This window comes from Dipteris shenzhenensis, chromosome 17, assembly GCF_047967505.1.
Source record: "Dipteris shenzhenensis isolate YYH24624 ecotype China chromosome 17, Dip_SZ_1.0, whole genome shotgun sequence".
Taxonomy (NCBI): domain Eukaryota; kingdom Viridiplantae; phylum Streptophyta; class Polypodiopsida; order Gleicheniales; family Dipteridaceae; genus Dipteris; species Dipteris shenzhenensis.
The window spans coordinates 22097700-22151476 of NC_141612.1; the positions used below are offsets into that span (position 1 = coordinate 22097700).

Consider the following 53777-nt stretch of genomic DNA (forward strand, 5'->3'; position numbering starts at 1 on the left):
TATTTTTGGCCTGCCTGAAAGGTAGCCTTAGTGATGATGAAACTGGTTTTAGAAGTGAAATTTAGAATTTTGATTTTCAAAAATTCTTTCTCTAGTCCAGATTTGGACATAATTCAATGCAACTATATGCAACTATAAAATGATGAAACTGGTTTCAAAAGTGAAATTTAGATTTTTGATTTTCAAAAATTCTTTCTCTAGTCCAAATTTGTACATATTTCAATGCAACTATATGCAACTATAGTCTAACTTCCACATAATCCCCTCTCTCTCTCTCTCTCTTTTCCCTAGATATCCTCTCTCTCTCTCTCTCTGCTTTCTCTCCCTCTCTGTGTGCTTTTTGCCCTCTTTTCCACGCTGCACATCTTAGGCAGGCCTTATGAATGATTTATGAGCATTCATCTTGTTTTCTTCCTTGACACCTTGCCTCTTATTTTTTTCCACACACTTACCCCACACTCACTCACGTGTGGTCCTATAGACCATGTGTACCGTGTGAACGCCCTTCACTAATTTTTCAAATCGTGGGCACTTCAGCCAGCTATGGCGGGGTGCTCAGTTTCTCTCCTTTCAACTCCGCTACACTCCTCAGCATTCTCCAGACGCTCTCTCGCACCCCCCTCTCTTATAATTTGCTCTTCATCTGATCGTTTCGACCCTTTCTCTCACAGAAAACAATACAAAGACTCCCTTCTGGATCTCCTTTTTATCAATGGATGCCGACAGGTCTATGGCCGCCTTGCTGGTTGGCAGGTTCTCTTCTCCTTTCGCTGTTCAAACGGCTTTTATACTGGGACAAAGAAGGATGAGTCGTTGTTCTAAAGATTTTGTAGATGCTATCGTGGTTTAGATTGACGGCAAAAGAATTTCAAACTTCACTGGCAATGTGCACAGAGGAGCCGTGCAGACTTCGACTAGGAATTCACATGGATGTAAACTTGGGCCCATCTGATGTCTAGGAATGCTGAACTTTGCGTACTAAGACGTTATCCCGGTCTTGAATGACCCGAAATTGGTTACACTACTTCATAGCCAAGTCCTCGTATCTGCGTGACTCTCTGCAATTCTCGCAAAAAATTAAAATAAAATAAATTGCTCTCAACAATTGGACACCGTCAACTTCCCGAAAATGTTCCATTTAGATCCCTCGAATGGTGGGTGTACGATGAAGCCATGGCCTTCCCTAAGAGAAGGTCGTATGGACTTGTAAGTGCTGAGAGCTGGCAAATTAACTTATCAATCTGGAGTTCCTTCTTCTGCTCTATTTGCGTTCTATCTACAAGCACTCTGCTATAGCAGATAGATGCAATAATCGATTGAACTCTCATGATTCGAGAGGGAGGGCATGTACAAGAGTGTAAAAGATCAGACAAACAAACTATGTTAGTCCTACTAAGAAACCCAATATCGTGCAACGGCATGTAGCTGTAGCAAAGAACAATTTTCGGTCTTGGAAAACTAAGCATTAACTTATAAAACTCTTCCTTAATGCTCAGTTCTATATTTTGATCCTACCACTAAAATTTTCTCCATCAATCGGTTTGGTGACAATGAGCAATACAGGTTGCAGATGTGCTTTGTCCTGACATGAAACATGGGATTCTTAGTAAAGCATAAAGAGCTTTGTTGCCACAACACACAACTATGGATCCATTTGTGGCATCCCAATCTCCTTCAATATAAGCCTTAACCCCATGGCTTCATTATTGGCATTCTGGTTGTTTTATACTTTAGCTTCATTAGGTCACAATGTAAGAATGTTTTGAGAGAGTATAACCTTCCCTTTAAGCTGGCACACCTCTGTTCCCAAGCATTAGTGCATCAGTACCATGCCAGTTCACCTTCAACTGCTGCCACCAATGCATCAATATGAATTTGCATCAACTTATAGCTTTCTCTATGAGAGTTAAACGTTCCCTCTAAGCTGCCGCAGCTTTATCCCCAAGCTATAGTGCATCTATGTCATTTCAAAAGACTTTGCCAGATTAGCATGAGTCGCTGCCACCAATGCATCATTAGTATGTGTAAATCAACATGTAAGCACAGGCACAATATCTGTATGTCAATGCATGTAATGAGCAAAAGCCCCTTTGGCCTTTACAACCTCTTCAGCCCTCAACCATGGAGGATCTAGTTCTACTAGCCCCAATAGACGTATGCAGCCCGTTGGATGAGGGATCTTCACAAATTGTATTCTTTTAAAACTTGATGATTGCTAATGGCACAAGTACTACCGGTAGATAGCATAACTAAAGTCTTCCCTTGTGAGTGAGCTAGTCTATGTGATCATTATCATGGTTCTTGTGCACATGTACATGGGGTTTATCTAGGATAACTCAAGTTTATGTGATCCTCATATCATAATTCAAGTCTTCCCTTATGAGTGAGGTAGTCTCTATGAGGATCATCATGGTTCTCATGCATGTACATGGGGGTATGTATCCAATCCTATAAAGGGAGGTTCATTTCAAGCAATAACATCAAGCAAGCTCTCAAGTCTCTTTATGAGTACAAGTCTCAATCTTGTAAGCTAATTGAACTTGAGTCTATGCTCCTGTAGTTTAGCTCTTCAGTTTAGCTCTTCATCATTGTGCACTTAGGATGCATCCACGTTAGATTAGTTGTAGGTACACCTTAGTGTTGGAAAGGTCACCTCCCCATTTGTAAGGCCCCATATGAGGAGAGCGTGGGGGAGGGAGACCTAGGGCAGGATGTGCCGAAGAGAAAAGAAAGAGAAGGGGCTGCCACAAGGGCAGCACCTCACAACAAAGAAGAGAGAGATCATGTTCCTGGAGGCATCAAAGTGGCTGCAACAGATGTTGCCTTTGTGCAGGAGAGATGGCAGGGGCAGCATGCCTTGGATCTGCCTTGGCAAAAGGATTCTGATGAGCAGCAAGATGGCAGGGTATCCCAGGGTACAGAAGCTTGTATGGCGAGCCACGTGGCAGCGGGTGTGGGTGGAAAGAGTTCTCCATGAGATGTCTGGTTAAAGCCAGCTCTCAAAGCAAACGTAATAGTAAATACTACAATATGGCAGCCTATGACCTAAGTCAGCATCCTACAAACTATCAGAACTTTAAGATTTAGGGATTTGAGTTTTGGAATGTAGGGTATTTTCTTTTTTCCTGCATTGTAGGCAAATGCTTTTAGTAACTTGCTTTTGATGGAATATCTTCATTTGTCAATGCAAGGTTGCAATGGATGTTCCCAGAGGTATGAATCTGAATGCGTAGAGAAACATTTTTGAACTGGTGATTTTGTTTCCGTCATGACAGTAAGTGCAACCTGGTATGCAGTCTCCTCGCAGCTATGAGGAAGGGTATATTGGGATGGTGGATGTTTCACATGCATTAATGCGTGGTAAAACGGCAGGACAACAGGCTGAATCTGTCATCCAGGTATTGCCTCCAATGAACTGGCTCCCAAATGTCGTATGACATTAAGTGCAGGCTGAATTTTAAATGCAGGGATTCCCCCCAATGAACTGGCTCCCAAATTTCTGGCTTCCAGATCAGTGGCATTAAGTGCCGTTGCATGGTTCTGTTGAATTTTCAGGGATTCCCAAAAGTACCAGAATGGTTCAGAAAGTTGTTTCCATATTCTGATTGGGGCGCTGAATTAAACGCCAAGATTACTCCAGTTTTCTTTGAGTGGCTAGTGGGGCCTTGCAAGGTACATTACTTTCTGATTTTGGAAAACAAATAGCAAAGTTAACAGTAGGTGGTCCTGTAACAGCAATACAGAGTAGTATGTAGACCAACATTGGGTTTTCTGTGATGTAATCTCATCTTCTCTATAAATTATTGTCACTTTTCTGTGTGTAGAGTATCTACTTACAAATTATGCGACTGAGAAGGGGCTTCTCCTATTATTAAATCAATCAGTCCGTAGCCTAAAAATATAGTTGTGACTTTGTGTTTGTGATGAATCATGATACACTGAAACCGGGTTAAGATGTGAGTATCTGCAAATTTACACATCGGTTTGTCTGTTTTATTCATGGATGGGTTCTGCGTTGTTTCATATGGACGCCATAAGCAGGTCATAGAGGTTGACATTGGAGGAAAAGTTCTCAAGAGTGGTGTGCAAATAGAGAAATGCCGTTATCTAGAAACAAGTGGCTGCACAGGGATGTGTGTCAATCTGTGCAAAAGACCAACCCAGCACTTCTTTACAAAGGAGCTTGGGTAGGCTTTCCGACATCTTCCTATGGTCTCTTTGAAAAGTGGTATACATAATACTAAGTTCAAAAATGCTTTCCTAATATTGGCAATTAGTTTAAATTTGTGTTCTGATCATGATGACTCATTCTTAGTCATGGAGCTAAGCTCTTTGTTAGCGTTACAACTCCATAGGCAGATAATACAGTTCTATCAAGTGGTTGGAGATCCTTTAGTTCTTTGAGATACATGATGTATTCTTTTCATGTATCACCAGCAATAGCTGCCACCATGTACCTTTTTCAACTTCTCATTTTGCACATTACTTCTTTTTCCTCTCTCTTCTTTTCCAGAGAAAAGAACTTTCTATTTATGTCCAACCAGCCCGTTTTTAGAGAACCCGACTCGATTTTGCACATTACAAATTCTGTCAGAATGCAAGAATATCAACTTGTTTAGAACTTGCCCTCTTCAAGAAGGGGGAGCTACAAATGATAAAAAGTTTGTTAGAAGAGGCTACGGACAGCAGAAGACTGATAGAATAGCCCAGGAGCTCACACAGTGTGCGTGGGGAGTGGAATCACAAACTTCTTAACTTAATGTGCTTATCATATGTGCAGATCAGGAAATAGACAGTAGACATAGGCAGATATACAATCCACCAAAACAATATATTTCCGTCCAAAACTATGAACACAGCAAAAGAGAGAGATCCAGAGTCCCACCAAAGTGTGGTCCTCTGATCTTACCAAAGGTCCTTCTCTATCTGCTAGAACCCTGAGTCCGCGTGCTTCACCTCGAGCGTATGTAGACTCTCCGTCCAGAGATCTCAGCTCGTTGCTGCCCTAGAAGACAGCCAAGTCTCAGCCTCACACTTGAGCTATGTCTGCAACAACACTAGCACTCCTTCACCTTCTCCCAGCCCTATTTAAGGGCAGGGCCATGCCCATTTGCAGCCCACTTGCTGCTCCTCTTGGCCACCTAGATGTTGTGCATACCTGCCCTCCTGCCAGGCCTATTGCAGGCCCTGGATCTGCCCACAAGCCTGTCTAGAAGTAGGCGCCTTTCCTGCTGCAGCACCCCGCCACGTGGCAGCCCTGTATCTCCTGCGCAATCAGGTCCTTCTGCCAGATCTCCTTTCCAAGAATCCCTTCCATTGCCAGGTCTGTCTTCATATGTGCTGCCCACATGACAGCCATCATGCTGTCCATGTGGCAGCCCCTTCTTTCCACTCTTTTCTCTGGGCAAATGCCCTATGTCTCCCTCCCCCATGCTCTCCTCATTTGGGGGCTTACAGATGGGGAGGTGACCTTTCCAACAAAGTTGCCATATGCCGTGTTTAGAACTTGCATTCTTCAAGATGGGAAAGCTACAAACGATACAAAACTGGCCATATTCCTGTCAGTCGGACCTAGCTGGCCGTAGAATGCCAATCTGGCTTAGGGAAGGGTAGTTAAGGGAAGAGGGATTATTACAATGAATGGCAATCATTTGGAAGACATGGCATCTGAATGACAGGAGGCAATACCAGTCCAAGTCAGTGATGTGAGCAAGGGTAAGACGCTAAGCTGGGTGCAGTCAAAGGGCACAGGTTCGAGGTTAGTTGAATTTAATTATGCACCTGATTAGAGGCAATTTACGTGTAATGCAAGGACAGGAAAGCTGTTGCACTACTTTTGTGTTGGAGTAATTTTCAACTTGGGATAAGCATAGCAAGGCTGCAGGCCTCTTCAAAGAACCCAACTGCTTTATAAGCTGTTATTTCTTTTCATGCAAGAATATGAACTCTTTAAGGTAAAGTATAGGTGTACAATATTGGCATTTTCTTAGAGTCTTAGAGAACAAATTTTGTCCATACATGTCCGATGAAGGAATGGAATGCCAAGGAAATCTGTTCTCATCAAACTTTGTAATAAGTTTGGAGGCATGTTTGCAAGTCACCAATTTGTCTCTACAAATGTAGGTCTATACCCCTCACAGGTTTCTATGTTTCTGATGGGCTATTAGCACGTATATGGTAACTCTTTTGGAGATTTACAATTCGCTTGTGATTTCATGATGTGGACATTGTTTCTTGCAGAATGCCATTGACAATGGAGCCCAATTTTGAAGATCTGAGCTGTCGTATGGTCTTTGGACAGACACCTCCAGCTATAGAAAAGGACCCCGTTATGCAGCAGAGCTGTTTTTCTTCTTGTCCTTCAGCAAATCTATTAAGCAAAAGTTGTCCAAAGTTGCTATAATGTTTTGCTCCTGGATTGCAGCATCTCACGTACATACTGTTAATATGATCAGAGCCATTGGCGATTGTCTCTGCCTATTTGGAGACTTTGGAATTAAAAGTATAAAACCAAAATTTCAAATTTGTTAACTAGTTTTGTTTTGTGATTACTCTATAATTGGAGGTTTTCTATGTCTACTTTTGTTTACAAATTCTCCTAAACAAGAAGAGAGAAAACGTTTTCTCCATATTCCTCTCGAGTATTGTGAAGTATGATGAACAGGCTGAAATGGATTGCACACATTAGAAACTGCGGATTTTGTAGGAAACCCTATAACCCTAGGTTGAGATCAAATCTTAGTGCATATAGTGCCACGTGTACGGTACTAAATTCATTATTGCAGCAATCTATGGAGGACACTAGACTCCATTAAATTGGAGATGTGAATTTTGTAAAGGGTCTAAGATTATTCTGAATTCTTTGATTTCATGTTGAACCGAATGTCGTAAATTCGTCAGTTTGGAGACTGCGACCTCCAAATGATTAACCACTGTCTCTGAAGTCATTTGCAATGTCTTCTGAATGGCTCTGGGGAGATTTCTAGTGGATCTGAGGCAGCCGCAGAGTTCATCATGCCGTATAGAAACATGCATTTTAGTCAGGAGTGCACGGTCTACCCGCTCAATTCTTCGACATTCATCCAAAGGAGCTTCATCAAATGAAACGTGTTTCCCTGATCAAATCTGAAGATCAAGCAGCAAAAGTTTGGCTGGGAGATATTCAAGGTCAAAATCAGAGCTAGTAGATCTATGGTCTCAATTAAGAACATGAAGAGATGGAAACTATATCAACTTTTGGATGAGGTGGAACCTTCTGTCTCATACAGGAGAGGAGCAAACAGAGCGAACTGAGCGTTGCCTTTGTGCATGGTAGCCGCATGTACGTTCAATTGGGGAGTGCTAAACGTCATCATCATGATTGTTTGGGCGGGGAGGCGGAAGGAGGTGCTGGTGAGGTGACGGGTAGTGATGTGGTGAGACTGCTCAGAATGAGGAATGGGACACCCCGTCCTACGCTGATTGTTGGGAGGTTCTTTCCTCTGGCAGATGAAGATGCGAAGAAAATCCTGCAAGCAAAGGTGGCTCGACGGACAAGGGAACTGGCCAAGAAAGATTGGTATGGGTCTTAAGCTGGAGCTGAGTGTTTGGCGAAGAGCTCTTGGCTTTTGAGTGTGATATTCTGTTTCTGAGGCATTTGGTTGTCCCATGGAATCCGTCCTTCTTCAGTGTGGATGAAGCCTTGAAGCAGATGCATGATCATGCCAGTAACATGCAAGGCACATCAGTGCCTCAAATCGATGGGGGCATCCGAGAAGAAGAGTTACCAGAAGCTAACCACCATAAACGGGGCCATGAGAAAAAAACAAGGAGAGAAGAAACCACTGCAGGCCGGTACTACCGGTGCAAATTCGCATGTCTCCTCAGCTCTTCCCTTCCCCTCCCTCCCTCACCCCGCCTACCTGCGCCCTCAGCCTGCCTCCCCCCGCCTTTCTTCCTATCCCCCTCTCCCCCCCTCCTCCCCCGCCCTCACCGCGCCTCCCCTCTCCTCTCTTCATTCCCTCTTCCTACCCTCTCCCCCCGCCCTTTCAACCTGCTTCTCCCCCCTTCCTGCCTGCTTCCTCCTCTGACCCTTCTCCTCCTTTGAGCTCTCTCCTCTTCCTGCCCCTCTTGGCCTTTCTCCTTTCTCCTTCCCGCAGCTTTTCTGGAACGGTGGGAGCTTTCTTCTGTTTGAGTTGGCCTTCTCACCTCGATTGGCGATGGATTCTCCCTCAGCCAATCCTTCTCCGCCTCCACCGGCCGCGAAAATTATCACATTTGCAAAAGACGAGTTGCAGCAACTCAAGAAGGATGTAGAGCTTGAATGCTCGACCACTTTGATCGCGTGCATCTATGGGTCTCACCCTTCTAGGTCACAAGCTAGAGACTGGATGCTTGCGGGGCTTCCCCCAAACCTCATCCCTCAATTTAAAGATGTTCGCCTTTTTGAACGAGGTTTTTTCAAGGTTGTATTTGACTCTCTAGAGGCTGCGAGAGCCGTGCTCCAGGCTCGTTTCTTTACTTGGGACACAAGAAGATTTTCTTTGGTGCCGTCTCTTTAGGTTTTAATCCTATGGAGGAGGATAAGGAGGCATTTTCACTCTTTATCAAGTTTCTCGGGCTCCCTCAGGTCTACCATCGCCTTCTTCATGTGATTGGGAAGCACTTCTGTATGGTCATTGAGGCCCCCCCTCCTTGGGTTGCCCTTGACAGCTACAGAGAGAACCAAGTCTGACGGGGTCCCTAGAGTTAGGATCCTTATGAAAGACCCAGGTTTTAATCCTATGGAGGAGGATAAGGAGGCATTTTCACTCTTTATCAAGTTTCTTGGGCTCCCTCAGGTCTACCATCGCCTTCTTCATGTGATTGGGAAGCACTTCTGTATGGGCATTGAGGCCCCCCCTCCTTGGGTTGCCCTTGACAGCTACAGAGGGAACCAAGTCTGACGGGGTCCCTAGAGTTAGGATCCTTATGAAAGACCCTGATATCATATCTTGCTCCAGTGCCCGGATGGATCTTTCTTTCAGCAAAGAGTGGAGGTTGCAGGCAGAATCCTTGGGCATTTCGCCAAGGATTGCCCCAGGAAGAAGAAAAGGCCCAAAAAGCCCTTTGGTACAGCAGCTTCCCTTCGCCCTCGACAGGGGGTGAGACAGCTCATGCACCTGCTCCTCAACCTTGGTAGGGTGGTGGTACTACTCCTCCACGACAAAGCACTTCTCCATAGAGTGCTCTTTCAGTATTGCCATCTCTTGCCTTTGGTGCCTCACATCCCAACGGGACCCGCAACACTTCATTGGCTCCTAGTTTATTCGTAGCCTCCACCCCCGACAATTCAGGAAACCGCCGTCCTCGACTCCATCTCCTTAGGAGCTTTGGAGTCTCATGTTTTGGTTGTTCCTAAGTGTTGCACCTCACACAGCCCAAGACACTTCAGCTACATTTGCAGCACCGGTTGCAGCCTCTCGCCTGGACTCAGAGGTTGTCTCTCTCGCTATCCCAGTGGTAGCTTCTCTCCTTGACATCGCACATTCTATGATTGGAGGGGTCTCCGTAGCTTTTCAAACAAAGGGTTCTTAGGAGCAGTCTTCAGCTTCCCTCTTGGATAGAGGAAAGGGAGTTGGATACCTCGTTGATCCGCTTCCCTTTGAATGGATCCTCCGCACCCATGTGTCGAGCTTGATTTACAGGAACTCCTTTTCAGCCCTGGCAAATTTCCACGAGGACTTTGTGCCCCCTACTCTTGGTGAGGTAGTGATTGGGATTTGTTTTGACAGGTTGTCTTCTTTTTCACGTGGCAGGGTGTTTTCTCCTCTTAAATTTCCGCCACTTGGTTCCATCCCTCGCTCTTTGAGCGGGAGGTCTCCCCTGTTGAGGGGTTTGTTTCCACCACTAGGCCGGGTAAGATGTTCCTTTCTACATCCTCCCGTTGATGAGGATTGTTAACTAGAACATATAGGGCCTTGGTGGCGTCCTTTATCGCCGCCACATACAGCTGATATGGAATCAACTTCATCCAAGTGTTACTAGTAGTTCTATTGTTGTTTTACTCTTACAGAAGCACAAACTGGATGCCAGTGATTGTAGAAAGTCGGGCAAGCTACTTTCAAGTCACACCTTTTGGTCACCTGCCTTTGGTACTAGGGGAGGTACTAGTATTTCAGTTTTGGATTCTTTTCTCCCCTTGGTTGTCGAACATGGTGTGATCTCACGCTCTAGAGCCCAGTGGGTTCTTTTGATTGGGGGTCGTAAGGTTGGACTCCTCAACCTTTACGCCCCTAATAACAGAGGGAATCATGTTTTGTTTTGAAAGGAGTTGCTCTCCTGGGCCCCCATTGCAAATTCATGGGTCATAGGAGGGGACTTCAACATGGTAGAGTTACCCTCAGATAAAAAAGGGTGCAGAGGGGGCAGCATCCATTCTTTGGAGAGGGCAGCGTGGGATGCTTTCCTCTTCAGTTTCAGTGGCAGAGATGTTTGGCTTGACGATGCTTTTCACACTCAGTCACGATTACTCATGTTTCCTTGGTCGAACAAGAGACCGCAGATGTCTATCCATGCACGGATTGATCGATTTTATGTTGATGATTGGACCTTGGAGACTCTCACTTCCTTCAGGACAACTTTGGATTTGTTTTCTAATGCAGCATGTGCTCACATCAATTGGAACAAGTCCAATGGTGAGATGATGACACTTCAGATTCGGGGGCTGATTTGGATTACACTTGGATTCAGAGGGGTGTGTCAGTCAGATACTTAGGATGCCAGGTCGATTTGGGTATCTCTTCTTTGCAACAGTTTGCTCCTGTGTTGGAGAGCATTAGGAGGAAACTCCTTTTCTAGAGTTCAGCTAGACTGAACCTTGCATCCAGAGTGGTGGTTGTGAATTAGGTTTTGCTGGCCACAACTTGTTATGTGTGCTCCTGTTGGTGTAGTTCCAGAGATTGTATCACTTAGCTCATAAGACCTATCAAGAATTTTTTATAGAGCGGGCTAGATGGCCTTGCAGACACTATTGCCAGAGTAGCTTAGGACACCTTGATCCTTCCCACACAGGAGGGGGGTCTAAATATAGATCTAGATTTGCAATGCAAGGCCTTGATTTGCAAGTTTGTGGTTAGAGGACTTATGCCTTGGAATCAACCTTGGAAAAACTTCTTCATTCATGGTATTCAAGCTTGCAGCTCCAGATGGATCTTCACCTCAACCCACCTCAGGTCTCCATCCTCCTCGCTTATGGTTGTGATTCTGATGGCTTGGGCTAGCTTCAAAAGTACCAGTCGGAGAGTTCCTCCCTCCTCTATCGAAGAGATTGGCAGGCAGTCGATTATGTGGAATGATAGTATACTTGATGAGCATGGTAGGCAGCTTGGTATGTCTCACTATATGCAGTGGTCCAGGTGGAGGCCCTGCCACCTCCGTACGTTCTTGGAAATCTTTCAAGAGGCTTCCAGAAGTTTGCCAACAACAAACAGTTAGTCACCTTAGAGGATGTGCAGGGAGGATACTTCAAATTGATGCAGCCCTTCCCCTTGATTGGGTGGATATAGATGACAGGCCTATTGTTTGTTCCGTGTGGATGGGGGCTTTCTTAAGGACAAGCATTCCTCTCTAGGTTATAGATTTTTTGGGAGCACACAAGGATGCCTTGATTTTTTGGGAGCACACGAGGATGCAAGTGGAGGGTTGGTTATTTCTTCAGAGAATATTCTTTTGGGCTTCCCTTTTCAACCTATCAAGATCATATGCTTTTTGGATCAGGGCAAGGACTCTGCATGGCATATTGATCTGAGCCCTTGTCTTTCTCTTTTGGGTTCTTGGAGGTTGTGACTCTTTGAAGGAGTGCCAATTAAGTTTCTTCAGTGGGACCCAAGACACTGGGAATGGATTGTTGCAAGGAACCAAGAGAAGAGCCTTCCTTTTTTCCTTCTAGATCAATTATAGAGGTTGGAGACCTTCCAGGGCCCCTCATTGGGAGAGTTATCAAGTTTTTGCTGATTTGCAAAGGTGGAGGTCTAGGTTTGGGGTAGACCCCACTTCTCCTAGGTGCTCATCTGTTGATAAGTCAATTCATCATTGTCTATGGGACTCCAGGCATGCGAGAGCCATTTGGATGGGAATTGCCAGGGTCCTCAATACTTTGGCTCCTTCTCTAGACTTGCTCTCTTGAGGATGTGCCTATCTCCTGCTATAGACCAATACATGCTGATGGGGATACAACTTGGGAGATGCTGGCTAGCATCACTACTTGGCATATTTGGAGGGCTAAATGCATAGAGGTCTTACACGAATCTCAGATCGATCCCTCGCACACCTTGGCCAGTATTTGGGTTGACATTGTTCACACATTGATGGACAGTTGGGCGAGCATGTAGGGTTCTTCCCGGGCAGCCTCAGCCAGGAGGGTTATATTCCTTAGGGAATGGAAGGGTTCCCCCTTTTTCTTAGATACTACAATAGGGTTGACATGGCACTTTCAACCTCAACCTTGGTTTCTTTCCAGCTCATTTTGAGTTTTCTGTTCCCTATTTCAGGGGGGTTTCCTCATGCACAGCATGATGTATTTCCACTTTGAGCTTGGTCACACGAGTTTTTTCATACTTAATAGAAGTAGTTGTTATGAATAAATAAATAAATAAGCATTTTAAGTGCAGTGAGGACTATAGCTTTTGGTTTGTTGTTCGCCAAGCAAGATATGAGGTCTTGGTTAACTGTCTGGTTTGAGGTACAGGAGGATCGGCGGTGCTGTTGGTTTGTAGCTCTTTGACTATTAAGGAATCATTATGGGATAATGCTAGATGGGGACTCTTGTTATGTCTGTGGTGTTTGAGGGGTTTGAATCCTTCTAGAATTCCTATGTGGAATAAGGAGGATGTGGACATATGGAAAAGAGAGGGTCCCTATGGGCTCCATGTGGGGAGACTCTTGACTTTCTTAATATTTTAAGAGTCTTGAGCATCTTTTGATGGGACACATGGCAAGAGTAGCCAAAATGGACATGGATGGTGACATACACATGGCAAGAGTAGCCAAAATGGACATGGATGGTGACATTTACAATTGCTGCAGTCTCCTCAAGTCTCCTCAAGCCTCTTCCATGAGCCTTCTCTCCCTCTTGTAGATATTCTCTTATGTAGACTCTTGAGTCCATCTCTCTCTTGTTCATTCTCTCTATGAGTAGTCTTGGAGCTTCCGCTCCCTCTTGTACATATGAAACCTCTTCTTCACCCTTGTGTTTGTAGTATTTTGAGTTGCATTGGAGTGGAGTCTCACTCTATTGACAATGAAGATCACTTCGTATTCCCTCTCTTGATTCTCTCTTTCCTTTTCTTTCTTTCAAAGCCTTAAAGGTCTTATCAAGGGGTTCTTTCTATTCGATCGCTCATTGCACACACATGGTCCATTCATTTCCCAAGCCACTAAGGGAGTTACTTACCCTCTTCTAGGCAAAATCTATGAGTGGTGGATAGTTGATGAAGGTGGAGTCTTGAGGCAGGATCCTGCTTAGGCGAAATTAGCATGGGTGGAGGGTAGTTTTTATGACAGTTTGACTCCCTGTTAGTATTTTGCTCATAACTTTTTACTCGATAGTCCGATTTTGATGAAACTTATATCAGTACGAAGCTCTCTTCAAGACGCATGTCTCTATGTGATTAGACCTTGAATCAAATACTATTGCAAAAAGTTATGAGTCTCTGTATCTAACAGTTTGTTTTCATGATAGTTTTTACTCTCATCTAGTAAACCGCCCATAACTTTATGGGTGCTTCTTTGTTTCTTACGAAAGGTATATCAGTGTGAAGCCCATCTCAAGATGCATCTCTTTATGCATTTGAATCTTTGATATCATGTCTCTATTGAAAGTTATAGGCCTTTGTGCCTAATAATAGTTTATAGAGTGTTTTGAGCTAATTGTAAAGGTATCTATGAAGGAGGTGCAATGTTTCCTCCAAACCTACCCATCCGACCCAATCAACCCCTTCAAACTCCTTGATATATATCAATTCATGTCATGTTGAGCCGCAAGATCTTATTTCAACAACATATCGCTCTTCTCTTTAGCGCAGACTAGCTTGCTGAGATTATGGCCTCTACTAATCCTTTCCTTCTCCCTATGCTTGAGTATAACATCACTTGGGATGTTACCATCTTCATTCTCATCTAAGGGAGGAAAGTATGGTGTGGTATCTTAACATAAAAGCTTCTTTTTAATGTCCCTTTCCCAATGATAAATATATTTGTTACTCAATTCAAAAGCAATAGGAAGTGAAGAGGTGCGTGAAGTTTATTACCCCCAACTTTGTCACAGCAAACTTACTCTAATATGACTAATGTAGCAGTTGCCAGAGGCTTCCTTTCTAAGGATGGTAATGCTAGGTTGATGAAATTGTTTCCTAAACGACATAAGAGGTTGAAGCTAGGAGTTTGGTGGCTAATAAGTATGCTAAACACATCTTACAAAATAATTGCTAAAACATTGGTAATAAGGACCCAAGAGCTATGCATGGTTATTATGGATAGGGAGCATAATGTGTTTGTGAAATCACAAGATATATTTGAGAATATTCTTAATGTTTCTACGACTCATATTTTTGTCCTTTAAATGCATGCACAAAGAAGGATTATTTTCCTCTACCCTTGCAAGATGAGATTTTGGATCAAGTTGCAGACCATGAATTATATATTCTGTGTGTGATGGATACTCTAGATATTTTCAAATCCTCATTGGTGAATAAGATCAAAGGAAGACCGCATTTGTTACTTCTTGGGAAGTATATGCCTATAGGGTGAATGCCATTTGGCTTGACAAATGCACCAGCAACTTTTCAGCGGTTCATAAGTCAAGTATTTGCACCTTACTTGGGAAAGTTTATGAGAGTTTTTTGGATTATTTTTGCATTTATTCAAGCCATATGGATCACTTGAAAATTTTGAGAATGGCCTTGCAAAGAATTAATGATGCAAACTGGTGGTGCCTTAATCCTAGAAAATGCTACTTAGCATGTTAGAAGGTAGCTCTCTTTGAACATGTTATCTCACAGGAAGGCAGAGAGATGGACCCTAAGAAGGTACAAGCAATTATTTCCCTTCCACCACCCACCAATGTAAAGGAGGTGAGGGGGATGTTGGGTAAAACAAAGCTTTGTTGACATGTTTTTTGAAAAAAGGTATCCTATTAACTTGTTGACAAAGAAAGATACTCCTTTCCAATGGGATCCAGATCAAACTCAAGCCTTTTGTTTGCTTAAGGAATGCATGAGTTAGGGTCCAATCATGCAATTTCCAAGGTGGGGGGATGACTTCTATGTGAATCCAAGTGTATCATTGCATTCATTGGGTGCCATACTCTTGCAAAAGGGGGAACAAGGACGCATGTAGCCTGTGTATTATGCAAGCCGACAACTTAGTGATGCCAAAGAGAGAGATGCTGAAATGGAGAAAGGAGGTTTGTCACTTGTTTTTACAGTAAAAAGTTTCGATCATACTTGCTACCTTGCAATTTTTTCTTCCTTACATCTCATCCTTCTTTACAATTCTTGATTCGCAAACCCAATCCTACAAGAAAGTTTGCAAAATGGATTTGTGAACCTCAAGATTTCTCTTTCACTTTCATTACCGAAAGCACCACTAGGGCCTCTCTTGCATATCTTCTTATAGGGAAAGGAGGAGCAGAAGAAATAGGGGCAAAGGCTAAGGTATGTGAATATTTGGAAACTCCACCAACTACTGTCACTTTGCATTTTCATGAAGCCTTTAACCCTTCTAGGCAATGTGGAGCTAGGGGAATCTTTTTGCATAATTCAGAAGGAAAGGAGGTATGGGCCAAGGGTGTAGAATTTCCAATGCTATATCAAATAATGTGGCTGAATATAATGCATTTATTTGTGGATTAGAAGATTGCCAAAAGGAGGGAGTGAAGAGGTAGAGGTTAAATGAGATTCTCAATTGGTCATTTGGCAGATGAAAGGAGAGTACAAGGCAAGAAGTCCTAATCTGCAGGAATTGTATAAAAGGGCTATAGAGTTCAAAGAAGCTTTTGGGTTCTACAAATTTGTGCATGTTTCAAGAAAAGATAATCAAAAGGCTGATGGGTTGGCTACAAGAACCTTATCTTCTTTCAAAATGACCACTCTTTCTTTGATAGATACAGGCTAGTTAGAACTCCAAGATGTCCAACATTATTTGGATATAGCACACTTTCCTTAGGGATTGAGCCAAAGGTAGCTCGTCCTTACACAATTCTAGGTAAGGCTCTCTACACAGCAAGGTAAAGATAAGGTTCTTAGAAGGGTGGTGAGCTTGGAAGAGTCCAAAAGAATTATGGAGCTATGCCATGAATGTTCAGGTCACTTCACTGTAGCTAGCACAACCAGTAGGATTCTCAACACTGGGTATTACTGGCCTAGTCTCAACACAGATATCTATGAGTGGTGCTGAAGCTGTGAAGTGTGCCAAGCATATGGGCAGAAGCAGTTGGTTCATGGACCCTTAAAACCTATTCCAGCATATGGCCCATTTGAGAGATGGGGCTTAGATTTTATGGGACCACGTCCTCGCTCCTCATGTCAAAAGTATTATATACTAGTGGCCACATGATCATGTAACCAGATGGGTAGAGGCAAAGGCCACAATCAACAATAAGGCAACGACAGTTGAATCCTTTTTCAGAGAATATCATATGTGCCTGATTTGGGTGCCCATTGGAAATCCTTACAGATGGGGGGAGGAATGAATTAATGGAATCCTTTGATGCAAAAGTTGAAAATCAACCATCTCATATCAACTGCCTCTTATCCTAGATGCAATATGTTAGCATAAAAAACTAATGATTTTATGTCAAAAGTAGCAAATGCCATGAAAAGAAAATGGGATGTGCATGTCCCAAAGGTCTTATGGGCCTATAAAACCACTCATAAGCTTTCTCTTGGTTTCACACCTTTTCAACTAGTTTATGGGATCGAGGCCATTCTTCCAATAGAATTGGAAATCACTAGCCTTCGCACACCGTTTGCACAATCTAATGATGAACAAGAAGCGTAAGGCCAACACTTGTACAGCTAGAGACCTTGGGTGAGAAGCGGCCTCAAGCAATTCAAAATCTGAAAGCAGCACAACAACAATATAAATCAAGACATGACACTCTCACAAAGAAGAAGAAGAAGTTAGAAATCAAGGAAGGAAGCTTGGTCATGAGGTTTCATGGCCGTATAGGGAAGCGATTGGATAAGAAACTTCTTCAACGTTGGGAAGGTCCCTTCAAGGTGAAGAAAAAGTTAAAAAATAACACCTATCTTTTGGAAGATGCAGATGGCGAGAGCTTCTTAAACATACCAATGAGTATTGGCTGAAGACCTTTTACCCTTGGACACCACGGCCAGTAGACCCCCAAGGCAAGCTTGGGGATCTGCTGGGGGGGGGGGAGATTTGACACCAAAAATTAATGTTTTTTCAATCTTGATTTTGTACATACCTAAGAGGCTTTGCAACAACAATACTTGTGGAATAAGCCTGTGGGGCCCACAAGATGATGTGACATAAAACATGACGACCAAGCAACATGATGAAGAAGCTGGTAGTGAGGGACCGCTTTAGCAGTGACAACGGCAACTTGTCTCCATTACGGCTTGCGATTGTCTGAGGATGACTACTCTTGTAATAATAGTGTGGAAGTGAAAATGAGTGGCGTGAATATTTGTAAATAACATGTGTATTGATTATAAATACATTGGTATGGGAATAGATTTTTAGAGTGAAATACCATTGGATGGTATTGGGAAATAGAGATGAGTCATGTATGTCAAGTGGGCCAAATGACTACGTGGACTCCATAATGCACTAAAATAATATTGAGAGCGCATGCCAAGCACATGGAGGTCATTGGAGGAGTATGGAGGAGTGTAGTGTCAAGAGGAATCCTTCTAGAATTCCTATGTGGAATATGGAGGATGTTGAGATGCAAAAAAGAGAGGGTCCCTATGGGATCCATGTGGAAAGACTCTTGACTTCCTTAATATTTTAGGAGTCATGAGCATCTCGTGACAGCACATTGTGTTGACTCTGTGTCAACATGGACTTAAGCAGCACAGGATATGTGTGTAGAAGAGCAGCAAAGCTCCGCTTGTACTTGCATAAGGCTAGGAATAATCTCTCTTAGGAATCCAACATGCATGTTCTACATGAAAGTTCTACATATGATTCCTACATGCAACGTGCAACTCCTACATGCAATATGCAATTCCTACATGCAACGTGCAACTCCTACATGCAACTTCTATAAGCGCATCCTCGATGCAAGTTCTACATGTAGAGAGAGAAATTCTTACAATTCCTACATGCACAAAGAGAAACTCTCCAACTTGTATAAATATCCCATAATGGAATGAAGCCCACACTCTTTGTGGCATTGTCTACTTTAGCGTTCTATCCAATTGTTTCCAAGTGTCTATGTTCGCTTGCACTCCGCGTCCAAAAGCATGTCCTAACCTTACCTTCTACTCCCCTCTCCTCCTTGTAACTCCTCCTCTCCCTCTTCTCCAAAAGCATGTCCTTTCTTTTTTATTGACATACAAAATATCCCTTTAGCTGGAGTCTTAACAACAAAGCACGGGTTCTCCTTCAGCTCCTTATTACCCACACTTACGTGTGCCTTTTCCTTCTTGTACAAAAAGATATCAATTGCTCAAAAAAATCCCATCAACGTTCCTCCTCTCTCATGTCACTCACCTCTCCCCACCTCTCTCTCACGTTGCTCATCCATCTCTCTCTCTCTCTCTCTCTCTCTCTCTCTCCCCCATTGCTCACCTCTCCCCTCCTATCTCTCACATTGCCCCTCCTCTCTCCCCTCCTCTCTCTCATGTTGCCCCTCCCCTTGCCAAGTAAATTATTTTAGAAGCAATTAAATTCTACTTTCCATTTCCATTTCTAATCTTTGTTTCTTTAAATACAGGATTTCACTCTACATGAGGGTTTGGGTGTGCATCAGCCCAAGTTTCCAATTGTGCATCAATGGGATGCGACAAAGTCTAATGACTCTAGAAGAGATTTAGAGGCATAAGAGAAGATGACTTGTGCATCATTTTCAAAAAATGGTGTATCTTTACACCACCTCTACATTGATAGCAATAGTTCTTAGTCATAATACATGTTATCTAATTTATTTACTATTCAATTAATAAATAATAAGTAAATAATTAATAAATTACTTAATAAATTTTAGCAATTAAATTTATAACAACAAGTTTGACGATTAATTAACAATTCATATATATTTTTTAAGAAGTTAGTTAGTAAATATTGTTAATTAAAAAATTAATTAAGAAATTAATGAGAAAATAAATTGATTGTAAATTATGCTTTTCACTTTGAGCTTATGTCCTTTGTGAGTTTTGGTTATACGTTAATAATAACCCTCAATTTTTTACCTTCCTCTTTTTTCCATCATAACTTTCACTAGAAATTTTGAAAATGTAGTTATGTTTGTAGTCAAAATGATTGGAAAAGGGACAATGACTTCATTTATTACATCAAATGTGCATAATACCATACTACCAAAAAATTTTAATTCCCCTTAGATTCTCTTGCCTACCCACTTTGCCTCTATTTTTGTTTTGTAGGCCATAATTGTGTGCAGGTGAATATATGTGGTGCTCCAAAAATACCAATTTTTGAGTGTACTAGGTGAATATAATGTGGAGGTGACCAGTCTAGAAAAAAAGTTCAAAATAAGAAAAAAAGTCCAAATTTTTCGAATACAATGTTACAAACTTAGTCCTAGTCCTAGCCCCAACCATAGCCTTAGCCAAAACTCCAACCCTAGCTCCCCATCCCTAGTTGCCTCAACCCTAACCCTAATACCCTATCCCCAAAACCAACCTTATCCATATCTGCAACATCAAGGTCCGATTCTAGTGGTGGATGATGGATGGTTCCAACAACAATATCAACATTATAATAATAATTAGCATGGATAGTACCCCCAGCATCAACAATACCATCAATATCAGCAGCAATACTTCCACCAGATGCAACAAACGTAACTACAATCATCTCTAGTTGTATAGCATCAAGTTCCCTATATGATGGCTTAGTTGTAGGCCCTACAAGTTCATCCTCACCCCAAACAACAATCCCATCTGTCGCAGCAGAGAAGCTATTTCCTCAATAGGTACAAAGTTCATCCTCCACAAATACACCCTCAAGAAGTTCATCCAATGCCGAGGGGTTCCCAATATTTCCCACCATAGATTCATTTTCATGTGCAATAGGCCCATCATTTTCATGCAAAATCTTTTCATCCTCCAAAGTCACGCTACTAGTTCCAATCTAATGGTAGTGATGTCAGGCTACCCTGATGGATTTTCCAACAAGATGTCCATGGAGTAATGAGACATACCTTGAAGAAGCAAGCATACACCTGATGAAATAAATTTTCATTTAGGCAATTGTTTGCTCAAATCTTCAGAGTGGGATCATAGTAGACACAATTATGCTATTGGTGGTTATGACTTGCAAGCAATTGGTGGATCATAGAGTTTTGACAATAATTATTTTTTGACTATTGACGTCCATCGTAGTGGTAGTTATGATGTTGGGTTGTGGTGAAAATGGTGCTTTATTTTCTTATTCCTATTTCTTCATGATGTGTGTCCAATTTATGGATTATTACTGTATGGACTATTTGCTTGGACACTATAGCTAAAACTTCCAATTTACAGAGAAAAGGAGCAAGAGGAAAGAGAGGAGAAGGGAAAAAAAGTGGCTGTAGAATGGGAAAGTGAAGGAAAAGAGACTAGGGATTGGAGGAGGAGATGAAGTAGTGAATAAGGTAGTGATGAAAATGTAATTTCCAATGCACAAAAAGGGTGCATGCCCTTCTCCCACCTACCATCTCTCTCTCCTCACCCTTCTGGAGCATTCCAAGCCTAGTAGAAGCATTTTGCACAAATTTCAACATCAGGCTTAGTTTCTTGCTCTTTTTGCTATTGGCTGCATTTCTCACGCTTTGGCTGGCTTATTCCCCCCTTTTCTGTTGTTGCACACAGCCCAAGGCTGCAAGCATGAGAAAATATATAGAGGAATACAGTTTAATGCCAAGACCTTGCTTGTCCCTAACACAATATCAATATTTTAAAATCAATCTAAACGATGGATTTCTCCCATGTAACATGTCTTAAAAGTAAATTTTGTCCTCTAATTCTCTCATGAATTTGTTGTGTAGCATCATCTATTATGTCTATTCATCTAAAGAAAATCCCATGACCCAATCGATAGGAAAAAAAGCCTTGTAAACATTTGGCACATGGATATTTGCATGGCACTCCCTTGTGCCTTGAGTACCATAGCATCTTTTTGGATTAAACAAAATGAGTTGGCTACATATGAATAGAGGAACAAACATGCATGGTCCCCTAAGTTAAGAAATATAGGTTCCAAGCATGCATGACTACCAAGCTCTCTAAGGTCTCCTTGTGATGACCAACAAGCCATTGTTCATGTATATAGATTGAAAAGGTTCCCAGTCATGGAAAAAGCAACTAAACAAATGCCACTATATCTCTATATATTGATCCAACTCGCATAACTACCACCATGGTCTACTAGATTGACTAAAGTCCCCATTGTAGAAGGAACTGGCTTCATCTACGTAAAGGTTGTTTTATTCCATAAAAGTGATGTGCAGTCATATAAACTACGGTATCATCCATGGTGGAGGCAAAGATAAAAGGCATATCATTCATCCCTTCATCATTCCTTGGAAGGGTGAAGCATCTCAAACTCCCATTTAGATATACAAGTCCCATCAGAGTGACCTACAGTACTCAGTTGTGAAGAACCCACTCCATGCACCTTTGTACAATAGCATGTTAGTGATTTTCCTTCATGAGGCTATGCGACACAAAGAACAATTGCTCAAGATACAAAAACAAGATCCTTGCCAATCAAAGGTTGATTACCAATTTTTCTCAGACCTAAGGGAGACAACACATTAGAGACTCAAAGCAAGAGAGACAACAAACTTTGCTAACAAATTGATACATGGATAAGGCTTGGGAATCTCCCCTTCATATTTGTTGACTTCATATTTGTTGACTCCAGGACACGGCCATTTAGTGACGGGCACGTTTGATGGAGAGCCACTGCAAGGGAACCACAACTCACCACGCAAAAGTTGATCAACATCAGCAATGAAGACTTCCTCCATGACATCAATCCCCACTGAGTCTATGTTGAGACACTCCTATCCAAGATCAATAACCCAATGGTATGGTGGACCACCATAATGATACCACATTGTATTTCTATTATTTACTCATGGGTTACAATTTTTAGTATTCATATAGGGAGAGGAGCCCTACAATGTTATTTCCGCCTTGTGAGCAATCTAAGAGTAAGATACAAAGGTTCTAAGAAGACCATTGGCTAGGCTAGCATGGGCATTTCTAGATGGCTTGGTGTACTTGAATTTTTTATATTATCACATATGTTGACTCGTGGTGAGTTAAAGCAAGCTGCAAGAAAACTAGTATTCTACTCCAACACCTTAAAAACAATAGATATTTCACAAATTTTAAAAACTTTTAATATAAAGGATTTTTTTGCTAGAAACAATAATTACGATAAGAACCACCTTCGTGCTTATGAGCAAACCTCTTAAATACTCCATACCTTTTCCATATGAGAAGTCTCTTCTTTGTATTCCTTTAGCCCACCACAAATTTATGTATCTTGAAGAAAAGAAACTTTAGTTTCCTCGGCGTGTCAACTAGAGGTGGTTCACTGTTACATTATTTTAGCAATACACATTTTGGCAGAAAATTGTTTTTCCATTCTGATTTTTGCTATTCCTGTTTCATTCCCTGGCCCGGTAACTAACGTCAACCACAGAACGTAAATGTAGAAAACTCCACCCCAACAAAAAAAAAAGGGCAACGTTAACAGTCATCAAATCATTGTATATCCCATGACTGACCACAAAAACTAGCTTATGTCATTCCTTGGGCCAAAGAAATTGCAGTGATAGGACTAGCTTTATAAGTAATAAATAGTTGCTGACAGGTGAAATTGAGATTGGAATTAAAAAGGAGTTCAAAGTAAGAACTATTCAAGTTCCCATTGTCTAACCTTAACTGCATTTGAAATTTTTTGGACAAGAGCTTTCAAAAGGCACTGTTGTATGGAAGCTTGGCCAAATATAAAGGGGGCTCTCACAAAGAATTAGACATCATTCACGTAGGGATTTCTAAAAAGCAGAAACAGTTCAGCAAAGCAGCAGTGGCCTGAAATATCCGAAACATGCCATTATGAGTTGCGAATAATCTGCAATATGGAAGATATGCACAGCTGCAAAGACTCGAATATTGGCATGCAATGCGTCTATCTTCTTTTGGGGCAGTAAGTGAAATCATGTGCTTTGGACAAACTAGCAGGGCAGAGTCCCCAGTAAGAACTTCGCGAAACTTCATATCCCAGGACCTTTTGAGACAACACAAGTACAATTATACTTGTTCTATAGAACCCATACTCGAGTTTGTGAAACATAGCAAAACGTAGAAACAGAACGTAAAAATATTAATATTCAAAATGTAGTCATCATTAACTACTTCTGTTAATATTGTAGTGGGCTAATAGAGGGCAAACACAAAAGATGACTTTTGTAAATGTAGATGGGGCAAAAAAAAGAACCAAGGAGCAGCATAAGCCTCAAGATTACATAGTGGCACGTAGTTACGGAAAAATGAGTGTTGTGGCATTCATTACAAGATCTCTATGGTTTGGTGTATTATGACATCACCATTGCAGCTTACACCTTGTAGCGAGAGATAATATACATAGAAAATGGAAGAATCGTTCCAAAACTATGCCGTGACATGTCAAGCATTTGGCCTGAACAAGAAAATGATGCACCCATTATGCCAACCTTCCATCATAGCTTGCCCTCATCCCTTGCAAAGTTAGGTTTGGAAACAGGTCATTCCTGATGAGAAGATATCCAAAACATTCTACTCTTTGTTGGCAGGATAGAAGGGGGGCGGAAAAAGGGAATGCGTGAGTGCACAGTGAAAAGAATAAAAGAATATGGATAAAGCAGAAACATGATCATGTCCTGCTGCTGAAGAAGGTGCGCAACTTTCCTGTATGGGTTTCTCAAATGCCATCAGCAGCTGTTCAGTCACGTTGCTGCATGCCTGAAGCAATAGCTCTACAATTGCAGATTCACAAGCCAACCCATCTTGCCCAATTGAAAAACTTTGCCAGTCTTGGAGGTAAAGCATAATCTTTCACAACAGCAAGTTCACTTCTAGCCGTGGTTGGCTTAGACCAGATATACGTGCCCCTCTCTTGTCGACTGCCTGGGACAGTGTTATCAAGAACAAATGCGACTAGAAATGCAATGAACATGTTCATTGACAGAACAGTATTTAGAAAGTAATCGACCTGCGAGAATATAAACAATACTCAACTCTCTCTCTCTCTCTCTCTCTCAAATGCTCTCTCTCTCTCTCTCTCTCTCTCTCTCTCTCTCTCTCTCTCTCTCAAATGCATTACATGATGAAGCCATTAAACAAGTGGGCACTGCACACATTCCACCTTGTACAAACTTCATACAGTATGAGCATCTACATGCGGAGTATTTATTTTCTCGCCTCAGAAAAAAGCCTTGGGTATGAGTGCCTGCTTATATTGGCTACATTGCATCCCTTAGCTTTCATTGTATCTGGTTTCTCTCTCTCTCTCTCTCTCGCTCTCTCTCTCTCTCTCTCTCACACACACACACACACACACGCACATCAGCTCCAGTTTCTGGTTTTGGTTTTGAGATTTCAAGCTATATAGCTTAGTTTTAGCATAGCACTCAGCAAGGGCCCTAGCATGCCCTTTGCTTCAGCCCTTCGTGGCTTGTACGAATTTTATCTCATTTTTCTGTACTTTGTCCCATTGGCCCGTGAGGCCTCCCACGGACGTCAATACATCGTTCTTTCTTTCTTTCTTTCTTTCTTTCTTTCTTTCGTTCTCACAGAAATGCATTATAAGACAAGACCATTAGAAACAAGTGCACTGCGCACACATCCCATCTTCTACAACTTCATACAGTCTAAACATCCACATGCGATGTATTTATTTTCTCGTCTCAGACACCAGCCTTGGGTATGGGTGCCTGCTTATAGTGGCTAGTGGCCCCATCTGTTAGCTTTCATTGTATCTGGTTTTTGTTCAGTCTCATAGACGCTTCAATCTTTCGTAAATGTTAATAATCTCTCTCTCTCTCTCTCTCTCCTCAGCTCCCTCACCTTTCTCAGCCCAGGTCGTCTTGTCACACCTTGCAGCAGATCACTTTTCAGCTCAGGTAGCACCATCAGTCCGCCTCCCATAAGGTTGCAGCCCACATCTTGATTTAGCTCCAGGTCTTCGGCTCCAAAGGTCACAGTCCGCCTTCCCAAAGTCAGCTCAGTTTTGTCCATCTCCCCAACGTTCAGCTCAGTCTAGTTGCCAGCTTGCTTATCCCTTTCCTAACCCAGAATTGGTATGAACCCCCAGCCCACAACCCGGGGGTTAGTCCCAGCAGGGGGTGCCCAATCCAGGCAGACCCCAATGGAATTTTCCAAGGTCGAGACCTTTGCCTCGACTACAGCCACCAAGGTCTCTTACTCAACCATTGCAACCCTCCCATCACCTTATGAAAAGATGTATCAAAAGCAGAAGATCAATAAAGATACCTGCAGGAGCAGATCTATTACTAGCAGCAGGAAATACGAGAGCTCAAGCTCCAACTTGCAGCTATCGGAAGGAATGTACATGACATGGAGAGCAGTGGAAAACAGGAACTTATGGTAGAAATATTACACAAATGCAGCTTATCTCCACCAGCACCACAGTTTGTCTCCACGGTTCAGGAGATGATCACTAACCAAGATCGTTCTATCAAAGAAGAGATGATTGAAGATGCTGCAAAGTAAATAAAGCTGATCTTTATATGGAAGTAAAAGCACAGGAATCTAGAGTGAACAATAGAATGACCTTACGCGTTGGCGGGTTGAAATCCGCCTTCATGATGATGAGGAGAAATACATAGATGACATAATCATATGCCTTAAGAAGGAAGTACCACAAGATGAAAATGATATACACAATATCAGCAAAATGGCACACAAGCACGCGTCTATTTCAGAGGGAGGGCCCCAGTAAGAGCTAAGATCCTCAGACAAACACATAAGCAGAAGGGTAATACAAATATTTGGATATTTGAGAAGCTCACTCCAATCCAGCTCAAACAAAGAAATAGTAAACTCACCAAAGTAAAGGAAGCATGCAAAGCAAGAAAATGGGGGTTATCGAGATAAGCAAGCATTGATTAGGGACTTCATATCCAAACCCAAAGACTCTCAATTTTAACCTGATGTTATAAAGGCCACCTTATGCTAGTATTAGAACGTAGTCATGTCCTATAATAACTCGGAAGGCGCTAGCTGTGTGCAATCCCCCCATTTCTTTGGTTATCCAGATGTAGTATGCAGATTAATAGCTCTCTCTCTCTCTCTCTCACTCTCCCCCGCCCCCCCCCTTTCAAAATGCATTACATGGCAAAACCATTAGAAACAAGTCACAGTATATAAACATCATAAAACTTGTTTGCTTGGCTTGTGGATGTTTTTATTGTAGAAACAAGCTGACTTGGCTTCATATAATATAAACATCCACAAGCCAAGCAAGCTCATGTCCTTGCCAATTTCTGCGAGACAAAAACTTTACTTGCTCAGTGTCAGACCTGTTAAGGCAAATGCTAGCATGCATTTAATACACAAATCAAAATGTTTCAGAATCAGTTGTTTAGTGAGATGTGGACATATACCTAGATGAGTCCAGGCACATGCCCGAACTCATCCACTAAAAATACAACATATCGTAGTTTCAATCCCATGATAGTCACTCATAAGGTTGAAAACCATAAACTCCATCATGCAAGGACTAGCTACTATGACATCCCCACTGACATCATCAGCACCCAACAGTGGGAGTAGACCATAGTATAAACATATGCTCTCACACATACAAATCCACCCACCCACACATACTTGAGCATCCATCTTCGTACTGAAGTTTTTGTCGGCACTACGGAGGTAAAGGGCAGACTCAGCCATGATCAGAGGGGATACGTTCGCCATTACTTTCGAGTGTTCATCCCCAAAGGTAGGTTCTTGTGTAACTTTTCGTGGGGGAGAGGGTCGGTTCCAACGGGGTTCCCCGGCTGTTTGTGGCGATACTTGTGTTGAGTCTGACCATCCGTGGTACTAGTGCATATTCGGTACCTTGGGACTGGCCTGCTTCGTTTGGTTCATCGGCAGGTTCTTCTAGTGCTGTATCTCGAGGAGACACAGGTTCTTGTGGTGCTGCCTTCGACACTTTTAGGGTTTGTACCGTTGATTTCGGGACGTAGGCAAGCTTCTTGCCTTGGCTACCCAAGTGGTTGGTGTTGACCAAGCTGTTGGAGGGGTGCTGTGGCAGTGCTAAAGGAGAAGACTTAGTGAGATGTGGACATCCTCAACCTGGAGGGTCAAGCCAATTCAAAGCCAACAATGTGCACTATTTAGTTGGCCTATGTTTCCAATACCAAAAAGTTTAAGCAGCTAATAATGGGCACTAGAAACACAAGACTGAATAAATCCACAAAAAGCCCAGTTGCATGACCTCCCTGACCTCCCTCCCTCCCTTAACCCCAAAACATTCTCTCACTCCAGCTCTTCCATTCCCTTGCTTTTCAAACCCCTACTACTGTACTTCTGCCCATGTCCATATCCCCTCTCTTACACCAGAGAAGTAGAAACATTAAATTTAGCTCTCACAAAATGGGAAAGCCTATATCTACAAGGCCTAGTGGCAAAAAAACTAAAACAAGAGGGACTAGAATCCATAATCAATCAAGCAAATAACCTGCTCAAAAGCAATCTAGATGCGTGTTGAAAAGAGTGGCAAATCATCCCACAAAGATGCAAACAATTGCAGGACCATGATAGTCAGTAGTGTGATAGCAACAATGTAAGGTAGCATCTTGGAGCAAGGTAAGCAAAGCACATTAAAAAAACAACCCACTCACAACTCAAATTGCTAACCTTAAGAGCTCTTTTAATGGAGAAAAAAAGGAAGAGATCTACTAAATTTCGTAGTTTAAGAAGACCTTTAACGTGGTCCCTACACAAAACCCATGATGAGACAGTATAGATACAAGAGAAAATTAATGGGAACACCCAAGTTGCACTACCAAAGAAAATTAATGAGGAACGCCGAGCCTTAATTTGAGCCCTCCTAACTAGCAGATGGATCAACACTTCAATTATTACAGCAACGATGGCATTGCTCCCACAGTATTTTATCTACATTGATGATTTGGAAGATGGATTATAGAAAGAGCAATGAACATTGAGATTGACTAGTCAACATGTACTACTTTTTTTTCCCGGAAAAGGAAATTTATTAATGCTTGAAAACACCATACAAACAGCTTCCAAAGGAGCTGTCAATGAAAATAAAGGGAAAACAGGTTGCCAGCTATAGGAAAGCCACCTGTTTTCGGATCTCACGGCTCACCACCTAGAGAGATTCCGAAACAGGTGCTAGCAACCACGATGGTGGTCTATATATCCAGAGAATACCCCTCGTAAAAAGGGTTTAGAAGATTCCTGTCGGCCATGCCTGGCAGAAGCGCTCCCGGTCACTCTCGAACCTAGAGTACCGCACTCCCAAATGGCGTGCAAAGCGAAGATGATATGTACTGCCAGATGGATACTAAGGTAGCCGTCGGAGAAACCAGCTGGCCTCCCATCACCTGGCTGCACCGAGCGACCCAGATGTTCCAAGGTGGTTAATCATGCCATAAGAATGTCAATACTTTTGAGGCGTGCCACCCATGTCTGTTGAGCATAAGCTCATCTTTAACCTCATTGAAAGGGTGGGGAGGGAGGGGCCAGTCCCTAAACACTAGGCATTTAACAGATAGCACTTTTGATGGTGCAAGGAAGAATACCTTCCAGCCACATACATACAAGACTACATACAATAACATTTGCTCCTTATCCATGCAGCTAAAGTCGCTAAAACTAAGGTGATATTCAAAGAGAATTCAGTAAATCTCAAGCATTTAATTTGAGCCTTGAGGGAGGATAACCGAAATGAATTCTCATTCCGATACCTGGGATTGAATTCCAACAGTAATTAAAATGGAGCCTTTTGCATAGAAACTTTGATACGAGAAGGTCAAAAAGCACTCTTCAAAAAGCTAAATGAATGCAATAACGTTATACAACTATGGGATATAGAAAGTTATGCATGGCTTTCATATCAGTATAACTTAGGCTTTCGTAAAACCGGTCAGTCTCTATAGATTTAACAAAGCACTCTTGTTATGGTGTGACTCATGGGGACATATAGCTCGCACTGCTCAGCCTGCTCAAATACGAAGAAAAAAAAGTGTTAGACTCTTACCCCTTCTATGCCAGTTCGCACTGGACCATGTGCAGCTACTGTGTACGGCTGAAAGTAACTTGGTACTGTTGCGGGTCTTGAACCTGCAGCATAATGCTGGAAGTAGACAGGAATAGACAATGACAGAAAAAGGGAGAGTCCCACAATCAGGACATTTCGTGAACTCCCTGTCTCACTATACCGCAGGTTAGATAAGCCAAGAGCTGTGAGCAATGTCCACATGACACAAAGCAGAGCAGCAACAATTACTTGAGGTATTGATGCAATAAAAGCGCCAATTTTTCCTGCAATAAAGGTCACAGCTAGCTCAGTGAGTTTATAAACATATCAGGAAACTAAAGTATATACAATTTTGCTAATTATCAGTCTTCAAAATAACACACACATCTCCACATAAGCAAGAACGTTGAGCAGAAAGCAAAACTAAAATCAAACTTCAAAGCTGACGAGAGAGAGAGGCACGCCCTCTCATATTAGAAATAACCGTAGACGTGTGCCGCCTCTCTCCATACGTCACATATCCATTTTCTTTTTTTGTTGTTTTACAACCTTCTTATTTTATAATTTTTTATTTTTCACTTTTGTAATTTTTAATATTTTAGTATTTTGGGCTTTTTAAAGGGGAAGAGATTCCTGTTCATCAATTGAATACATAGAGCTTCATTTTTACAACACATTCAAAATTAAACTTGATTATATTTAACCAGCCCTCTCGTTTTTTAAGCATGTTCTTGATGTTGACCGAGAGCTAGGGAATCCAAAGAAATGACCATGGTGAATGCACAATCCACTAGACGATAACACCACCATTCACGCGATCGTAGTCCAACTCATGATATCTCAAAGGTCCCAATGATTATTACTTCCATATTATCGAAGAGAGAACTCACAAGCTCATGCAAGCAATCCCTTATCCATATATTTGTTGGGTTCAATTGTGCTAATCTTTGTCGAATGGATAAGGTCCGATGGATCTTGTGTCGCATGAGATTATATTCCAAATTATAAAATTCCCCTACTTTCTCTATCGCGTTTTAAAAAATGCTAAAATAATAAATTTGAGTTTTCCATTTAAACCTGCTCCATAATAGAAAAAGGATATGAAAGGTTGGATTTACAAACATTATTTGATATAATTGGACAAACTTACGAGTTGGTTCACACTTTTTTTATTGGATTGTATTGCTTTTACTTTATATACTAGGTCTTTTGCCATTCCAAGTGCATATGGGATTATTCCATGCTATTGCCACATGTGTATATTTCCCTCCAGCTGGTTCTGCCATGTGGCATCCAAACATTATGTACACACAACTCCTCTGGAGTCTCATGCCCTTCATGCCTACCACATTGGTACTCTGTCCCTGTGCTCTCCTCATATGGGGGCTTACAGGTGGGACAAGGGAACTTAATTTCCAAACTTCTTGAAGAAGTCTAGTCAAATGGTTGGAGATGGAACTTGGTACACATTGGTAATTTCGGGAAGATAATCACTAGGCATCTACAAGACAAGGGGATATTCTCTTATTTGCATTGGCCTTTACCAGCTTGTGGCATGGTGTTGAGTCTATATGGTGTAATTGGAGATGCTACATGGGTTGCTACGCAGTCCCCTCACATAGGTAGGCAAGAGCTCTGATAGAGGGCCAACCCATGAGCTAGTACTAACATAACTTGAGCAGTGCAACAACAGAAGTAGGAGCAGTACTTTGTTCACCATACAGCATTCAGGGCAGTGGATTGCGGCATGTTTTCGGACAATGTGGGGGGCAGATAAGCCCTAACCCAAGGCCATAAGATGGGTTGCGCCCCCCATCCACTTCATCCACTCTCAAGGGATTTGGGGGCATATTTAACTTCAAGAGAGCATGGCTTGAGGGGCAGATCAGCCTAACGCAAGGGCATAGGATGGGTTGCACCCCCCGCCCACTTCATCCACTCTCAAGGCATTCGGGGCATGTTGAACTTCAAGATAGCACAATTGCACACTTAAACGTTCAGCCTGTTTTGGCCAGCATCTTGATATTGGAAGAGATCTACCTTGTTCATTTGCTGGTCATCAAGTTTTGCTGGTCATCAAGTTTTAAGCTAGGATGTGAGTACTTGGCATTCATGCATGGTGAACCTCTCACAAGAAGGGCATCAATTTGAACGACAATTGAAGCCTGCTGGTTGCATGGGCTGGCACATGAACATCATACTGGCTGCCACTTGGGCAGAAGACAGTGATCCTCCTTGATGTTGATTGACGCACCAGTTAGGGCGGATCAGTCCTCAAAGGACTGCTGTGGAGCTTGCACATGATAGGGGTTGTCCATGGGCCCCCACTAGGGAACTTATGGCTTAGCATGAAAGGCCCAAAAGATGGGCTGAGCTTTGGGCAGCAGAATCCCCACAAAAGGCTGAGGTACAGGGGTGTTATAGGACCCCAACCAAGGGCTGGTCGACCAGGTGGAAGTCGGGCAGCATATGGGGCAGCCAGCAGCCTGGTCAGGGCCCCAGTAGACACCCACAGTCAGCGCAAGAGCAGAGGCCAAGAAAGCTGAGTCAGTAACAGTGTAGGGCAATGAGCCCTCCCTATAGAAGGGCCCCATAGGGGCATAGTTGTAACTTGTATAGAAATTCAGGCAGTCTCCCAGCAGCCACCAAGAGCCTACAGAGGCCATGCGGCAGAAGAATTAGAGCAGCAGAGATAGGACAGGTATGCACCTCAGATTTGGTACAACTGGATCCACAGTGGGCTCTCCACATGATACTTCATTCTTGATCCAGTCCATTTTGGAGTTGATATCTAAGTGTGTTTTTTTTGGCTTTCGAAGGACATGCCCCTCAGATTTGGTGCAAGTGGAGCGATGGTGGGCTTTTCTGGAGAGTAACTTCATGCTTGATCCAGTCCATTTTTTGGCTGTCGATGGGCTGTACATCTGTCCAGACACGTGCATCTGTTTCAGTCTACTTGTGCGCACATGAGGAGTAGGATCTAAATTTAGTGTGATAGGTGGGATTTGATAAGTCTTCGTCTGTCGGTAGGGGCTTGGCTAAGAAGCAAGTCTCTATCAGTTATCTAAGAGAGCAACCGTATCCACTTCGGACACTAGAGACAAGATAGCAGAGGTAGCAGAATAGGATAGTCAAGAAATATTACGGTACAAGAATCCAAACTCAACTTCCCCTCTAAGTATGTAAATTTTCCTGTTTCTACACAGGCAGAAATTAAGTCCAGACGAAGCCGATCCAATTCATGAGAACATTGATAACACGATGGAAAAGCCATAATTCAAGAACAATAGTATGCTTACCTACAACAGACATGATGATCAGCACGCAAGCCCCGAACTCGACAGCTCGACGGCTTCCCATCTTTGTAACTGCAATAGTGTGAACATTTTCGGTGAGAGTGGTTGCACCTGTGCCAATACCCCAAAGGCCAGCTAGTATACCAGTTAAGCCTTCCAATCCAATGGCTCTGCTAACAACTCCAGGTGTAGGAGCTCTTGATGCTACAAGCAACGATGTAGCATGGTATGATCCAACCTGCAAAAACATAAATTCGATGGAGATTAAAAAGCAAAATCATAAAAACATAGCAAGAATGCCATAAGTTCAGTCTTAAACAGTGATAAATAATGATGGAATTGAATATGTGCAATGTAAACTTTTAAGCAAGTCCAAGACTCACTGAGTCTATTGATGCAATGACAGATGCAACCATCATAACGCCAGCAGTTTTCCAATGGAATGTTGGGATTCCCCATTGAAACGGATAAGGAAACCTAAACCAAGCTGCTGTTTTCAATGCAGCAGAGATATCTGTCCGGCAATGAAGCATGGTGAAAACATGCTTCCTGCATCTCTCTGAGACAATATTGGAGGTGGGCACATTTACATTACAACCACTATAATTATAAGCTCCAGCTGCTGTGAGAAGAAAGGCATAGGCCCAGATAATTCCAAGCCCCAAAGGTACCTGGACAGGAAAAATTACAAAAACATTCAGAATAGTTGCTGTGAAATCTAGACAAGCTTGCCAGAGTTCAGACAGAGTTCAGTAAGACATCAAAAGCATTGCTGAGTTTCAAGTGGAAAGCAGTCTTGGCTCCATCAACCCAAAAAGATAAAAAACATTTGAAACGAGTAAACATTCTATAAAGAGGACAGAGTCAAAAAAGCCTGTATCTTCAAATGCACCATGTCTTCTTATCTGAAGGCTGAGCATTGCTAAATGCTAAACTTGCAGATCCACCATCCACTACGCCTACTGTGGGAGGGATGAGCACCTTACCAAATACTCTTGGAATCGTCCGAGATTTGACATTGCTTTGCAACTTTTCTGTTTGATGCTGGTGTAAAACCAAATTGGCATAACCACCATCCACTATGCTTACTGTGGGAGGGGTGAGCACCTTACCAAATACTCTTGGAATCTTCTGAGATTTGACATTGCTTTTGTTTGATGCTGGTGTAAAACCAAATTGGCATAAAGCAATGTTGTTTTGGGTTAAGAGTGCCCCAATATTTCTTTTACATGCATTATGAAAGACCAGACAAATGAGCATCTGGATTGTGGAGATGAAGTATTGCTTTCTTCTCAGTTTGTCATGTCATTTCAGAGTATCCAGACATAGCTTCTTGCTAGTGCTTATCTCTTGCTTGCATTGTACAGACAGGACCTTACCCAAAATTCCTCCAGATGTGTCAGGGTAGGACCAAATACTCGATGGCACATCCCATTGGCTTGAAACCCTAGGACACTTGACCCAATGTGAAGTAACACCCCCCAATAAATTTATTGTTGGTAGAGAACCATCCAGCCAGCTAATCATGATTAAGTAATGAGCCATGTGCAACTTGTGCAACTAGCCAAGGCATTCTACATTGCTTCTTGCAAGTTATTTTCTCTTGCTTGGATTGTACAAATTGAATAGCGTTAGGATATGAATAACTCCTCTGAAATATGATTGCTTGGGCTGGTCCATACTCAGGTCACATCAAGTTGCAGGCACACCAGTCCTTGCCCAAGGCTGATGAACCATGTGCATCTAGTCAAGGCATGCCACATTGATTCTTGTGTGTGCTTCTTGCATTGTACAAATGCACAATCTTATCCATAATGTCCTGTAAAGGTTCCTCAGGCTATATAAGATGGGTTGCACCCCCTCCAACTCATTTGAGTGGACACTAAACTTCAAGAGGGATAGGGTTAGGCTAGGAACAAAGGTTCTTTAAGGCACGTCCCTCTTATATTCCACTGCCAAGAATCAGCCCATCATCAAGTAAGGCCAAGCAAGAGCTCTCTCAAGGCATTTGCATGGACACTAGACTTAAAGGACAGCCTAGCTTGGAAGAGCACAGTCGTAGGCTTGACACTCCTACCTTATCACCTTGCTCTCTCAAGGCGGATTCTGAAATTCAAGAGAGCCTCATTTGGAAGAGCACTCTTGTACACTTGGCACTCTGCATTACACAAGGCTATAAGACAGGTTGCACCCCTTAATCACCACATCCATAACCTTGCTCTCTCAAGGCATTCGAGTCGCTACTATAGGGTTACACCACTCTACTGTCAAAGATGCACCTCTACACCTTTTAAAAGAGAGTCACTTAAATGCATTTCCATCAAGCCTTTACTAGATAGTCTAAACCTGCTCCTCTTCCTTAATTTTCTAACTTTGAAACCTGGAATCTTCTCACATCTACATATCTTCTCTTTTGGAAAATAGACCCATGTGTTGTCTTCCAAGGCCATGGTGATTTATGTGAATCAGCCTCTCTTGTTATAGCAAATCACCATCACACTCCTACAATCTTTCTCATAGTGTCATGTGCATGGTGTACCTAGGGTTGGATAGCAAGTGAACGTGGATTACGGGATAGCATAGGACTGGATGGCTATTTTTAGCCGAGATTGCTATATATAGAGATTGATTCATATATAGTGCTCGCTTTATATGGAGCGAGCTATTCATAGCATTGTGCTATCTATAGCGGGTTTCCTTCTATATAGAGGGAAGGCCACTGCTATTGTGTAGATCAGTTGAGCGCTCCTCAACTGATGGATGGGACTTGGACCTAGGCCGGGACTCTAGCCATCTACATGGCGGATCATGGGTGGTGTATCGAAGGTCCTCTAGATGGGCTCAGGTGGTATGGGACGCCTGGGTCAGATACGGGCCTATGGATGAGTCGAGCTGTAGCCCACAAGCTCGGGGGTGGTCGGGAGGATCGAGGCACCTCCGCTATGATTCTGGTTGGATTGAGGACGAGATTCTAGGTTAGTGATAGGGTCAGATCCTACGGGGTCGTGTCATTTGGTATCAGAGCCGTCCTATCACAATTGAATTCAACGCGAGGTATGCAGAAAAGATGTCTTCCAGGTACGCTTTTTGAAATTGCTCTTGCAAATCTGAATTTCCGCTCATGTATGGGCTGAATCGTTGGTTGATTATGTGCGCTCATGATTGGGAGAGTTGTGGAAGAAATAGAAGTCCATAGGCTGTGTGCTCTCTCTCGGTTGCTACGTGTTTGGAAATCATGATTCCTTAGGAAGGGTAGGCGATGAGAAGACTTGATACTTTTTACAAGAGATATTGTTTCTGACCTATAACTTCCCACGCTTGGGTTGTTAATGTGATTAGCTGTGTGGGGAAGAGTAGGCTGGTTAGGGAAAGAATTCGCTCTAGGTTCTCAAGGATGAGATTCCTACCCTAGAGACCTAGATTTGCTGCAATTGAGAAGTAGGAGGAAAGAGAGGGCATTCGTAAGCCAAAGAACGACTTGTCTAGGAAATTCAGGCATCAGAGATAGGGGCGATATGATTGGGGGGCAGGCGCTTGGCTTTGGGAAGGAGCATATGGCCTGATTTTAGCGCGTTTTGGCTATTTTTGGCTGGATGGAGAAAAGCAGGACCAGATCTATTAAAAGCGAGACTGTTTTTGGTAAAAAAAAGCAGGTTGCTTTTTTGTTTTTCTCTAGCAAGGAAAGCACTTGCTCTAAATCAAGCACCCACCCTAAATTCGCCTAGCTTTTGATGGCCCTTCCTGGCTATTTATATACCCGGGATTCCTCTCTCTCTCTCTCTCTCTCACTTCAGCGCTTCAGCGCATGAAGGCAAATTTCCCACCCTCTTTCTGTCTGAGATCAGCCTATCAGATTCCACCATCTTTCTTGCTGTCCTCTACTCGCCTTCTTCCTTGATTCCACGCAACACCAGATTCTCTCTTGGGAAGAGCACGTGTTTGGACGTAGCTGCTTTTCTTCTAGTCCCTCTCCCGTGCGAGATATTTTCCAGCCATGGATGGACATCAAAGTAATGAGACACCTACGTTGGATTACTGTTTTATTGAGATGGAGGACCAGGCTACATCGGAGATTATTCCTCGTAGACCTCATGACCTGTTACGAGAGATGGATTCCTTGATGGATGAACTCCGGGCAGCTCTTCACTACTATAAAACCCCTCAGTACCAGAAATATATTGAAGAAGGCTCATGTTGTTTCTAAATGTAGACAGCTTGTTTTAGAGTCTTTATACCGCTTCCGAGTTATTGAGAAGCGATGAAGGGGTTGAAATCCTCAGTTTTGACCGACACCCAATTATTTTTTGGCTCGACTGGATCTTTTGAACCACATTTGGTTCAAGATGTTCCCCAATTTTGTATAAATTATAAACTGTCTTGTTATTAAATTGACCAAGTTTTGGTTAATTTGGTTATGATTTGTTAACTTGTGGCATCTATAATTTGATGGGTTTTCTTTTCAAATTATATAACGTGTACTTTTAGTCCATATATCTTGATGTTTTTTAGGTATATGGTACATTGGGGATGCTTGAGATTTTGTTACATCTTAAACCGGACTTAACTAAGACAATTGGATTTCCCTTTCTCGAATCTTGGTGCATAGATTCCTGTTTGGTTTCTATTTGAAGTTTTGATCTCGATGTGATTGTGAGTTATGTCGTTTCTTTGAGTTACCGTTTGGACATATGAAGGTTCTTATTGATTAGACCAAGATGAGTCTTGATGGATACCTTCTTTGAATCATGTCCAAAGGCCGGGTCATTCTGATTCTCACTCTTTTAGCCCGAGGTCATGGATAGTCAGGATTCAAGAGTTGTTAGGGATGCTACCTACTTGTTTTCTTCTTTGACCTATTGGTTGGGGTATTGTAACACAAGGGAGTGATATAATCACATTAGGAAAAGGATTGAGAACGGATTTGCCACCCTAACTCAATCTGGGATGGTGTGAGTGAAGAGGGATTGGCTACCTGATTTACTCATATTGTCCACTGAGATTTTTATTTGCAGTATACTTTGGTGGTATGGGACACTAAGGTATGTTACATTTAAGATTCTTTGATGTGGTGGTATAATCCGGCGTGAAATAATACCCAAGGACCTCTAGGGTGAAGTAAAAGTAGGCTGAATTGAATTGGGGGCAACCTGATTAGATTTTTTACGAGGGCTGACTAAGATTCTTTACCCTGAGAGAAGCCATGTTTGGAACTTGATGTTCCTAGATAAGAGATCCTAAGAATTGGATGATCCTGTGATCGGAGCGGTTTATTGTGCACAAGTTTATACAAGATATTCGATAGTGGATCTTATTTTAACACATTTCGGATTGTATGTTTCCATAGTCTTTGGATCACATAGGATGTTATTCCTATGATGGTTGACTATATACATGTCTAGGACAGTACCATTGACTAGATATAGCCAACTGAATTTTTACTAGTTATCCTCATGTAGGGGCATTACGAGAATAGATCAAGGGGACCATATCTTTGGTCAGGATTTTGCCCACTGATACTTCCATGAAGATTCTTCCATCATGAGTTATGAACTGATACCTAATTGTTCTGCCTTGGAAAGTCTGTCATGTATTTCAACCCAAGAATTTGAATTACAAGGGTATTCCGTTGAGGGATTTTCTGAATACTATTCAAGAATTAGGGTTGATAGAAATTGCAACCCAAAAATTGGCCTCGAGCGATTCAATTGATGGGGTTGTTCGAACAATGATTACTCGATCTCAACCTAAGATTTTGAGTTCAAGGATACTCAATAGATAAGGTTGATAGAATCATTTACCTTCAGGTACAAATTTTAACATGCTTGTGTACGAGATATGTCAACGGAACCAACTCTGTGGATTCATGCGTTACTGGATTTCTCGAGGAGAATATCGACGATATGTAACCTTGTTTAGATTGAGAGATTTACTTTCCTTGGGTTGGTTATCACAGATTGTGGCTGTGGCATTAGATTCTCTTTGATTTGAATCTCATGGAAAGTATAGCACACTCAAATTGATAGTCAGAGTATAGTTATTGGCATTGACTCATCTTCACAAAGAGTTTTCGGGCTTTCTGGTGAACTCAAGAGTGAGTTCTTAGAGAAAGGGGAGTATGTCATGTGCATGGTGTACCTAGGGTTGGATAGCAAGTGAATGTGGGTTACGGGATAGCATAGGGCTGGATGGCTATTTTTAGCCGAGATTGCTATATATAGAGATTGATTCATATATAGTGCTCGCTTTATATGGAGGGAGCTATTCATAGCATTGTGCTATCTATAGCGGGTTTCCTTCTATATAGAGGGAGGGCCAATGCTATTGTGTAGATTAGTTGAGCGCTCCTTAACTAATGGATGGGACTTGGACCCAGGCCGAGACTCTGGCCATCTACATGGCGGATCATGGGTGGTGTATCGAAGGTCCTCTGGACGGGCTCAGGTGGTATGGGACGCCTTGGTTAGATACGGGCCTATGGATGAGTTGAGCTGTGGCCCATGAGCTTGGGGGTGGTCAGGAGGATCGAGGCACCTGTGCTATGCTTCTGGTTGGATTGAGGACGAGATTCTAGGTTAGTGATAGGGCCAGATCCTGCGGGGTCATGTCACATAGTCTCCAAAATTATGGCAATAGCTACAATACACATTCCGCATTGTGTTGAAACATAACCTCTTTCATGATTTGACTTTCCTCAAGGTGAATGTCTCTATACTGTATTGATAGCCATGGTTTTATTGATTTAAATTGGAAGTGTAATGACAGCTGAAAAGCTCTCACTATCTATCAAATTGCTTTCTTCCTATACCTAGATCTACTTCTTTTTAAAATATGTTCATTTAGAGTGCATCACTTGACTTGAATTGCTGTCGCCTACAAATCTTCAGGTTGCTTGCTTTGGAGAAGGTTTTTGAAACCTTCACCTAGTCCATTCAAAATACCACATACCATTCCTTCAAGCTTCATTGGTTCCTCAACTATTGATGTCTTTCACTATATGAATGGCCTCTGCTTTCTAAGCATTAGCTCTTAATATCTTCTTTGCTTCACAAAGTACTGCAACGATAGCCCATGCTACTTTTGATGGTTTCAATGGGTCCACTTCACCTAGCATCGCACCCTTGTCACCCACGGTGCCATTGAAATGCACATTTTTGGAGCATTCTCAGTACTTTTATGGGCAAATTTGGGTAAATTTAAGCCAATTTTCAGGTCACTAGACCTAATTGAAGTCAAATAAGTTTTTGAATCAATCAAATCTTAATAATGGCATCATAAAGCAACATCAACTTGGAAGTGTTGGGGTAAAGGCACATTGCCACCCCTTTTATTAAAGTTATGACACCTATGACTGTCTTAAGACAGTCATAGGGGGAAAAACCTAATCCTAATAAAACTTAAGAGTTTGTGGTGTGGCTCATCACTTCACACCCGCACATTTGGAGTCTTCTCTCTCTCACTCTCTCCCTCTTGTACTTCTCCCACTCACCTTCCCCCCTTCAACTGGTATCAGAGCCTACCCCTCCCTCTCTACCCCTGTCTACCCACTCCCCCTACCTTTTTGCCCTAGTGGCCAGCAAGGCAGCAGCGCAAGGCAGCGCGGGCTGCAGTGAGGCAATGCGGGCAACAGCAGGGCGGCAGCGCAGCAGCAGCTGTATCGGCAGCGCAGGGTATCAGCGCGGGTTTGCAGCGGGGTAGTGCGGGCAGTAGCGCGATCTGCAGCGGATCTGTGAGCAAGGCAAGGCGGCGCGCAAGCATGGGCGCAGGCAGCGCGAGCAGAGAGGCGGCGCGCAGGTGTACGGACGTACGGTCGTCCGTACAGCCGTACGGACAGCAGTCGTCCGTACCGTACGGACCTCCGTACGGATTGCGATAGGAAGGGATCTGCAGCATTCTCCTTCGTCAGGGATCTGCGTCTATTCTCCTTCGTCAAGATCTGCAGCAAGAGAAGTACATTTTTCGGAAATTTTTTTTCCTGAACCCTGCAGAAGTACAGTAGGTACACAGGTACTCTGCACAAGTACACTGGTACAAAAGTACAGCAGATACATCAGTTTTTTTTTTGGGAGAAAAAGCGAGGAGATTTGGACTTTTCCCGAGGTGCATTGTATTGCGTGAAGTACAGCAAGTACTCTTCCCGAGGTGCATTGTATTGCGTGAAGTACAGCAAGTACTTTTCTTTTATTTCCCTCCTGCTTGGAGGACTTGTGCACAGATATCGTGATTTATGCATCTGACAAAGGATATATGCTTTTACTGGGTTTGAATCTCAATTTACGGGTGAGCAGATCATAGGGCTTTTGCCCAGCAGTTGATGCTTTGTATGCCTTGAGGTAGTGTGGTGCCAGAGTGCACACATTTGTCTCGATTTCCGCAGTGTGGAGGTGACATTTTCTTGCAGGTCACATTTCTTGTGCAACACTCAGAGAACCTCAGTTGAGCCACGCTTGGCCAGGGCGCATCGAGTTTACTCGGTCCCTAACTGTCCATCGTTGACAGTGCTCAAAAGGTTCCTCATTGAGTGTTTGTACGTTGGGATCTATGTATGTCATTTCTACACAGGGCAGTATTTGCATTACACTGTTAGTTGATTTTGTCAGAGAGATTTGCACATTGTATGCCTTATCCCTCATTGTTGAGGTTGTTTTCACTTGGTACAAGTGTCAGATCAAGGGGCTTTTGCCCAAATTTTGCTTGAGAGCACTTGGGTTACTGTCAGAGATCTTCAGATGCATTTTATTCCCTTGGCAGAAGGGTAATTGCTTGGGATTTATCCCATTTTCTGTTGCAGGTTTTGTGACAGGCTGAAGTGTCTGGAGCTCTTTTTTTTTTGGTAAACAAAACAGTATATGCCAAGTGGTTTATGCATATTAAATCAGTGCAATACCTCATCTGAGGTGGGAGAAGTGATCAGGACAGCAGTGCAGCAGTGTTTACAGCAGTGTTTTGTGCCCTGTCAGCTGATGATGCACTGTTAAAGCACTTGTGGAGCATCTGCAGCATTCTGAAATTACTGTTTTTTTTATGCCTATTTGAGCACGGTACAGTGTGTCAGAAGGTACAGTAACTGGAGAGAAATTTTTCTGTTGTGCTGCAGATTTTCTGACAGTAAAAACAGCACTATTGTGAGTGCTCCTGGCTTTTGATAGAGCAGGTTTTTTCTCAGAAATCAGAATTTTATTCAGTCTTTTTTTGACTTACAGGAAGTCAGGTACTTTCCTTATCTGATATGGCATCAGGGGGAAGTGAATCATCAATTCTGAACATAAAGAAGTTGGAAGGGGCACACAATTATGCACTATGGGCAGAACAGTGTTTGAATGTACTTCTGTTAAAGAAGATTTCTAAGCCCATAAGGGTGAAGGGTGTCAAGCCATCTGACATGGCAAATGATGACTGGGAAGAGCTTGATTTGTCCGCAAGGGCAGCTATCATGCTTACTATTTCTGATACTCTTGTGTTCAATGTTCAGGCTGAAAAGACCTCTTATGGCCTATGGCAGAGGCTAGCAGAGTTATATGCCCAAAAGAGTTCAGCCAGTAAGGTTTATTGGTTGAAGAAGCTGGTTGATCTTCGCATAAAGGAAGGTACAGCTATGACCTCACACTTGAGTGAGTTCAATGCCATCTTTACACAGCTTATTGCACAGGGATTGAACCTTGATGAGGAGTTCAAGGCTACTTTCTTGTTGTGAACCCTCCCTGAGAGTTGGGACACTTTCAAGACCACCCTATCAAATTCGACTGTCACTCTTATGTATGCTGATGTAGAGAGCTCTCTCCTTATGGAGGAGATGAGCAGGAAGAATAATGCGAGCAGCAAGTCTTCAAATGCCTTGCAGGTACAGGATAGAGGCAGGACTCAGCAGAAGGGCAGATCTGCTAGTAAGTCCAAATCCCGCAGTCAGTCCCGTGGTAAAAAGGATATTGAATGCTTTTATTGTGGCAAGAAGGGACATGTGAAGTCTAAGTGCTTCAAGTTCATACGGGATCAGAAAGCCAAAAAGGCTGAAACAAAGGATGCAGGCAGTGGAAGCAAAGGCAAAGGCAAGGCCAAGGTAGATGACTTGGATGCAGTGAATGTTGCAGCAGAGGACAGTGACAGTGACAGACATGAGGTACTATGTTCTTCTGCTGTAATTGCACATACCTTGGTTATTGATGGCCATGACATGCACACCTGGCTCTTGGATTCAGGTGCTTCTTTTCATGTTACTCCTCATAGGGAGTGGTTTACTTCCTACACAGGTACTCATGGAGTTGTTCACCTTGGGAACAACTATGCATGTCAGATTGCAGGGATTGGCAGTATACAGATAGTGTTCCCTGATGGACGCACATTTATGCTTGATGGTGTTCGCCATGTGCCGCAAATCAAGAAAAATCTGATTAGCACTGGCTTATTGGATGACAGTGGTTACCACACCACATTTGGGGATTCCAAATGGGTGATTACTGATGGCCAGGTTATAGTGGCTGAGGGTTTTAAGAGTGATACCTTGTACCCTCTTTATGTTTCCAGTGTGGGTAATCATGTTGTTGCCATAACCGAGCTGCCAAAGGTTTCATTGTGGCATAGCCGGTTGGGACACATGTCTGTTAAAGGAATGCAAGAACTGTCACGTTTGGGTTATCTGCCGTCTCTTTCTTTTTCAGATTTGCCTACTTGTGATCATTGCATATTTGGCAAGCATTCTGTGACTCCTCATAAGAGGAGAACTCCCCAGAATAGAGCACCGCTTGATCTAGTGCACACTGATTTGTGTGAGATGCCACAGTTATCACTAGGGGGTGCAAAGTATTTCATTACTTTTATTGATGATGCCACACGCAGAGTGTGGGTCTATTTCTTGAAGCATAAAAGCGATGCCTTAGATGCTTTCAAGAAGTTTGTCGCTCAAGTTGAGAATCGGACAGGTTGCAGGCTGAAATGCCTCAGATCCGATAATGGGGGTGAGTATGTGTCACATGCTTTTGTGCAGTTTTGCGAAGCTAAGGGCATCAAACAGGAACTCACAGCCCCTCATAATGCATCTCAAAATGGTGTAAGTGAGCGAATGAATCGAACTATTCAGGAGAAGGTTCGATGTATGTTGTCTTATGCTGCATTGCCCCATGGCTTTTGGGCAAAAGCCGTGCAAACAGTAGTTCACATTATTAACAGGTCACCAAACAAGGCTTTGGAGTTGAAAGTGCCAGAGGAGGTGTGGTCTCGCAAGCCACCCTCATATAAGCACTTACGTGTATTTGGCTGCGAGTGCTTTGCTCATGTACGCAAAGAACTGCGCACCAAACTGGAGCCAAAGTCTCTCAGATGCATCTTTATGGGTTATGGTGACGAAGGTGAAATGGGGTACAGGTTATGGGATCCCGTTAAACGGAAGATTATACGCAGCAATGATGTCATCTTTAAAGAGGATAGTGTACACAAGGAACCCGTGCAACCTGTGGAATACAGGAGGGTTATTTATGATGATGTTGGACAGCAAAGAATGCCCTTTTATATGCAGCAGCAGGCTGCTGCAGATAACCCTGTTCAAGAGGGTATACAGGCTGGAAATCAGCCATATAATTTTGCCAATGATGCACCACTGGATATGCCAGCAGATGGGGCTGTAGAACAGCCAGATATGGTGGTACAGCCACCCGTCATGCATGACGAACAGGCTGGACAGCAGCCTAATCCGGAACATTTTGTTAGGAGGAGCACCCGTGTACAACGGCCTCCTGCCAGGTTTGTTCCAGGAGCCAATAATGTGGCTGATTTTATCATGCTAACAGATTGTGGTGAGCCTTCCAGCTTCAAGGAAGCTATGGAAAGAACAGAGAAAAGGAAGTGGGAGAAAGCCATGCAGTCTGAAATGGACTCTCTACTTCAAAATGATACATGGGACTTGGTGCAGCTACCTGCAGGCAAAAAGGTTTTGCCATGCAAGTGGGTTTACAAAGTCAAAGTGGATTCAAATGCTTTACCGAGGTATAAAGCCAGATTGGTTGCCAAGGGATTTAAGCAAGAGAAAGGTATTGACTTTGATGAGATTTTTTCCCCTGTAGTCAAAATGACTACTTTGAGAGCAGTGTTAGCTCTTGTTGCTCATGAGGACATGGATTTATGTCAGATGGATGTGAAGACTGCTTTTCTTCACGGAGATCTCCATGATGAGATCTACATGAGTCAGCCAGAGGGATATGCTGTTAAAGGGAAAGAGCAGCTTGTGTGTAAGCTCAAAAGGAGCTTGTATGGACTCAAGCAGGCACCAAGAGCATGGTACAAGAAGTTTGATGCCTTCATGCAGTCTCAAGGGTATCATAGGTGTGAAACCGATCATTGCTTGTATACCAAACGGGCAAAGGATGGCAGTTTGATGCTACTCATTCTATATGTGGATGACATGCTGATTGCCAGTAAATCTCAGCATGAGATTAGTGCTTTAAAGAAACAACTGCATAAGTCTTTTGACATGAAAGACTTGGGTGATGCCAACCATATTCTTGGCATGCGGATTACTCGTGACAGGTCCAAGGGACTTTTGTTTCTGTCACAGAAGGAGTACATTGACAAAGTACTGCAGAGGTTTAAAATGGAGGGGGGGAAGTCTATTAGTACCCCGTTGCCTCCACGTTTAAAACTCAGCAGTAAGGACAGCCCCAGATCAGATGATGATAAGGCTGAGATGGCCAAGGTTCCGTATGCATCTGCAGTTGGTTCTTTGATGTATGCCATGGTTGCCACTCGTCCGGATATTGCTTTTGCGGTGGGAGTCATCAGCAGGTATATGGCAAATCCAGGCAAGCGGCACTGGGAAGCAGTGAAAGGTGTCTTGAGGTATCTCAAGGGTACCAAAGACTTGTGCATATGCTATGGTAGGCAGGATGCATTGGTGCATGGTTTTACAAATTCAGACTATGCAGGGAATGCAAATAACCGGAAATCTACTACCGGTTATATTTTCACATTTGCAGGAGGTGCTATATCATGGGTGTCTCGGTTGCAGAAATGCGTTGCACTGTCAACCACTGAAGCTGAATATGTTGCAGCCACTGAGGCTTGCAAGGAAGCAATATGGCTTACTCGGCTGGTGGGAGACTTGGGCATTACAGGAGATATGCCAATTTTGCATAGTGATAGTCAGAGTGCTATCATGTTGGCAAAAAATCCGGTCTTTCATCAGAAGACCAAGCACATAGATGTGAAATATCATTTCATCAGGGAGGTACTGGAAGACAAGCGACTTGAGCTTGTGAAGGTGCATACTGATGATAATCTTGCAGATTTGCTCACTAAGAGCTTGCCTACGGAGCGATTTGCACATTGCCGCCACATCATGGGATTAGGATGAGACCACTCTTATTTTATGGTCTTGTATACAGTAACTGTATATTGCTGTAATTTTTATTATTTTCTCCCCTTTAGGCATATTGGCCTTTAGGTGGGAGGTTGTTGGGGTAAAGGCGCATTGCCACCCCTTTTATTAAAGTTATGACACCTATGACTGTCTTAAGACAGTCATAGGGGGAAAAACCTAATCCTAATAAAACTTAAGAGTTTGTGGTGTGGCTCATCACTTCACACCCGCACATTTGGAGTCTTCTCTCTCTCACTCTCTCCCTCTTGTACTTCTCCCACTCACCTTCCCCCCTTCAGGAAGCATTAGTTAAGTTGGATAATGCCAACTATGGCACATAGTTAAGCATGGAACGGAAATAATCGTAGTTTTACAAGGTCATGGAAGGATGAAAGCGAGACTCCGAGAGTTGCAAAGGTCTTGAACATTGCCAAAAGATAGGCACAGCATGGGACAAAATAGATAGCTAGATGTATACTTTGATCAAGGAGATGTACAAGATGAATCCAAATGCCAAAATTATAAAGGTCTACTGACCTCAACACATCCACTAAACAATTTTAAAAAGTACCACCGAGAGAGGGGTGCAGAGACCACATGCGTGACAGAGAGTCCCCAGAGTTCACTCTATTGAGATCCAACCTATCACAGCTTTCCTTATGGGGGAGCGACAGAGACGAGAGGTCACTCTGGACATAGCTCAAAGAGTCTAGAGAGCGAGGAGACTACGTCCCCTACCATAGCGCGAGACAACTCGAAAGACGAACACGAGACATCTTCGCATCCCACCAGAGAGCCATCACTGTACCAAGCTTCGGTTTCTAATTCTGCTTCTGAGTCCCAACGCCGAGACTGATTTGTTTTTCAGTTTGCTCTTGGTACTAGATAGATTGATCTGACCCACCATGCAGTTGCAAATGAATATTTATATCCATGATTATGACTTTGTTAGCATAGATTAGTACTCAACAAGGGTTCAGCGAGCCCTTTGCTTCAGCCCACTGAGGCTTGTATGAGTTCGCTTTTCTGTGTACTTTGTCCCATAGGCCCGCAAGGCCTCCCGTGGATGTTAATCTCTCTCTCTCTCTCTCTCTCTCTCTCTCTCTCTACACACACACACTCCCCCACAGATCCAAGGCATAGCGGGGTGGAGGAGGAGCACCTAGCTTATCTGCGAGCAATTCGTCTTAGCAGATAGAGCCAATACAAGGCCGTCGAGAGAGACACATGGATCACTTGCGACACGGAGAGCAACTAAAATACACTCTATTGAAGTCCGACCTATCACAGCTTTCCTCACATGAGACCGCTCGAGACAAGGGGCCACTCTGAACATAGCCCAACAGTTCCAAAGATCAAGGAGACCGTGCCCTCTCTCCCCACCACAATGCGAGACAACTTGACAGACACAGATACGATATATTTTCACCGCTCACAAACGAGCCAGCATGAAACCTGACTTTGGTTTCTGAGTCCCAACTGTCAACCTGCCTCGGTTCAATTATATATGTGTTGTATTTGACTTGATTTTTGTTCAAGCTATTGAGCTCTTTAGAACAGCATAGTACTCAGCAAGGGTCCTAGCGCACCCTATGCTCCAACCCATTGAGGCTTGTATGAGTTTTCCCACTTTATTGGTGTACTTTGTATCTTGTCCCATAGGCTCGTGAGGCCTCCTCCAGACGTTAATACATCTCTCTCTCTCTCTCTCTTTACTTTATTGGTGTACTTTGTATCTTGTCCCATAGGCCCGTGAGGCCTCCTTCGGACGTTAATACATCTCTCTCTCTCTCTCTCTCTCTCTCTCTCTCTCTCTCTCTCTCTCTCTCTCTATATATATATATATGTATGTATGTATGTATGTATGTATGTATGTATGTAGCCCATTGAGGCTTGTATGAGTTTTCCTACTTTATTGGTGTACTTCGTATCTTGTCCCATAGGCTCGTGAGGCCTCCTCTGGACCGGACGTGAATACACATACATCTCTCTCTCTCTCTCTCTCTCTCTCTCTCTCTCTCTCTCTCTCTCTCTCTCTCTCATATATATATATGTTTGTATGTATGTATGTATGTATGTATCTGTGTGTGCATATTTCTTAAGTGTGTGTATCTGTATCTATATCTACACATATATATACATACATACATATAGGTTGGTGGGAATACAAAACACTCACAACAGAAATAACACGTAAGGGGAATGCTTGATTGTAATGTACAATAAAACGAGGCTGTTATTAGGTTTGCTTTCCATAATAAAACGTTTGTAAATCTAGTTTAGTTCCTTGAAGAAACATATGCAATGTGTAAAGGCCAGCTTTCATTCTAAACTTCCAACTAGAGCACAACAGGTACTGGATTCAAAAAACCATCTCTAATCACATTATTCTGAAGCTCACTTTGCACCAAGCTTCATATAAAAAAATACATACCGCATACACTTGAAAGATGCGATGACCAAAGACTGATATTTTGCGCAGATACTGCAGTACAATGAGCATAAAGGGCTGTAAGACCTTCATCCTATAACATCTGAGGTATACCTATATAATTGCAACACAGTTTCTCTCACCACCCAAGATGTAGAGAAACGCTCCACAACCTCATGCATAATACTTATTTAGCACAATCTTGCAAACCACCCAAACCAACATTTAAGCCATGCCTTGCCCAATGCCAATGTTCACATCATACATAATATGTACCGACTTACCAATGCAAAAAAAATCACTATGAGAATTTGAGGTATGCCAATCTCCACACAAGACCCGACAACTGGAAATCCATAAGTGAAAAAAGCTAGACCCACTGCAGCCACAGTTGGTGTAACAACAACTGGGTTTACCAGCCTGCAAAAGCATGCACAACATTAGCCCTGATGTTTACAAAGTATAGATATCATTAGTTTTACCCGAGTACAAAACAGTATCAATAATTGATTAAAAACAAAAGAGAAAGTTAAAACCACAAGACTCTGAAAAGAAATCTCTTTGATGCCACCTACAGAAGAGGACATATTAAAATTGGCTTCAATCACATCCTCGGACCCTCTAAAACTCTCAACAAATCCATTTTCATCCTGAAATGCACCTTGCAAAGCTATGAGTTTGGACTAAAAATTGAAATTTTCAAGGCATAATACTAGACAAATAAAAACCTGAGTAGAAGAGACATAAGGCCACTGTATCCAAGTAGAGCCTGGAAAGCAGAGGCAATGATGATGGCACCTTGAAGCTCTCTCATTGTGTCCTTAAATCTCTGAGATCAAGAAAGCAATTGTGGTTGGAACTTGGAATCCTCTCACCTTCACATAAAAATAATGAAATGTGCATACCCACGGTATTCATTGCAAAATGCTTTTCTGCTTACTACATGGTAACACAAATATTGTAAACCTATCTGAAGAGTTGTACAGCATACATTTACACTTATACTCTGAAAGTCCACGGAGTTGATTATTGACAGAGCAGGAGCAAGGTACACAAAAGAAGCTCCTTGGATCAAAGGTAGCCTCGAGCCAAAGAAAGTGTGCATCAGGGTTGCCAAGCCAGTCACCATAAACACAGTTGAGACCACTCGAGCAGTATCTTCCTGAAGGACAAGGCACAGGAAGTGTGTAAATAACGCTTGCCCAAGAAGCAGACGTTTGTAAAATTTTAGAAATCGAGGGGTTTCAAATGATTACATCGCTTCCCCCCATGGCTGGAACTATTACTAAAGGGATGAGAACGATGGAGCCAGCAATAGAAAGATAATGTTGCAGCCCGTACAGGATCAGAGGAACTGCACAAGTAAGCACAGCCACAAGTCATCAATGGTTCCAGCATCAAGTGAGCTTGAATGTACATACTCTGTGCAAGCTCAAGTACCGACCAATCCAGTGACTTCAAATCACGAGATTGGGTGCTCCCATATGCGTTCCCAATCATAACAATAAGAAGCACAAAAACCAACTTTTTCTCAACATCCATTAGCGGATCAAAATCAAAGAAAGTCGATGGCTTGCTTCACACTCGGGACTAAGCGCATTACAGAAGTCGCTTGGGTTGTTTATGAAGAAAGGTTGCATGGACCAGATTGTATGCAAGTCCTCGATAAATCTCAGGATGTGGAAGTCGAGACACTGAAGTGAGAACTAACCAAGGCCAGGAGTCTCCCTGATCTCGTATTTCATGTGAGCTTGCTTAGTCAGGAGCACATCGTCGGCATCCTGCGACTGAGACATCATGTCCGGTTCGGAGTCCTTCGATCCCCTGACAGACTCTAGCCTCACTTGTTGTACGCCAACAGGATGCACCTGATCAGGTTCTGGAACCTTCTTCTCGACAGCAATGGGATGAGGGGGAAGTACCGGGGGAACCGGGCCAAGTGTTTTGAGTTTTTGGTGTTCCTTAGGCCCGTTCATCTGCACGGCAACACTATCTGAATCTCTGAGTCGACTGCGATCCGCTAAACCGGGTGGTTTAGGGAGCGCATTGTTACCCACATCGGCATTCCTGATCTCCATGTCGCTGTTGTTGGAGCTGACGGTCTCGCCGGAGATGTTGCTCTTGTACCCAGTTCGCCGAGCCCAGGATCTGAGAACTCTGGGATTGTGCCCATGATCAGGAGGCAAAGGCTCCAAGCGAGGGGGCCAAGGACCGGGGCGACGACCGAGGGATGGAGATTCAGGGTCGAAATCTTGGGCTTGGGCGAGGCGGGAGGGAGGGGAAGAGGGCATGGTACCGGGAGCTGGAGACATGCTGTGGGGGAAGCAGGGAGCAGAATGAATGTGGGCAAGCCTGAGGGGCGCTGTAATCTTCTTACTAAGTTCAGAGAGAGCTCTTGGGTAGCTGTGCCAAAGAAGGGTTGAGCTGGAAATGGGCAAAGGCAAAGAAATAGGGGAGGTAGACCGGGTAGTAGTGCTAAGCTGTAGTGGTGACAGCCAAGCTGCTTTTTGAGGTGTTCTGCGTAGAGTGCTGTAGTAGTCAAGTGAGCTCGGATGAGAAAGGGAAGAGGCTAAGAGAGGATAGAGTAAACCAGAGTCGTAGCAAAATCCATGAAAACAAACGTAGAAGCAGAAGCAGAAGACGGTGGAAGGAGAAAAACCCACTAGGCAGTGGAAGAAGAAGAAGAGGCTAAGAAAGGACAGAGGGAGCCATAGCCAGAGCTAAATCCACGAAAAGCAGAAGACAGTAGAAGCAGGAAAGCTACCAAGCTGAGGAAGGAGCAGGAGAGACACAGAAAGAAGCATTGCATGCAGAAGGGAGAAAGAGGGGCAGAGAGATGGAAGAGGAGCGAGTGAAGAAAAGAAGAAAGAGAAGAGAAGAGAGAGAGAGAGAGCAACAAATAGCAAGCAAAGGAGCTAATGACCTTTTTTTTGGGTTTTTGGGATGGTGAAGAGAAGAGTCGCTTGTGAGACTAATAAGGTGTGTGTATGTAAGTGCGAGTATTAGACTGAGGTGTGTATTGAGTGTAGAGTTAGATTGTTGTGTGACTAAATACTTTGCTTTCAGTTGGAAATAGGGACACACCCGTCCCTAGTTGAACTCGGCCGGCAGCCCGTTACCCGCAAATTTGGGCCCCCATTCACACGCCCCCCCCAACGGACATCGCCACGTCACCCTCCCCCCTTTGCACTTTTGCTTCACGCGCGCACATGTATTCTCTCTCTTCCTCCCCCCTCTCTCTCTTCATCACTTATACCACCTCCTCTCTCTCTCTCCCTCCCTCCTTTGCACTTTTGCTTCACGCGCACATGTCTCTCTCTCTCTCTCTCTCTCTCTTCCTACACCCCCCCCCCTCTCTCTCTCTCTCTCTCTCTTCTCTCCACCTCTCTCTCCCCTCTCTCTCTTCATCACTATCCAAATTTCACATATATGGTCGGAACGTACATTCCCCCCCGCTACCACCACTGTGTCACAAAAAACCCACAAACTATCTACAATGAAATTGCAAATTTTCAAGTCTATTGATCATTTTCTTTTGCAATTTTGAAAATCCATAAAACTTTCCATGTTTTAGTTGTATTTTGGTTGAAAAAAAACTTTGTGCAATCCGCATCCCTCTCTCACACTCAAGCATGTATTCACGCTCTTTTTTAACATATATTCAGTCTCATAGGCCTCTAAGTCCCCCTAAAGACATTATTACAACTTTCTTTCTATTTACAAACCTTTTTTTATAAAAAGAACCTCACCACACTAAACTCGTCACCTAGTCCTATTAAGTGTCAACCTAGTGTAGACCATTAGGCATAAGGTCCAATCCAGAGTCGAACTCACACACACCCCATAAACAAGCACCCATCTTAACCCCCAAGGCATCTATCTACTACAAACTTAAAACTTAGCTCTAAACAACCTCTCTCTCTCTCTCTCTCTCTCTCTCTCTCTCTCTCTCTCTCACTGCACCAACTACCCTAGCTACCCCACCTCTCTCTCTCTCTCTCTCTCTCTCTCTCAAGTCTATTCAAGTCTTAGATATTTCCAAAGAGTAGCCACTACCCCATCACCTTCTCCTCCACCCCATCTCAAGGCACATTCCCTCTACCTCAAGCACTCCCTCACACTTTTTCCCTCACTTCCACCCCACCATTATCATACATGATCCTCTTCCATCCCCCCAACCCCTCCCGTCCTACCTTCCCCCCTCTTGAGAACCTGACATCCCACCAAAACAATCTCACCCTTGGCCCCCTTCCCACTCAACTTGCCTTTGCATGATCTACACGATTGGAGCCTTCCTGTACAACGACTTTCTCAACCATATTGATATATCATCTATCCATTTGGTGGAATATTCTTGTCAATAACCCAAGCTATACATGAAAACAAATATTGGCAAATTAAATTGCATTTTTTTAAATGTATTTTAATGACCACCTTCTTAAATAAAGCAAGCCTTTCCCGTTCCACTAATGTATGATTAACAATCAAATGGTTTATTACATGAATGGTGAAGTGTTCTTTTCCATGACCCATTTTGTTGGAAAAACATGTTTTTGTAATCAAACTAATGCATATCAAAATCCAAATCGTATCCTCGTAACATGCATCACGTCTTCCTGGAATCATTCCTCCAAATTTGACTTTGTTTACTCTATCTCCACATCTCTTAAAACATAGCAAAAAGATGCACCAATGGCAAAATGGACCATTTATCTCATTGAAAGGTGTAACTAATGTTTTCAAATATGAGGTGGTAAAAACGAGGGGACAATGTGCAAAAATAGAACATTAAAACCACAACATGAGAAATTTTGAATTATGAAATGATAAAAATTGCCCAAAAAATATTAAAGGGAAAATGTGCAAAAATAGAACATTAAAAGAGACCCACAACCGGATAAATTTTGAATTATGAAATGATAAAAACTGCTAGAAAAATATTAAAGGGAACAAGGGAGGTTAATTGGAGGTGAGGGTCTTTTCTCGATATTGGTGGACGTGGCTTCATTTTATGAAACCAAAATTCTTTTTATAACCAACCCAAGGTTATCTTTTTTCTTGCAAATATTGGGATGTCTAATTTTCCATCTTCACATAAACCATGTGACCCAAAACTTTAGCCCAATGCTTCCCTATAGTCTCTTAGGCTTGAGAAAAGAAAAGAGCTCTTTTTAATGCCAACTTTTTTAATTTTTGAATAATAAATTTCAGGGTAGTGCCCAAAGTCATAGCTTGCTAAATTTCTTTATTATTGCAA

The 53777-nt window shown here is 42.9% G+C and overlaps 2 protein-coding genes across 4 annotated transcripts; one reads left to right on the top strand and one right to left on the bottom strand.

The window, feature by feature from the left end:
* The first annotated feature begins 397 nt into the window (after window positions 1–397).
* On the top strand, window positions 398–6495 carry LOC147891854 (beta-carotene isomerase D27, chloroplastic-like). 3 transcript variants are annotated; one of them, XM_087388843.1, is made up of 5 exons: window positions 398–753; window positions 3297–3398; window positions 3556–3672; window positions 4042–4187; window positions 6241–6495. In XM_087388843.1, the coding sequence occupies exons 1-5, from the start codon at window positions 544–546 to the stop codon at window positions 6401–6403; spliced, it is 738 nt and encodes a 245-aa protein (XP_087244969.1). In that variant the 5' UTR covers window positions 398–543; the 3' UTR covers window positions 6404–6495. The 3 variants fall into 3 exon arrangements, with proteins under 3 accessions (XP_087244969.1, XP_087244971.1, XP_087244970.1); XM_087388844.1 differs by having other exon boundaries at window positions 626–753; window positions 3276–3398; window positions 6241–6494; XM_087388845.1 differs by lacking the exon at window positions 4042–4187 and having other exon boundaries at window positions 6241–6418.
* A 17205-nt stretch (window positions 6496–23700) lies between these two features.
* Window positions 23701–51422, bottom strand: LOC147891855 (nucleobase-ascorbate transporter 12-like). Its single transcript, XM_087387887.1, has 10 exons — window positions 50232–51422; window positions 49777–49874; window positions 49512–49682; window positions 49249–49349; window positions 48805–48940; window positions 48524–48574; window positions 33131–33418; window positions 32751–32985; window positions 29452–29735; window positions 23701–24411 (listed from the first exon to the last, which is right to left on the bottom strand). Exons 1-10 carry the CDS (start codon window positions 50830–50832, stop codon window positions 24190–24192), a joined length of 2187 nt encoding a protein of 728 aa, XP_087244013.1. The 5' UTR covers window positions 50833–51422; the 3' UTR covers window positions 23701–24189.
* Window positions 51423–53777: the final 2355 nt, after the last annotated feature.

Bases quoted from the DNA above. Each gene is read 5' to 3' on its own strand.
- LOC147891854 (XM_087388843.1), top strand. From the start codon at position 544: ATGGCGGGGTGCTCAGTTTCTCTCCTTTCAACTCCGCTACACTCCTCA. The intron at 3,399-3,555 runs GTATTGCCTCCA...TTGAATTTTCAG, and splicing joins AGGCTGAATCTGTCATCCAG to GGATTCCCAAAAGTACCAGA. The intron at 4,188-6,240 runs GTAGGCTTTCCG...TGTTTCTTGCAG, and splicing joins TTCTTTACAAAGGAGCTTGG to AATGCCATTGACAATGGAGC.
- LOC147891855 (XM_087387887.1), bottom strand. From the start codon at position 50,832: ATGTCTCCAGCTCCCGGTACCATGCCCTCTTCCCCTCCCTCCCGCCTC. The intron at 48,575-48,804 runs GTAAGTCGGTAC...ATTGTACTGCAG, and splicing joins TAGTGATTTTTTTTGCATTG to TATCTGCGCAAAATATCAGT. The intron at 24,412-29,451 runs GTAAGAGTCTAA...ATATTCTCGCAG, and splicing joins TGCGAACTGGCATAGAAGGG to GTCGATTACTTTCTAAATAC.